The 72,089-nt window shown below is 35.1% G+C and overlaps 4 protein-coding genes and 1 non-coding gene across 5 annotated transcripts; 2 read left to right on the top strand and 3 right to left on the bottom strand.

Annotated features, from left to right (window-relative positions):
• The first annotated feature begins 27,412 nt into the window (after positions 1 to 27,412).
• LOC145064529 (uncharacterized) lies at positions 27,413 to 31,921 on the top strand. The gene is made up of 9 exons (XM_079011963.1): positions 27,413 to 27,625; positions 28,766 to 28,834; positions 28,992 to 29,081; positions 30,550 to 30,592; positions 30,897 to 31,006; positions 31,094 to 31,198; positions 31,285 to 31,475; positions 31,615 to 31,684; positions 31,805 to 31,921. Exons 1-9 carry the CDS (start codon positions 27,413 to 27,415, stop codon positions 31,919 to 31,921), a joined length of 1,008 nt encoding a protein of 335 aa, XP_078868089.1.
• On the bottom strand, positions 28,523 to 28,595 carry TRNAF-GAA (transfer RNA phenylalanine (anticodon GAA)). Its single transcript has one exon. It is a non-coding gene; the product is annotated as a tRNA-Phe (tRNA).
• Positions 31,922 to 32,134: 213 nt separating the features above from the next.
• LOC145062393 (uncharacterized) lies at positions 32,135 to 34,751 on the bottom strand. The gene is made up of 3 exons (XM_079010005.1): positions 34,246 to 34,751; positions 32,919 to 34,036; positions 32,135 to 32,808 (listed from the first exon to the last, which is right to left on the bottom strand). Exons 1-3 carry the CDS (start codon positions 34,564 to 34,566, stop codon positions 32,625 to 32,627), a joined length of 1,623 nt encoding a protein of 540 aa, XP_078866131.1. The 5' UTR covers positions 34,567 to 34,751; the 3' UTR covers positions 32,135 to 32,624.
• A 1,917-nt stretch (positions 34,752 to 36,668) lies between these two features.
• On the top strand, positions 36,669 to 38,227 carry LOC145063045 (transmembrane protein, putative (DUF1068)). The gene is made up of 3 exons (XM_079010642.1): positions 36,669 to 37,059; positions 37,535 to 37,558; positions 37,714 to 38,227. The coding sequence occupies exons 1-3, from the start codon at positions 36,846 to 36,848 to the stop codon at positions 38,040 to 38,042; spliced, it is 567 nt and encodes a 188-aa protein (XP_078866768.1). The 5' UTR covers positions 36,669 to 36,845; the 3' UTR covers positions 38,043 to 38,227.
• Positions 38,228 to 63,458: 25,231 nt separating this feature from the next.
• On the bottom strand, positions 63,459 to 66,527 carry HPL1 (hydroperoxide lyase 1). Its single transcript, XM_079008965.1, has 2 exons — positions 65,964 to 66,527; positions 63,459 to 64,664 (listed from the first exon to the last, which is right to left on the bottom strand). The coding sequence occupies exons 1-2, from the start codon at positions 66,456 to 66,458 to the stop codon at positions 63,639 to 63,641; spliced, it is 1,521 nt and encodes a 506-aa protein (XP_078865091.1). The 5' UTR covers positions 66,459 to 66,527; the 3' UTR covers positions 63,459 to 63,638.
• Positions 66,528 to 72,089: the final 5,562 nt, after the last annotated feature.

Genomic DNA, 72,089 nt, shown 5'->3' on the forward strand with positions numbered 1-72,089 from the left:
TTGAGATTTTGGAACACTTCATTTTTGACGATATCCTTATTATTTCAAAAAATAGGTTACAATACTTTACTTTAGATCGTTACATTGACTTGAAAATATCGGGTTGTTACAATGACCCTATGGCTGAGCTCTCCCCAACAAACTAATGTACGACACTTCCTCCCATAGAGAAGCTCGTACGACGGTGCACCAAAACTAGAGTGATAGTTATTGTTGTAAGAAAACTCAGCTAGGGGAAGGTAGGAATCCCAACTCCCACCGCAATCGATGACACAAGCCCTCAGCATATCCTTGAGCATCTGAATGGTCCACTCACTCTGACCATCAATCTGAGGGTGATAAGCAGTGCTGAAATGCAGTATCATACCCAAATCCTCATGAAATATCTGCCAAAATCGAGAAGTGAAGCATACATCCCGGTCAGATATGATGGAAACTGGTACATCGTGGTGAGAAACAATCTCGCGCAGATATACGTCCGCTAATTTCTCGGCCAAAGAACTCTCCCGAATGCCAAGGAAATGGGCACTCTTCGTCAGGCGATCAACAATAACCCATATGGCATCAAATCCCTTAGCCATCCTCAGCAGCTTGGTGATGAAATCCATGGTGATCTACTCTTATTTCCACATGTGAACCTTTAAGGGTTGCAACTTGCCATGCAGCCTCTCGTGCTCTGTCTTGACCATCCGACAGGTTAAGCATCTCTCCACATACCTTGCTACCTCCAGCTTCATGCATGGCCACCAATAGCTAAGTATCAAGTCTTGATACATCTTCGTGCCTCCATGGTGGATCGAGAACCTGCACTTGTGCACCTCCTCCATCACTATCTTTTGGACCCCGCCATAAACTGGAACCCAAACCTGACCACATTATGTCAAAATCACGTGACTATCGGTGGCAAACCTACCAATCTGACCCCTGATCTTCTCCTTCTTCCAATTCTCTCTCTTGATTCCCTGGTCCTGAGCCTCCCTGATCAAATCTAGAAGTGGTGAGTCAATGGTCATTCTCAAACATAGTCCTTGAACAAAAGCACTAACCGCCTTGTGAATCAAGGTGTCGACGACCAAATTGGCCTTCCCTGGATGATAAAAAATCTCACAATCATAATCCTTGACCATGTCAAGCCACCTGCGCTACCTCATGATCATATTCGGCTGATCCATAAGATATCTCAAACTCTAGTTATACGTGAAAATGATACAACGGACCCAATAGATATAATGTCACTAATTATTGAGGGCAAACACTGCTACCCCTAACTCCAAATCATGTTTCAGTTATCTAACCTCATGAGGCTTCAACTGCCTGGATACATACACAAAGACCTTGCACCACTGCATGAGTATCACCCCTAAACTTGTGATCGACGCATCACAAAATATCACAAAATCCTCAACATCATCAGGAAGAGTCAATATTGGGGCCTCACATAACTTCCTCCTCAAGGTCTCAAAAGTAGCCTGCTATTCAGGCCCCCAACGGAAATCCACACTCTTCTTCGTTAGGCGAGTCAGAGGAATAGCAATATTGGAGAAATCTTTGATGAATCTCCGATTGTAACCTGACAGCCCTAGAAAACTCTTAATCTTGGATGGAGCTTCGGGACCTCCCACTACATAAATGCCTCAATATTATTCGGATCGACCAAAATCTCATTCTAATTGAGGAGGTGTCCCAAGAACTAGACCTCTCCTAACTAGAACTCACACTTTGAGAAATTGGCATAAAGTCTCTCCTGTCTCAGTACCCCAAGTAACTCCCATATATGCTCCTCATGTTGCTCCCTGGTTGTGACAACCCGAAATTTTCTATTCTGTACAACCCTTCACTTCAATAGAAGTCAAAACAGTTTCTGCTAATTTTTAAGCTTTTTTGGAATAAGTTTGAGGATATTAGGATTAGCACTTTAGGAGATATTAGGAGAGAGGATGCCCTAGGGTCTATTGTACATCATTAAAGTTCCAAAAACTCCAAGAGTTTGGAGTTTACGACCCAAAAGGCATTTGAACCATAAACTCCATGGAGTATATATATGGCACTTAGCCATTTTTACTTCATTTCTTCCATTTCAACTAGAGAAAACCCGATTTCTCTCCCAAGGATCTTCAAGCTTTCGTCCCAAATTGTAAGTACTTCTACCCTATAGTGTATTAAAGCTTATTACATGTCCATATATCAAGGAAATCACCCAAGAATCACAAGAACAAGGTGTTTACGGCCAAGATCTCCTTAGGCCGTAAACCCTAAAAAAGGTGCCAAAGTGTGCCCTAGCTCCTTCCTTATGGTTAGGACTTAGCATAGATCCTTTCCTTGATGAGTGTAGCACCTGAAAAACACCAAAAACCCCCATGATTATGAGTTTACAGTTTGGGAATCTCCCAAAACTGTAAACACCCCCAAAGGGTGTTTTGATGCCCTTAACACCTTAGTAAGCCTTGGATATTAGCATGGAACCTTACACCATTGAATTAGGGACTTCAAACATCGATTTGGTACTTCTTACCATGATTTTACGGCTGTAAACTCATGGGGAAGTGGTCCCCAGGCCGTAAACACAAGTTAGGGTCATTTTTGGACCTTAACCTCACTTAGCCTCTTGTTTAAGCTTTGGAGCACTTAACCACTTAAGTATTTATAGTTTTAAGCCCCATTTGGTGACCCAATTGAGAGTTTATGGCCAAGAGTAAACTCCCCTGGTCCGTAAACTCCTTAAGGTATGGTCCAATGACCATAAACTCCCGTATAAGGCCTTGCACTCCTTTGTTGCAACCCGATAGCCTCCTAACACTTTGACCAAAGTGTTTTCCTCACATTAGGATGTTTATACATGTTTAATTAGTGTTATAATCACTAATTACATATATACATATGTCTTCATATGTTATTAGGATCATTGTGTGTGTCTAAGTCTTCACTTGACACCAAGCACTTGTCCTGCACTTCGATCCGATCCGCTCACTACAGGTGAGTTCATACCCCTTAATTAACCTTTTAAATGTTTTTAAATGTTTATAAATGCTTTATGGGGGGTAATGCAAGTACAAACATGTTTAGTTATTATACCAATCACATGTGATTAATAACTAGCATGCAAATGGATTTACTATACGGTAGTTGTTTTACCAAACAGATTTCTTCAAATAACTTTCTTAAACGTTTTTACATGTTTAAAACTCTTTATCAAACTGTCTTATATAATGTAAGTTTCCTTTCAAACTCTTTTACAAATGTGTTTCAAACAAAGGTTTTCCTTATACTTAAACTGTTTTATCAAACAAAATACTTTCAAATCGTTTCATAAACTGACATCAAGTCATCGTTTTCTTAGTATTAAATCTTTCAAAGGTGTTATGAAACTTCATTTATGCTTTTATATTGTAAAATGCATGCCTTAATATGTATAGTTATATAAATAATGTTTAAAGGGCTTAGGACGGTCAGCTCGCTTTATTTCCTTTTCCTCGTTAGGATGTGGCCTTAGGGCATCGGTTGCTCGTCCGAATGTCGTCTAAATATTAATTATATATCATGTATACATATATAGGTATAAAGGTTCCATTAGTCAGTTCAATACCTTTGGGGTAGCAAAGGTATACTTCCGGATATACCCGTACATTACTAGTAACTATAATGGGTATAGTTAGGCTTGGCAGTTATAGCGGTCCAAAATCAAATATCGGTCAAGGGACGATATTTGAGATATAGGTTATTGCGGTGAGATATCGGTATTTTTATATCATGCATAATATATATATATATATATATATATATATATATATATATATATATATATATATATATATATATATATAACGTAAGACATATATAATAGTAATATCAAAAGTGAAAACTTAAAAGGATGGATTTAACAATATCATCATCATCATCATCACCATCATCATCATCACCAATTAAAAATTAAGTACTTAACCTAACAAGATGATCAAACTTGTACAAACTAGCACGTTAACACTTAAGTATTTAACAATTAACACAACAATAGGATCAATTAAGTACCTAACATAACAGTAGGTTCAAATAAGTTAAGACCATAAGACTTAAGACAATGATTTAACACTAACAGAAGTAACTAAAATTACTTAACTAATATCCCACCTGGAAATCACCTGGAAATATCGCTGAATATCGGTTAAATATCGGTAAATATCACCGATTTTTGTGGTTCCGATATTTGACACCGATATTTTTTAAAGGTACCGATAACCGATATCCCACCTAGAAATTACCTGGAAATCGCCGATATTAACTGCATAATAGTTAGGAGATACTACTTATAAGTCCAAGTACAAGGAATCACACAAGAGTCAGTTCATACATGAGTACGTTTACATAGATACGCTTACATGAGTACTTTTACATAGATACGCTTACATGAGTACGTTTACATAGATACACTTACATGAGTACGTTTACATATATACGCTTACATGGATACGCTTACATGAGTATGTTGACATAGATACGCTTACATGAACACATTTACATTAATACGTTTAATAGATACTATTACATAGAATCTGTTACAGACGATTTGGGATTTACCATTCCACACCCAAAACTATTAGCTACAGTAGGGAAAAGGAGCATCGACGGGTGTCCAAGGTTGTACTTTTCGGCGAGTTTCCACGCCGTGAATATCCTAGTACAAAAGGATACATTCTTTTAGTTATTATATTATTTTCCTTCCTTTACTTTGTGACACATTCACATGAACGACAAGATAGGATATATTTGATGTAGATAAACTATTTTCCTTATTACCTTTATATTGTGACTCATACACATAAACGACGAGGTAGGCTATAGTTTTATACTAATAGTTTAAACAGGGAAAAACCGTCACATTTACAGTGATACTTACTTACAAAACAGTCGGGTCTTGGTAGAAGACTACTTGTATACTAATAAGAAATATGGGATTTTCTAGGGTTTTCAAACGTTTACGATTACTTACAAACATTTTCATACTCATACAAACTTTTCTCCAAATTTCCAAGGTCTTTACTTTACAGTTTTACAAATCAAAGACACAATAATACTTATGAATTCACCACTTTTATTGTTGATACTCGCTTTCAAAATAATTTGTATTCTCAGGTCACAAATAGACAGGTACGACGACCAGGTTTTGTGAAGACGAGCAGTCAAGACTCGTCTTTTATTTTGATCATTCATTATGGTGTTTATTTTATGAAAGAACACACTTGTAATTAAAATTATACTATTAATGCAATAGATGATGTTGTTTCTTGTTTACTACTTTGCATTGTTGTGATACATTACATGACGTCCTCTGCCCCAGAACGTTTCCACCATTCTCGGTTTTGGGATGTGACACTGGTCTTGGAATAAACCATAATGTCATCAACAAAAAAACATAACTGACCGGTCAAGCATCGGCCTGCATACCCGGTTTATCAAATCCATAAATGTTGTCGGTGCGTTGGTGAGCCCAAACGGCATCAACACGAACTCATAGTGGCCATAATGAGTTTGGAATGTTGTCTTCTCCAAATCCTCATATCTGACTCTCAACTTATGGTAACCCGATCTCAGATCAGTCTTGGAAAACCAAGATGCACCCTACAAGTGATCGAAGAGATCATCAGTCCTAGGAACTACATAGCAATTCTTCGTCGTCAAATTGTCCAACTCCCGGTAATCTATGCACATACGGTGAGACTCATCCATCTTCTTCACAAATAGAATCGGTGCTCCCAGGTTGAACTACTCGGTCTTATAAGTTTCTGGTCCAATAGCTCCTAAAGCTAATAGGACAACTCATGCATATCTGGTGGTGCGAGGAGATATGGCACCTTATCAATCGGGGCCACACCAGGGATCAGATCGATCCTGAACTCCACCTGCCTCTTGAGAGGCACACTGGGTAAATCATTTGGTAAAATACTTAGGAACTCTCTGACCACTGGCACATCTGAAACCGAAACTATCCCTTCATCCTGAGTGTTAACCACATATGCAAGTTAACCTGAACACCCATGATGGAGATATTTTCGATCCCTATCGTTCGAACAAAAAGCTAAACAAACCCTGGTACCCTCACTATAAATGGTCAATTCTCCCCCACTTAGGGTTGAAACTACCATAAGTTGCCTCCTACAATCGATCGTGGCTCCAAACCTGCTCAACTAATCCATCCCCACGATCAGGCACACATCCCAGATAGGGATGGGAATCAAGTTAATAGGGTAAGACACCCTGAATATCTCCAAAGTACAATCGCAAAAAACATTCAAAGCAGAAACCTGATGTTCATTAGCAATGGAAACTCGCAACGAACACTCCAACTCCCCAAGGTTCATATCGAAATCCCTACTGAAACATTAAGATACAAAAGCCCGAATCGCTCCAGAGTTAAAAAGCACAAGAGCAGGCAATGAATTCACTATGAATGTACCATTAACGACATTAGGCGCCGCTCTGGACTCCTCTGTTGTGATCTAAAAATCACGACCCTTGGCCTTCGGGGCCTCGGCCTTTCTCCCATTGCATGGGTCTCAATCTCAATCTCCCTCTTCCAGGTGAAAGACTACGGCTCGGAGAGGGAACTATACCTCTATGTTGACGCAAACTCATGGATCTCAGTTGAGAGCATGCTCAAGTAACAGGACATCTTAACCTGCTCCGAGGCAGCATACTCAAGGTAGAAAAGAGCTCTCTTAGTAAACATCTTGGTGATTGTTTGGTGCATTTCATGCACCCATTTTATAGCTTTATTCCATAAATGTGCATTGCATTTATGTTTAAACTCATGCATTTTGAATGTTTTTCGGGATTTTTCATGAGACAATTTCATTCACACATTTTTGTGATATTTCAGGGACTTTTGGAGGTAGGATATTGTTGGAGGAGGTAAATAAGAGTTGCGGACAAAATTTCGGGACTTGCAGAGCACCGAGGAGCAAAATATCAAAGAAATGAAGATTTTGGCTTTACAGAGATTTACACGGCCGTGTAAATGGAAGCCTTGCATTTACACACCCGTGTAAACGTAGATTTTTGTGCAATGTATTTTTGTGTTTACACGGGCGCGTAAACGACAGTGTTAATTTACGTGGGCCGTGTAAACGTAAATGCGGGTTTTAAAGCGGTTTTTCACCATTCTTAGAGGGGGGAACCAGTTTTTTATAAAGGGGAGTTGATTTTGGGAGCAGAGAAGGCGATTTTCTGGAGGATTTTGGAGGTGATTAACACTTGGAAACATTTGATTTCATTTTGTAAGAACTTTAATTTCATTTTCTAGATTTGTGATCTTGTTCTAGTCAACAGTGGCTAGAACCCCAGATTCTCCAACTTTATGTCTCGACTTCTAGTTGTGATTTCAATCATATGACTTGATGTTTGCTTTCAATTTTCTATCTAGTGAATTTGATTTTGTTTCAATTGAATGTTTGATTCTAATTGTGATTCTTATTGGCCATTTGAATTAGTGTTAGATCATTCAAGTTATCTAATTGAAAATCCGTAATTGTGTTATGTAAATTGGACTAGGTATCAACCACAAAACTGATTTTTATTGAATGAATTTAGTGTAAATCTTATTCACACATTCTTATGCTCCCGAGCTTCTGAGGAGTGTTGAGTGTTGTTGGGAACATTCACAGAAAGTTTAATGCAATCTTTCAACCTAATTCTAAGAACTTGTTTAGATAGATTGGTAGGGTTAGGATTAATCATAGAGCTTATTTTGGTTAATCAATGTGGTGAATAGGAGGTGCTAGAGCTTGTTAGCATTTCCAAGTACCAATTTAGATAGAATTGAACGAATATCATTTCATCCGTGGAATCACATTGCTAATTTGTCTTGCATGGAGTTGGAGTCCTTACAAATCTTGAATCTACTTCATTTAATCAATCATTTACTTATTGTTTTATTCTATTGTTTAAATCATTGCTTATAAATACCCCCATTATGTGACCATTTTTGTACCTTACGCAAAAAGGTATAAGAACTTGTCCCGTGTCTCTGTGGATCAACCCTGCTTACCTTGTATTACCTTTTTAGTGCAAAGTAACAGTGTTTTGGAGTCATTTTGTACCCCTTTATTTGTTGGGTTTGACGCCCCCAACAGTGATCTCTGTCGCCAACTCTGTCATCCGCTTCAGCAACAAATACTCCTGGGCTAACCTCTCCCTCTCGACCAATCGAACATACTCAGCATGGAACATATCAATGAACTAATCACAAGTCACTACGGTCCTCTCTACGGGACTATAAGCACCGACCACCGGCTTCCACCAATCCTTCACCCCCAAGCGAAGAAGGTTCGAGGTGAACATGACCTTTTGGTCCTCTAGGCATAAACATGTGAAGAAACAAACCTCCACATCAGATATCCACCTCATAGTGGTGATTAGGTCCTTGAACTTGTCGAGCTTTAAGGGCTTCGTGTTGCTGAAGTCCCGTTGCTAAACCATCATTCTCTTTCCTGCAGCAACAACAGTTACAGTGCACCAGTAACAGCCTCAGTAAAAATAGCATATCGATCATCAAAAATATCAATCATAACGGTCTTGACAGACCCAAACATCTTCGGGATCGCCTCCCTAACTGCTATGGACACCTAAATGGTGATCATCTCGCGAATCTCATCATTAGTCAATCTTGGCCTCTCCAGGCCGTCAACTCCTAATCCCAAACCTCTAGTGATCGCCATACTGAAAACAAACTGGAATACATCAGTAAGCTTATAATTCATAGTAACATATCATTACAGGATCACTAAATCTTCAGGGTTCATGACTTCCTTGATATGCGTACGAGTCCTATGCTTCTAGTAGTACCAACCATACTACCTTCCACACCTACCCGTATTTGTCTCAAAGGATCGTCACAGACCTCTCAGCCACAAAGCCCAAAAAACTAGGATACACATACATCATATACTCATTCTCTCAATAATAGCTAATTACTCCTTATGTTGGCCTTATAACAACCATACTCACTCATGAAACTTCCACTAACTTGATGGGTTATGAGCATTCTAACACTTCCTAAGTGTACATGCAACCCTAATAAACATTGGATCTATGTTTGTCTAAGATACATGAAAATAATTATTTTTCCAAGGTTCATATCCTAACTAGCATGGCATGGGGAACTTGAATCAAATAAAGCTAGTAGAAATACTTACCTTGTAGTTGTAGTTGATTCCTTGGAGTTTTAGAGCCTAGCACCAATAGTGTGGATGCCTCAAATGGAAATCACAAATCACCACAAACTTGGAACTTTGAGAGAATAGTCACTACTATCTTGAAATCGGCCCTCGCCTCAACAAGTGTCAACTAGTCTGATTTCAAGAACCAAATCCTTCTTTATATAGTGTGGTGGATTAGGGTTGCATCCATGTAAACCCTAATACCCATGTCTCTTCATTTCCATGAGATCCATGGGTTAAAGCTCCATGGAGTATCCATGGACTTTTCCATGCAAGCCTAGCCCATTCCAAATAAACCTTAGCCCACACTATATAAATATAGAAGCTTATATTTAATTAGTAATATCTTTGATCTCTAAATTAATCCTAGATTAATTATAGATCAATACTAATTAAATAATATGATCCTATTTTAATATATTAGAACTTATAATATATTAATAAATCATAACTTGTACTATTCTCAACAGATTATCCATAAATTGTTCAGGTGAAGTGCAACCCAAATGGACCATGCCGGGTCGGGTCAAGTACATACCAAATATAGTTATGGACTTAGACACTATATCCAACAGTCTCCCACTTGGATAAGTCTAATAACTATAGTTGCAAGTATGACTTCAGGAACCGATCAGCAATCGTAGCTCTTTAAACTCTGTTGAACTAGAACGCGCCATTTTAGATAAGTGATCATATAATCCTCTGTTCTAGATATCAACCAGACAAATACATGGAACATGGTCTTACTTATTGCCCAGCATTTGTTTCCCGATTTCCGATTTGTTTGACATAGAACTTAACTGAACACATCAATTTAGTTCTGACCGGGCCCGGTACATAGGTCAAAACAAAATCATCAAGGGGCCCAGATATCAGCTTCTAATCCAAGAAGGAACAGATAAACTTCGACTCATATGTTTGTTATACCACTCATTGAATTATACACAAAGGCACGTTTTATAACATCGAGTTACCAATGCGTTTTCATACAATCAATGCATAAACAACTCATAAGTAACAAATCATATCTCTAGGTTTGAAGACTTATATGATATTACCGTCTCACGATCACTCGAGATAAAATTCCATGAAGTGATTCCAGTGAGCGTGGGTTGAGTCCAATGCTCAGAACTTATGAGCACTCATGATTGTTGTAGCCATGTCCAACACCTTAGACCTCTGCAACCAATCATGACAGTCTTGATTCATACCTACTTCCGACATATGACCGATTGTAGAGGTTTGAATAATATGATATACCAAACATAATTATTCTGGAAGTCAAAACATGCAAAAGAAATATAGTAAACGATCGACAAGAGATAGCAACACTTTACTCATAAATAAAACACCTTTTATTCATCATCTAATGTCAATTACAATTTACAAATTTCATAATTTATCTAACTACTAAAACTTATATCATCCTTCAGCCCTATGCTCCGAGCATGTTGGAGATGCTTAACCCTACTCAGTCCCTTCGTGAGGGGATCTATTGGGTTCTCATCCGATGATACCCTCTTTGCCACGAGGATTCCTTCTTCTATTCGATGTCTGGTGAAGTGATATTTTCTGTCAATGTGCCTGGATCTCCCATGATCTCTTGGTTCCTTGGCTAAGGCAACCGCACTATTGCTGTCACAAAATCTCCATTGGCTCTTTTATAGCTGGTACAACTCCAAGGTCTCTGATGAAGTTCTTTAGCCATATAGCCTCCTTTTCTGCCTCGCTTGCTGCTATATACTCTAATTCACAAGTGGAATCAGCCATTGTCTCCTGCTTGGAACTCTTCCAAGTGATTGCTCCTCCGTTTAAGGTAAAGACCCAACCCGACTGAGAGCGGAAATTATCCCTATCAGTCTGGAAGCTAGCATCACTATACCCTACAACTCTCAAGTCATCACTCCCACCGAGGGTAAGGACCCAGTCCTTAGTCCTCCGTAGGTACTTGAGGATATTCTTTACCGCAGTCCAGTGTGCCTTGCCAGGGTTCCCCTGATACCTGCTAACCATGCTCAAAGCAAAGGCTACATCAGGTCGAGTACACGTCATAGCATACATGATCGATCCTACAGCTGAAGCATAAGGTAGTCGACTCATTTCTGCTATCTCAGCCTCAGTACTAGGGCTTTGTGTCTTACTCAATCTGGCATTACTCTGAATGGGTAACTCACCTTTCTTGGGGTTATGCATGTTGAATCTTTTCAACACTTTGTCCACATAGGTGCTTTGACTAAGTCCAATTAGTCTTTTACTCCTGTTTCTCAAAATCCTTATCCATAGGATATAGGCAGCTTCACCAAGGTCCTTCATAGCGAAACACTTCCCAAGCCAGGACTTTACTTCCTGCAGGGTTGGGATGTCATTTCCTATGAGTAGTATGTCATCCACATACAGTACCAAAAAGCTGACTATGCTCCCACTAGCCTTGATATAGACACAAGATTCATCTTCACTCCTTGAAAAGCCAAATTCCTTGACTTTCTCATCAAAGCAAAGATTCCATCTGCGAGGTGCCTGTTTCAATCCATAAATGGATTTCTCGAGTTTACACACTCTATTGGGGTACTCTATACTGACAAAACCCTCTGGCTAAACCATGTAAACATCTTTAGCCAACTTTCCATTAAGGAAAGCGGTTTTGACATCCATTTGCCATATTTCATAGTCATGAAATGCAGCAATGGCTAACAGAACCCTAATAGACTTTATCTTGGCCACTGGTGAAAAGGTTTCATCATAATCAACTCTCGGAGTTTGAGAATAACCTTTTGCAACTAGTCGAGCCTTATAAGTTTGTACATTACCATCCATGTCGGTCTTTTGAAGATCCATTTGCACCCTACAGTCTTACGACCTGGTACATTCTCAACCAAGTTCCAAACTTGATTTTCATACATGGACTGTATCTCGCTATCCATAGCCTCTTTCCATTTAGCAACCTCAGGGCCTGCCATGGCTTCCGTGTAGCTGTTAGGCTCATCAAGACCTACTAGTGTCTCATCACTAATAATTGTCTCACCTTCCGCAGTAATATGGAAACCATAGTAATGCTTAGGTGCATTCCTAACTCTTGTGGAACGCCTCAGAGGTACAGATTCGTCAATTGGCTCAACAGGAGTTTCCTCCTCAAGTTGAGGGCTAGCGTTTGAAGTTCCTTCACCACTTGACTCTTGAATTTCTTCAAGATCAATTTGCCTCCCACTGTCTCCTTGGCTTATAAACTCTCTCTCTCAAAAGACTCCTCTTCTTGCTACAAAGACCACATTATCACTAGGTCTGTAGAAGAGGTAACCAAAGGATCTTTGTGGGTAGCCAATGAAAATACACCTCTCGCTTCGGGGTTCTAGCTTGTCATGAGTCTCGCGCCTCACAAAAGCCTCGCAACCCCAAATCTTGATGTGGTCTAGGTTGGGTACTTTACCAGTCCACATCTCGTAAGGAGTTTTGGCAACTTTCTTTGTAGGGACTAGATTAAGAATATGGGCGGCGGTCTCTAAGGCATACCCCCAGAATGAGATTGGTAGCGAAGCTCGACTCATCATGGAACGAACCATATCCAACAAGGTTCGATTATGCCTCTCAGCTACACCATTCAACTGTGGTGTCCTGGGAGGTGTCAATTGTGAGACAATCCCACATTCCCTAAGATAGTCGAGGAACTCTAAACTAAGATACTCACCACCTCGATCGGATCGAAGCATCTTAATGTTCCTGCCCAATTGATTCTCGACTTCCTGTTTAAATTCCTTAAACCTTTCGAAAGTCTCTGACTTATGCTTGATCAAGTAGACATATCCATATCTACTGTAATCATCAGTAAAATTCAAATAATAACGATTAGCATCCCTTGTGGCATGTTTGAATGGTCCACACACATCCGTGTGTACAGGGTCCAACAAACCTTCACCCCTCTCACAAGAACCTGTGAAGGGTGACTTTGTCATTTTCCCAAGTAAGCATGATTCGCAACTATCATCTGACTTTAGGTCAAATGATTCCAAGACTCCATCCTTTTGTAGTTGGCCTATGCGTTTCTTGCTTATATGTCCAAGACGACAATGCCATAATGATGCTTTATCCAAGTTATTATTATTAATATAATCAATACACATCACATTATTTCCTAAGTTGTCTACAACAGACACAGCTTCATACACACCATCACAAGGTAATGCTTTAAAATAAAGAACATTATTAAAGAAAGCATCAATAGAACCAACTTCATTATTAAATGAAAATGTAAACCCTTGTTTGTACAATGCGTGAAAGGAAATAATATTTCTTTCCATTTCTGGCGAATAACAACACTTATTCAAATCTAAACTAAACCCACTACTTAGCGATAAAGTATAAACTCCAATCTTGGTGACAGGTGAAGCTTTCATGTTTCCCATGATCAAGTTTATTCTTCCTTGCTCCACATTCTCACTTCTTCTTAGTCGCTGTAAATCAGAACATATATGAATACCACAACCGGTATCAAGGACCCAAGAATTAGAATGGGGTGAGTTATTAGATAAGATAGTGTAAATACCTGCATGGTTGGGTTTAACTTTCCTATCCTTCACATCTTGTTGGTACTTTGGGCAGTTCCGCTTCCAATGTGCCTTTTCATGGCAATAGAAGCATTCAGCCTCTTTTGGGTCAGAAGAAGGAGTGATGAAACCTTTCTTGGTTCCACTTGAAGAAGAGCCATCAAGGGTCCTAACTTTGGTACCCTTCGAAGAACTCTTTCTCTTCTTCCCTCTTCCTTTCCCGATTTCCAAGACAGGGGCGGAGTTGGTAGGAGTAGGAGTAACAATCTCCTTACCCTTAAGACCACTTTCTGCGGTCTTTAAGAGTCCTTGAAGTTTGCTGAGTGTGACCTCTTCCTTGTTCATGTGGTATGTCATGCGGAATTGATCATAACATGAAGGTAAGGAGTGCAAAATGATATCTATTGCAAGCTCCTTGGGGAAGTTCACATTAAGCTTCAGCAAACGGTCCACAAATCTTTGCATTTTCTGCATGTGGCCCATGATGGGTTCTCCATCCTTCATGCGAGTTGTTATCATGGAGGAGATGATTTCATACCTCTCTTGACGAGCACTTTGATGGTATCTTTCCATCAAGTCTTGGTGCATCTCATAAGGGTAGAAATCTTCATAGGATTTTTGGAGATCGGTTGTCATAGTGGCCATCATGATGCATGCCACTTTGGTGGCATCCCTTTCATGTGCCCTAAACTCAGCAATCTCTTGAGGAGTAGCAACTGTCTCATCAATCTCCTTAAGCTCCTTATCGAGGACATATTCCTTGTCCTCGTAGCGAGTAATCATTCTGATGTTTCTGATCCATTCATTAAAGTTGGATCCATCAAAAGTGACTTTCCCACACAAGTTCATAAGAGAAAAGGAGCCACTAGGATTAGAGCCAGAAGCAGCGTTGTTTGCAGACATCTAGTAAGAGAAGAAAGAAAGAATTACTTTAGATATAGAGATAGTCCTTAATAAAACACCCAAATGTAATATTAAGGCTAGGACCCAATCACAATATATTATACTTAGAAGAGGTATGTCGTAATCTAAGTAATAACATATTTGAAAGGTAGGTGAATGACGATTCACCAATTTCCACCAAAGTCGAAATATTAAAATATTTAATTTGGTTCTTAGAAACTCCTAGATTCTTTTGAGATTCAATGTACTTTTCAAATGCATGTTTCAATATCGAGTGTGCCCTCCAAGTTTTGTGACTGGGATGCCGAGGATCACAAAACGAGGTGTGAAGTAACCATGCAAATTAGTTGGTACCCTTAATAAATTACCCCTCAATCGATGTGTTGGTTAACCACACACGCTCCATCGATACTATGATAAATATTAAGTCGCCCTTTACCTACCTTGTTAAGTCCAAGTTAGTGTGCCGGTTAACCACACACGCTCCACTAACGACTTAGACAAAGTGTAAAGTGTAATTTCATGGATTAGCACCTTATTCGCATTTTTCCTAAAGTAACTAAGATTGGGAATTTAATAAAACATTTAGTTACTTTATAATATTCATCATACTTTTAATGAGAATTTATAAGTCCTTGCCTTACCCGTTCGGCTAACGACCCTCCACCAGTCAAGCAAGCGGTGGGTGAGAGTGGACACCCATTAAGTTGCCATTTTATAGGTAACAACCTTATACCCAACTTATAGACCGGCTTCGTGAATGAGGCGTACTAGCGGTAAGACAACTTTAATCTTATATATATATATATATATATATATATATATATATATATATATATATATTAACTTATAATATTATAAGTATAAGGGTTGAATTTTAACTTTTAAAATTCTAAGGGTTGGAACTAAAGTTTTTAATATGACTTTACTTGTTCCAAAACTTGAGGGCAAGTTTTGTAAACTTTCAAAACTTTTCATTTCTTGTAACTTATGAGTTTAATAGAGTAATAAAAATGAAGACTCTTCATTTTTCTAACTCTTGTGTTCTTTTAATGGTTTTTTAATTCAAGTGGCTTTTGGTTTTCCATAACTTGAGGACAAGTTATGGATTCCATTAAAACACATTATGATCAAGAATTAAACTACCACATAGGTTACAAATAATTCCTATGATCATCTAAACATCATAAGATCAAGAACATGAATATGAACACTTTCATGAATCAAAAATTACACATAAAACTTTGTAATTTTTATAACAAGTTGTTGTAAATGGATTAGCAAAGACATTACACCATCTAAAACAAGTTTTCAAGTACCAAAACAGTTTAGGGTAATGTTTCTAGTCCATTTCCAGCAACTAAAGTCGAAAATCTGCACTCTTTGGCTTCTACTCGTGAGTGCATGAACCTACTCGGCGAGTAGGTTGAAGATACACATGAACTCGGCGAGTCCCCACATGGACTCGGCGAGTTCATCAGGCAGACAGCAAGTTTTTCGACTTTTTAAACTATTTTGCATCAAGTATCAAACAAACAAGCCTAGGCTCTGATACCACTGATGGATTATGAGCATTCTAACACTTCCTAAGTGTACATGCAACCCTAATAAACCTTGGATCTATGTTTGTCTAAGATACATGCAAATAATTATTTTTCCAAGGTTCATATCCTAACTAGCATGGCATGGCGAACTTGAATCAAATAAAGCTAGTAGAAATACTTACCTTGTAGTTGTAGTTGATTCCTTGGAGTTTTAGAGCCTAGCACCAATAGTGTGGATGCCTCAAATGGAAATCACAAATCACCACAAACTTGGAACTTTGAGAGAATAGTCACTACTATCTTGAAATCGGCCCTCACCTCAACAAGTGTCAACTAGTCTGATTTCAAGAACCAAAGCCTTCTTTATATAGTGTGGTGGATTAGGGTTGCATCCATGTAAACCCTAATACCCATGTCTCTTCATTTCCATGAGATCCATGGGTTAAATCTCCATGGAGTATCCATGGACTTTTCCATGCAAGCCTAGCCCATTCCAAATAAACCTTAGCCCACACTATATAAATATAGAAGCTTATATTTAATTAGTAATATCTTTGATCTCTAAATTAATCCTAGATTAATTATAGATCAATACTAATTAAATAATATGATCTTATATTAATATATTAGAACTTATAATATATTAATAAATCATAACTTGTACTATTCTCAACAGATTATCCATAAATTATTCGGGTGAAGTGCAACCCAAATGGACCATGCCGGGTCGGGTCAAGTACATGCCAAATATAGTTATGGACTTAGACACTATATACAACATAACCATGTAGCCGCCTTGTGTGTGCTAATCATACATAACATTGGATCTGATATATGGTCGAACAATTGATTCTACCTTAAGCCCATAACCAAACAAGAAACAAGAAATAATGTTAAATCAAACATTCTCAGGATATATAAAATCATATTTATGTATAACTATGATGCACACACTAAGTAACCACAGTAATAATATCAGTTCCATATATCATATCAAGCAATTCTCCTAGGCTATCAGGCATCATAAATAAGGCAATTCTATCATGCAATTCCTCAAGATCCCTAGACTACAAACAAGCATGCAATTCTATCATATCCTAAATACAAAAAATCAAGTGTGGGGGAATAACTTTCCTTGGATCTAGCTGATTATACACATCGCATCCTCTCCATCGATCATTTTAGAGATAATTTTGTAAAATATTTTGTAGATCCATAGTTTGAGTCTGGAATCACACAAGTGCTCATCCAATTCTCTTAAACTAGGGCTCTGATACCAACTTGTAACGTCCCAAACACCATGATAAAATTATTCATTTTAATAAAACATTTCCACAAAACCATAAGATAGTAAACCATTGTTTCGAAATAAATCCATAAAATCATAGTATCGAAAATCCCTCAAAACATAAATCAACAGGAAGATATGTACGATCACGCCTTCGCCTTGTCCCGATCATTTGATGTACCTGAAACCACGAAATCAACAACTGTAAGCCAAAGCTTAGTGAGCTTTCCCAAAATACCCCACATGACAATACATATACAATGCATGCATATCGGGCCTAAAATATAAAACTGGATTGCCCCAGGCCCATAGTCTCCCGACTGGATTACCCCCAACCCACAGTCTCCTGACTGGATTGCCTACATGTCCACAGTCTCACGACTAGATTACCCCTGGTTCTATTGTCTCCTGACTGGATTAAACATGGGTTTGTTGGCCTACATCACAAAGTCGTACCACCTCAACCCAACCTCCCTATGTCAACATATGTAACAGATTCGCAATAACCAACAAATACAGGTAATCATGCAGATCTACCAATCTAAAGGATCACTATATTATAGAAACATCCTATCCACAAAGGTACATAACACAATATAGTGGGAGGGAATTGGTTCCTTTGACCCACGAGTACAATGAGGAAAGCTCGCCTCAAAGTCTAGAAGAAAGCAGTAACGATCACTGGTCTGATAACTGGCTCTACAGGTCAACTATAGAACAAACAAGACCGAGTCTCAATCTACATCTCAAATACTCAGTTTGACCTAAATTTAAACTTGATCAAAGTCAACGTTCAACTTCCAGTCAACCTACGCCCCCACGTACATGATGCTCTACGCCCAGCATAGAGGTTAATGAAGCAAAATTGGACAGAAAGTAGTTACGCACAGCGTAGCTAAACTACACCTTGTGTAGTACACTATTGTCCAACTTTTCCTATTAAGTGCTTAATATAGAAAGGTAAGCCTCCAAACTTCCAGATCTATACTAGATGGACAACTTAATGGATAAAGTCTCTGAATTTATCCATTTTCCTGCATACAGAAAGCACTAATCCAAACCCTAGGTCCAAAAAGCCTTATATTGCTCAAAAGCTCATGCATGGATGAATGAGAGTGACCAAAATCTCATTTTTATGACTTAGCAACCCCAAAAACGACTAGAAACGAAATTCATATGGCGTGGAGTAGCTTATACTCACAAAGGCCAAGGTTATGGGGACGAAAGGATAGAAATCTCAAAAGTAACTAGATCTAATCATGAACATCATCAAGGTAAGAACTTTATACCTTCTGGTGGATGATTATGTGATGAAAGTTCTAGATCCACAAATCTTGGAGCTTCTTAAGTGCTTCCCAATGGATTTCTTCCTTCAAAGATGCATACAAAACACTCAAAGGTCACCAAAAGTCACACAAGAAGGTTAGGGTTTCGGGGTGGCTGCTTAAGGAGGTAGAGGTTGAGCATGAAGAGGGTCTCAAGGGTTTAGAGCCTTTAAATAGGGCACACAAATCCATGATTTAGGGTTTTGATTTTGGGCCCTTGCGCCCTACGTATATCATTTATGTCTTGTGACCAAGTTCCATCCTACGCATTGCATAAGAGACTGACCTACGCCCTGTGTAGGACCAAACTTCCCAACACTTAAACTTTACAAAAAGAATTGAAATATACCTATAAGGACCGACTATTACAAAGAGGTTTTATATGAATACCTTGTATAGTTATCAAGAATATTGTATGATCCAAATTAGAATCCCTCTTACAGTATCCCACCCCTTAGCAAGCAAGCTAGCAATAAACGTCTTCAATTGAGCGTGGAAGAAATCAACCAAGAAACATGTTGGTTTATTTCTTGAGTTCTTTGCATAGAGAGGTAGGAGGAGGAAAGGAAGGTAGCGGTTTTTAAGGCCTCCAAGGAGCTTATAATTCCTTTTACTTTGTCCATGTACAAAAATCCTAGGAATAATATTGTTTTAAAGCCTCCAAATGTTATCCATTTAATTCAAACAATATTAAAATAATCATTTGGTATTATCCATTTATTTATCTTGTGTAATTAATTTCTAATTGTTTATTAACACTTTAATAAACAATCAATTATATTATATTTATTTATTGATAGATTAATAAATAATAAATTCTTCTTAATTAAATATTTTTGCCACACAAACTTAAGTGAAATGTGTAATTCATACATGTCCAATTGTCCATGTAATTAATTATGTCACCAACATATTTTGTAGTTTATTGTGTCACCAACATATTTTGTAGTGTGTATATCTCCAATAGTCTCTTTACCACTCTCTTAAAAAAATCACATCATTGGAATAAAAAATATGTGATGTTGAGAAACCAACCTAACCAATCTTAATATGTGATACACCTGACCATGTATGACTTCTTCTATTGCCATATAAATTCCTTCGAGGTCCATAATGAAAATGAAAGGAGAGAGTATGTCATTTTGGCGCAAACCTCTCTTTAAAGTAAACTCTTTAAAAGGGCTATCACCATTTCCATTTTCTCTTCTTATACAAATTAATCATCTCGTTTACCAGGGGGAGAGGACCATCCAATCTCCGCCTTCCACGGCCATCATCGCTATTTTTTCTTTATTTTAATTATTAAAGCTAGTATTTAACACTTAAAAAACTTCTTTTTATTTAATATATCCAAAAATTATAATAAAATACAAAACAAAATCTTCTTATTTAAAATAACCCTTATGTTTCTCATTTCGTTTGGTTACAACTTTTCCACGAATAGTCGCCACGCCGTGTACAATAAACAACCACATTGTGGGATCAACTTCATTCGCGTGCCCTCTAAGAATTCCAACGTGTACTTCTCTAATAAATTTATGGAAAAATGACCTTTGAGGGTAATAAAGTATTCGTCTTGTATTCATTAGGTCCCTTATCTTTTTTTGTCTTTATTATACCATTGAACTTATAATCCCTGCTCACCAAAGCCACCGCGACCGGTTATCACCTGTTTTACTGATTACCACATTTAATTAGAGATGACATGTCTTATTACGTGGAATTAGAACACATTTAATTACCATTTCTCTTTCACCCCTTTGTCCTTACAGTTACGGTTCGTTTTAATTGAGGGAAGAAAAAGTTCAATCGAAGCATACGGTTAGGAAATTGAAGAGAACTGGTGAATGCGAGTGTTATAGTGAAGAAGATGGCCTCCGATTCCAAACAAAGTAAGTATTTAACAGTTTATATACATTATAATGGTTTATTCACACCAAAACCATTAGTGTACTTGAACGCTGTTGTTGTTTCAATCTGTTATGTCGATTTTGGTGCAATGGATTTCAAAGACTTTAACTTGTTCATTGCAAAGTTGATTGAAGGCAGTTGTGATAATGTATATTATTGCACTAGAAATGAACCGTTGGCAGAGGGTATTAGGAGAATTAGGAATGATGCTGACTACTTTGAGTTTATTGAAACGGGTTATAGTGATGAAGCTGGTCTAAGAATGAATGTGTATATAGACCACGAAAATGAACCTGTACTTGATTGGGCTGATATGGAAGTAATGGAAGATGATGAAGGGCATTATTCTGAGGAAGACCTGGATGATGATAAAGATTCACAACTTTCTGATGATATTCCATATGAGCATGAAGCAGATGATTACATTCCTTCTCTTGACAAGACTATTGGTGATGAATTCTTACATCGGGTGTCTGGTATGTGTAAGGATATAAATGATGAGGCTGAAACTGATGAGGTTGAAACCAAGAATGGAGATGACAAACCAGTGTACCCTGTCCATAATGAGAACCAGAAATGGGACAAAATGGTGCCAATTCTAGGTATGAGATTCTCTAACCCCGTGGAATTGAAAATTTGTTTGACTAACTATGCAGTGAAGAATGGGTACAACCTTTATTTTGAGAAAAATGATAGTCAGAGGTTATTAGTGAGATGTTGTAAAGAGAACAAGAACCCCTCCTGTCCTTTTAGACTGTGGGCTTCCTGGATGATCAGTGAAAGGTCTTTCCAGATTAAGTCATTAGTTGATGAACATAACTGTTCAAGAGTCTTCAAACTTGGTTCCATTGTAACATATAAATGGATTGGAAAGCATTTTAAGAATCAACTTGTGAAGAACCCTAAAATGAGCATAAGGAAAATGAAGGCCAAAGTGAGTACAAACTTTAACTTGATTGTTAGTGTCACTCAATGTAGAAATGCTAGGAGATATGCTTTGGATAAGATAGAGGGTAGTGTGATAGAACATTATGGTAAAGTATGGAGTTATGGAGAAGAAATAATGAGGACAAATCCTGGTTCAACAGTAAAGATAGATGTGAATGTCACGTCTGATTCCACAACCTACTTTTCTAAAATGTATGTTTGTTTTAAGGGTGTGAAGGATGGTTGGATTGCAGCATGTAGGAGGGTAATAGGGGTAGATGGTTTTTTTTAAAGGGTATATGTAGAGGCCAACTGTTAGCAGCTATGGGTAGGGATGCAAACAACCACATCTTCCCTATTGCATGGGCTGTGGTGGAAGTTGAAAATAAGGAAACATGGAAGTGGTTTCTTGACCTCCTTCTGGATGACATTGAAATGGGAATTGGTCATGGATTGACCCTCATATCAGACCAACACAAGGTATATCTCTGTTTTGTTTTGTTTAAGTTGAATGTTTTTGTTATGTCATCTATTTCATGCTTTCTTTCAGGGATTAATAAAGGCTGTCAAAGAAAGGGTTCCAGCAGCAGAGCATAGACAATGTGCTAGGCACATCTATGCTAACTTCAAGAAAAGATTCAAAGGTGAACAATATAGGAAGTTGTTTTGGGCAGCAGCTACTAGTACTACTCAACCTAAATTTGAGGCAGAAATGAATTCCATAAAAAAAATTGACCCTTTGGCTTATGAACACCTCATGGAAAGGAACCCTAAAAGTTGGTGCAGGGCATTCTTTGAAGTGGGCAGGGCTTGTGATGCTTATGAGAATGGCATATCAGAAAGTTTCAACTTTGTTATTGATCTTGCTAGGAAAAGGCCACTCATCACCATGTTGGAAGAGATAAGGATTTATGCAATGGAGAGGATGTATAAAATGTTGCAAGAGGGACAAAGTTGGGGGAATTTAAAAATATGTCCATCTATAAGGTTGAAGATATCAAAGCTAAAGAAACAGCAAAGGTATGATATAACTTCTATTTTATAAATATTATATGTCTCATCTATAAGATTAATAGAACTTCTTATTTTTTTGGGCAGATTTTGGGGTGTTATACCATCTGGGATACAACAATATGAAGTTAGGATTGGAAATGATGGATATGCTGTGGACCTTAACAACAACACATGTGGATGTAGATCTTGGCAAGTATCAGGTATCCCATGTGTGCATGTAGTGGCAGCCATTTCATACCTCAACAGGAATGCAGAGGATTATGTTGCACCATGGTTCCATACAGCCATGTTCTTGACTTGTTACAACCATACCATTAACCCACTTAATGGTAGTTCCATGTGGCCTGAATCTCCCTACATGAAGCCATTGCCTCCTCAAAAAAGAAGGTTACCAGGAAGGCCAACCCTTAAAAGGAAAAAAGATCAATCTGAGATGGAAAGCAAGGGGAAAACAAGGCATACTATCTCAAAAGCAGGTTCAGTTAATAGATGCACTATTTGTAGAGAAAGGGGCCACAATAGATCAACATGTCCTACTAGACCAGCAGATGTAGCATCCACTTCAAGGCCAAAAAACAAGAAACCTAAAAAATGTAAAAAAAGAGAAAGGTATGCTATTAAAACAATATAATTTAAATGGAACATCCAACTCATTAACTACATATTTGTATAGCAGGTAAAGTGGAACCAGTTCAAGTGGATCCAGTTCAAGCAGATCCAGTGGATCCAGTTCAAGTACCAGCTCCACATGTTGATCCAGTTCAAGCAGATCTAGTGGATCCAGTTCAAGTACCAGCTCCACATGTTGAACCAGTTCAAGAAGATCCAATGGATCCACTTCAAGTACCAGCTCCACATGTTGAACCAGTTCAAGCAGATCCAGTGGATCCAGTTGATGTACCAGCTCCACATGTTGAACCAGTTCAAGTAGATGATCCACATCCAGATGTTGATGTCCCTGCTCAACCAGTTGCAACTAGGCAGAGGATACGAAAATACTCAGAAAGAATTACCAAGATAGGGTTGAGGAGGAAGGTTTTGAAGAAAGAAGGAAGCACTGGACACAACCCAATGGTGTTGGAATGATTTTATTTGGAAAGACAAACTTTTAGTCTTGTAATTATGTAATTGGGAAAACTTTAAGAATCATGGCACATGGCACATCTTTTGACATATTAGGACAACTGTGGGCACAGCTTTTGTAATAGTGCACATGCTGATGGAATATTACAACTTTGTCTTTTATCTATATGCTTTGGTGTATGGTTATTTGCATATAGATTGTTTAATCTTATATTATCTATCATAAATCAAGTAGATTTAGTATTAATACATTAAGCAATATTTGATGTTGTTGTTGTTGTTGTTAATCTGGACCATTTTACCTTTGGATCACATCAACACATTAACAATTGATTACTGCCAAATTTAATCTAGACCATTTTACCCTTGGATCACATCAAGACATTAACAATTGATTAATGCCAAGATTTAGTCTTAATACATTAAGAAATGTTTGATGTATCCAATGTGGTTAATCTGGACCATTTTACCCTTGGATCACATCAACACATTAACAATTGATTAGTGCCAAATTTAATCTGGACCATTTTACCCATGCATCATGTCCAATTCATTAACCTTTTAAATACATTAATACTTCTTGGAAAGCACTCAAAACATCAAACTATCATTAATCAAAAAGATTTAGTCATAATACATCAAACAAATTACAACATTAAGGATTACATTTAGTCTTTGAATACAGCTAAACTAAGGGTTAAATTAAGGGCTAAACTACTTCTTAAACACAAACAACAGAAACAACACAATCATCACAACTTTATGAGTAAATAGCTTCCATTTGAGTTTTTCAAACTCTTGTCTAAAAACCAAATTTTCTTGTTCCATCTTCATCTTACATATGCTGATCTCGTTTTCCAATATAGAAACTTTGAGGGTTAAATTGCACAGTTCTTTTTTGTCCTTCCTAGAATTGACTTCATTTTCAGGGGTTTCAGGCTCCAACCATTCCCAGAACTTGCATTTTGGTCCTTCATTCTTGAAAAAAGTAACAAATTGGTTAAAGAAAGAAGATTAAACGAAAAGTAAAAAACAATTGCTTTACCATGGAGTTAGGGCACAATCTGAATTTTTTTCCTGGATTGTCTTTAGTTCGTGAAGTTCGTACACGAGATGGTAACCCACAGTAACAAGGATTTTCAGGTTGAAATTCAGCATTTCGTTTGGAAGAAATAGAAGAAGAAGAAGAAGAAGACATGTCGATCTAGGGCAAGAACGATGCAGTACTGCAACTTTGCAATTAATAAGCCCAGTTTATGGCACATAATGCCACGTAATATCCACATAAGTAGTAACCTATAACAACCGGTATCAAGGGTTTTGGTGAGCAGGATTATTAAGTTCAGTGGTATAATAAAGACAAAAAAAAAAAAAAAAAAAAAAAAAAAAAAAAAAAGATAAGGGACCAAATGAGTACTTATAGAACATTTTATTACCCTCAAAGGTCATTTTCCCTAAATTTATCAAGCAAAAACTCTCCACCAAGACATGGCAAGCATGTGGCCACGTCGTTGGACTTCAAATTCCTCAAAATGTTTACTTTTGTTGACACAATCCAGCAATCTTGTTCCTAGCTCCGTATTTCTGCTCCTTTTATCTTAAGCATGTCTTTTTTGGTACAAAATAAAGTTTTAACATACTAAGTATCTTTTATCTTTAATTTAAGACTAAATGTAGCTAAAAACATAGAAATGCCGCATAATAATATATGAAATCATTGGGTATTAATGGCATTTAGCCTATAAGGTGATGAGCCAAATGAGCTATTCTTAGCTGAAAAGAAAGAGGAACATGATTGTTTACTTGTGGAAAAGTTGTAACCAAAGAAAATGGGAAGCATTAATAAGTGTTATTTTAAAAATAGGGAAGTGTTTCATATACAATAATTTTTCTCCATACACAACAATTTATATTTTATAGAGATGTACAATAACACTTTAATATATAAACTGTTTTGTATGGAAAAAAAATATTATGTACGAATCAGCTCTTTTTAAATAAAAAGATTTTGTTTTGTATTTTATTATATTTTTTGGATATATTAAATAAAGAGTAAATTACACGAATAGTCCCTATGGTATACGGTAATTTGCGTACTTGGTCCCTAACTTATTTTTTTAACTCAAAAGATCCCTACTATTTGTTTTTGTTACGCGCTTGGTCCTTACTATTTGTTTTTGTTACGCGTTTGGTACCTTTCTTACCTAAAAAGACTATTATTTAAATAGGAAAAAATGATGGGGTATGTAAGGTAAGGTGATGAGGTGGGTTTGGGGTGTGTTTATTTAATATAAATTAAAAAAACAAGGCCAAAATAGTCATTTTAGATAAGACATGGACCAAATGCGTAATAAAAACAAACAATAGGGACCTTCCGAGTTAAAAAAAGAAGTTAGAGACCAAATGTGCAAATTACACAAACCATAGGGACCATTCGTGTAATTTACTCTTAAATAAAAGAAGTTTTTTAGGCGTTAAATACTAATTTTAATGTAATTAAAATAAAGAAAAATTACGATTTTCTAACATATGCTCTAAGGACATATAAAAAAAACATTAATTATAGAAATATTACCATAATTAAATATGAAATGCATTAATTATATAAAATATTCTTCATAATTGATGCATTTCATATTTTTCAATTAGAAATATTCTATATAACTTATATATTTAATATTTAATTATGATAATATTTTTCATAATTAATACTTTTTATATATGTCTTTAGGGCTCTTCTTAAAAAATCTCAATCTAAGAGTTAAATAAACTCAAAATTAATTATCTTTATTTTTAGGATGTGAAAGACATACCCTACTCTTGTTGAAGGAAATTCTTTGTGTTGGCTCAACATATTTGACTCCTCTTGTCCAACAAGCAAACTTCATCGCCATATATTGTCATCTCTTTAGAGAAGAAAGGCTTTGACAATTTATAGAAAACAAATAACTATTGTCTAAGCCCATAAAGTACCTTCTGAATTACCCTCAAAGACCTTTAATTAAAGCCTTCTAAGCTTGTGGTCTCACGTGTATACAAAAATATTTTCTTTCCCTGAATTCCCTCCTTATATATATATATATATATATATATATATATATATATATATATATATATATATATATATATATATATATATATATATATATATATATATATATATATATATATATATGCTCTTTCTTTAGCTTGTAACAGTTATATATTACACTCCATTCTTTTATTTATCTTTTCTGAACACTATTAAACCCTATTCAAATTTCACAAGGATTTCAAAGATTATACTGATCATAATTAAGTTTAGTATTCTGTAATCTTTTTTAAAGTTCTTGATCGAACGGACATCAGTTACTCCACTGGGCAACGAGAACAAAAAAGAAACGACATGCATGAGTGACACGTGGACCTCAGGTCACGTTTTCCGTCATTTTAGCGTCTCCTCCGTCACCAACCCCGCTCTCATGTATAAGTACTCATCGACTCGCACTGCATGCTCTCAAAACGTTTTTCCTCAATACACACAAACAGAGATATATACATTTAGAGAGAGAGAATGAAGGCATTGTAGAGAGAGAGAGAGAGAGAGAGTTCTGTTGAGAAGATCTAGCTGGAGAGAGAGTAATTAGGTTTTGATCGATCGATCTGTGTGCGCGATTATCGTAATAAGACAATGGAGAATTTGCCTGAATCGTTGTATGTGGATCCGAAAGGTGGTTCTAGCTCTAATTCCGCCCCAAAGAACACCGCCAGACCACAACCACAACCACAACAGTTCTCGGCGTCTGATCGTGCTGAAATTCAGCAGTTGATCAACTTGCTTAACCACCCTCATACAAGAGCTGAGGCTATTACGCAGCTCAACAGGGTGTACACGAGGCACAAGGTATTCATTTCTCTACATATATAGTTCGATGCATATCTGTTTGTGTGTGTGTGTGTTTTGGATCGAGGATTTGGTGATTGAATTTTTCCTACAGATCAGCGTTAGTGATTTGCATGTTTACATTTTATGCTGAATTTGAACTTTGATCAGATTATCTGATACTGATCGGATCGAATTTATGAAATCAAATCTGCTGTTAAATCGTATATGATGAACCGATTGCCCGTTTCTCACTTTAGATGATCAAATTAGCAGAAACGTACTTCATTTATTTGTGTGTTTGATCGACATGCAAAATCCTTGTATTGATTTTCCCATTTATATGAAATACTTGTTCAGTTGTTTGTTCAAAATCTGTTTTCTCCCCAATCTACTGTTCTTATAGCGTCGAAATTGGTATTGATTGTACTATTATCAATTGATAATTCTAACTTTTTAAAGTTTTTTTTGGGGGGTAAATTGATTTCATGATGAAAAAGTTACTTGAAATTAAAAGGTGGTGAGAGTTTTCCGATCACTTTATAAGTCGTCGGCGACGCCACACCGGTCTTGTGATATCAGATCACATTCAAATGATGAGAAAGACTTTGTTGTTTAGCAATGTTTGTTAGATTTTCAGTTGAATTTTTGGGAATTTTTCAACTAACTGAGTATATATAATATGAATTTTGTTTTTTTCTAATTCAATGTTTGCAATAAATTATATTAAAATATTACTATTATTTTTATACAATTTACCAATCACAACAATATTTCGTTTTCCGAAAACAACAATAATTATTTTAAAAAGTTCGTTTTTGGAATTGCTGTGAAAAAAATTCCTCCATATTTAGAAAATCAACCTTTACATTTCTTTATTTACCACAATAATCTCCAAAAAAAAATTGATAGCAAAAATGCGGTGAAGGTGGATCGAACACCTGACCTTCAGATCTTCAGTCTGACGCTCTCCCAACTGAGCTATCCCCGCTATTGATGTAAATTAAGATAAACGGCATCTAATATAGCTTTAAAACATCCTTTCAAGAAATACAAATTTGGAACCTTTATTAGTGATTTTGATTTGATATATATTGTTTTCTACTTACATATAATAGATTTGTTACATAAGCTTCGTTATGTTTATCCTTGTTAATATAGGGAAAAGGAGGTCGTGAGTTGGGGTTGCTACTTTGGAATTCAAGAGACACAATCTTTTCATTGTTGGAGGTATACACTTATATAACCTCATAAAATAATGAAATAATGTGGATCGATCATATAAATAAATTTGAGATTAAATTAAAGCTGTACAGCATTAATAAACATTACTTAATAGAATTGGACAAGAGAAGACTCTCTATAATTCTTTTCCATATATTTTCAGGAACTTTTGGGGGTATACAAGTTGTTGTCGCCTCCTAAGCTTGGTATGGGGGAAGCTACAAGAGTTTGTAATGCACTGGCCTTACTTCAGGTAACTATTACTGAATATATTTAAAACTTTTTCCTATTGAAATATTTTTTCCAATTCTTGTTAATTATATGATTTAGGAAATTATGAAAATTGTTTTTGGTGGGTCATTCACACGTTGCAAAATGCTATTGTGTGTGAGTGTTAAAAGACACCAATAACTTTTTAAGTGTTCCTATCTTGGTCAACAAATACAACAATTATGACATGTGTTGCAAAAGTGATCATTGGTGACTATTTGCAAATGTCATAGTTAAGCAAGCAGTCAAAGAAAAAAAAATGATACAAAGAATTTGACTGATTCGATCGATAGACATATGTTTATTAGTAGGAATCAAAGAACTCTTGTTTATTACTTGTTTGAATGTTTATAAAATGAATCTTATAATCACTAGTTACAAATTACTTATAATCGAAAAAACCCTAACAATTGTTGGGTCAGACTATATATAAATAATTTTGGAATGACAAAATAGGTCCTGATATAACAACAAATAAGAAGATCTAGAGTGTGGTTAATTTTAAAACTTTGGGAAATTTTGTAAAAAAAAAAAAAAAAAAAAGCCTGGATGAATGCTTAATCACAATTTGTTATGGTTTTAAAGTACAAAAAATGACTTTTTATATGTATGTTTAAGCTATATTCAACACCTTACGGTTAATTTATTTTTTGATTTTTTTTAGGTTGGTTTATAATAAAAGCTAGTTTTTTAAAAAGTTATTTATATTAATATTTCAACAAGCTTATTGAATTTTTTTAAAGTTGGACAAATGCCATAAAAACCTTTACGTTTGTAAGTTTTTTGTCGGTTATTCAAAGTCGTATTTTAGGTTCGTTAATGCCTCAAATTTACAACTTTTTTTTCTTCAGTTTTACCCTTTTTACAAACTTATCCGATAAAACTGAAAATTTCTGTCAAACTTAAAGATTTTAATGAAGCAGAAAACTAAACTTAAAGGCTTTCATGAACCAAAAAAAAATGATAAAATCGAACATTTCTGTCAAACGTATAGACTTTAATAAATCAAAGAATAAAACTTAAAAAGAAATTAAAAAAAAAAAAAAAAAAAAAAAAAAAAAAAAAACTAAGTTTTAAACATTTGGTTTTAACGAATCGAAAATCTACAACATTGTAAAACTGATTACAAACATAAGGGTTTTTAAATCATTATTCTTTTCTAATTTTCTTAAATATACCATTTTATATATATATATATATATATATATATATATATATATATATATATATATATATATATATATATATATATATCAACTAGTTTTACTAGACGTCATCTTTTATCGGTTATCAAGTTGTCAAACATAACCTTGAAGATTATATAAGTATTGTATTCTATATTTGGTTTATTATCTAGACCACATAAATACTATATGTCAGATCTTTTTATTGCAATTGCAATTGCATGTTTTATAATTTTTAACTTTGTATAATTTTGATGCCTCTTATAGTGCATTGCAACTCATCCCGATACAAGACTCGAACTTCTCAAAGGTATTTTTCATATTCTTTTTCATATTTATGTTTTTTTAGAGTTAATGTTATAAAAGGTCTTATATTTTGTGTTTTCTCGAATTAAATCTAAATTTTATTTTATTTTTCAGAAAAAAAAATCTTATATTTTTTCATTATATTAGATCTGGCATTTTTAGTCATTTTTTTCCGAAAAAAAAAAACTTGTAAATGGCAGGGTTTTTTATGATGTTAACCAATTTTTTTATCGAGTTGAAATTATATATATTGTTAATTTATCCAAAAAAAAATCCTAATTTAATATTATTGTATATATTAATTGCAGCCCATATACCTGTATACATATACCCTTTTCTCAACACGACTGAGAAACAACTTGTGCACTATGATTACTTGCGAGTTAACAGCCTAGGTGTCATTGGGGCCCTTCTCAAGGTACTTACTAACAATATGATTTACTCTTAATAAAACAATCATTTTACGTAATATTTTTTTTATACTATGTGTTTTAATTTTAAACAGGAACAATGCCCAAAAACTGATGAAATCGTTCATTATCTTTTGCAAAGTGAAATGGTTCCTTTGTGCCTCCGTTGCATGGACGTGGGTAGCGACCTCACAAAATCCGTAAGTTCAATTTTAATTATAAACCAAACGTTTTAATTAATTGATATTATAATTAAATTCACATTTCACGAACAATATATATACAGGTTGCAGCATTTGTGATTGGCAAGATTTTAGGTGAACCAGAAGGAAAGACCTACTGTGGGACATTTGCAGAGAGATTTTTTTCAGTGTCCAGGGCTTTGTCAAAAATGGTGGATGAGTTTTCTGGAAAGCCGTCACCCGCGTTGTTGAAAAATACGCTAATTTGCTACCTTCGACTCTCCGAAATATCGAGGTTAGTCGGGTAAATGAATCTTCACACTCACTTTTTATAACTTAATTTATTATTATTATATGTAATAAAATGTTGCTTTCAATATTAAATGGCTTGAATTTACACCCACGTGGTAAAAAAAAAAAAAATACAATTGTAGGTGCTGTAATGTGTTGAAGAAACGCTACCCTGAGCGATTGAGGAACCCCGTATACCTCAACCATGTCTGTGTACGTGCATCTACGCTCTTAAATTCTGGAATTTGGTTCAATATTTTTTAAAATATTTAAGAAATTAAGCTGTTATTTCTACCTAAAGTAAAGAATATATTATATATTTGTAATTTGTAGGATGGAAATACTAGAGCTCTGGCTGAACAGGTGCTACAAAACATCATGGGAAGACAGCAAGTTGAAGCTGTACCAGTGGAAGCCTTGGTTTCAGCCACGAGATCCATGCAAATGTAGAACATCACTGCTTCATGTCCTAACAATTCCAGATTATTATCTTGTTTATATGCGATATGTTACTTTGTGGAATTATATGGTTTCTTCAACTTCAAGATATACATAATAAACTCCTTAGGACCAAGGATTTGAAAATACATTCATCATGGATTCCTTAAAAGTAATAATATTACAATGATAATTAAAGCAACTAAGAAAAGTAACCAAAACAAATGAAATCCAAAGAGGAACAACAAGATTCGTAATAAAAATGCAACTTTCCAACAAACACTGGATCTCACAACTCACAACCCACAATCATCTTCCGCTATCTATTTACAGAATTTTTCTCTCTCTCTCTATAATCCAACTCAAAAGGTATACAAGTACTACAACAAGAGGATTGATTCATACTTCCATTCAACCATACAAAAGTGGTCTAAAACACCTAATGCCAATTGCCAAATCTCATAGAGTAAATAAATTACCTGTAATAACAACCAATTTTCCACATTTTTCCATTTCTAGCAACCAACTGTAATTTTTTCTAATTTAGATTGCAACACAATAAAGAATTGGCATAAAAACTAGCCACTATACTCTTGTCATTCATTAGTCGGTTGCCTAAAATGAATAAAACATGGAAAATTGGTTGCTATTACAAGCAATTTAAACCAATTTCAATTGTACAAATGCATCTCACCTTTTTCAGATGAAGATCCTCTTAGCCATGAGAAGGACCACGATCATCTGTCTTTGAGGGGATTGAAAGCTCACTTTTAAGCATGAAAGACAAATCATGCATTTGTGACAACAACATTTGTACTTCATTTTCAGGACTTGTGGTGGTTGCATTTGCATTTGCATTTGCATTTGGAGTATTATTTCCACCTTCACCATTCACATTCCTGAATACATACATAACAATAACACAAACACAAACACAAACTAAATAAATAAAACACCATCATGTACAAAAGATCAAACTTTTGATAATAATATGTTTCAAATTGCTTACCTGTTTGTTGTAGATGATTCTGAAAAGAAATCTAATTCTGGGATTTTTTCACTACTTTGTTTCCATGAATCTGGGAAAGAATCTTGATTACTACTTTGTTTATATGAATCTTGATTAGGAGTTGAGCTTGTGAAATCATTCCAATCATCAAAGTCATCATCTTCTTTGGTGTTGACTATATTGGTGGCACTAGAAGGACCAGTTGACCATTGACTTTCTTGAAACCAATCAGTAGAAGTGTCTAAATCTTGTTTCTTTATATTATCAAAATCTAAACTTTTATTCTCACTAGAAATTTGAGGAGCAACATTGTGGTCTTGACCCGATTCATTAATCTGTGGATTAAAATCACCTTTTTTGAAACCGCTACTTTTCTGCCAATTAGCATTTTCAAACCAATCTACAGAAACACTTTCTGTAAATGAATCATTTGGCTTATCCTGTGAATTGTTCACACTACTTTTTTGCCAGTTATTATCACTAAACCAGTCTTGATCAACATCTTTTGAAGATGGATTATTTAGATGAGCAGGGAACTCGTCGTTTGGTTTAACAACTGCATCCAATTGCTCAGCTTGTTGAAAAGTTGTGGGACCCATGTTGGTGAATAGATCATCTTGAATCCAATCTTTATCTTCATTCGGTTTTATGTTATTTGACACTTCCATCTGTCCAAAAACTGCATCCATGTGGGCAGATAGAACGGCTTCAGGAACAACTACAAAAGGGTCAACTGGTTTTGGACTCTCATTCTCCACTTTGGAATCTGCAAACTGGAATTCTGCATTCCAATCCGATGAAGCATCATCATTCACATCAATGGAGGAAGGGAAAGATGTCTCAAAAGCCTGATTTTGATCTTGTTTGCTGGAAACTTGTTGTACTTCTGATGCATCAGAGGCAATTCGCTCTGTGAAAAAGTTGTCTAAGTTGGTTGTGCCAAGATTTAGAGGATTGGTAAGATCAGAGGTCTTGTTGTTGAAACTATTATCTGGTTTTTTAGGCTCATCGCGCCATGAAATCTGCATATCTAGAAGCTCAGATAAAGTAACTATATCTTCTGCAGGACTCTGGCCTCCATGTACTCCATTTCCTTCAGCCAAAGATCCAACTCTTTCCTAAAAGTAAAGTAAAGATTTAAACAAATGAGTACATTGCAAGTAAATAAGAGGCTCATAGAACAGATCTGAAAAACTGGTTAGTTTATAAGGTAGTCATGACATGATTTGAAAGCAAATAAGAAGTTAACTAAGTAATCATCTACATTATGTTGGATTTCAAAAGTAATGTTGATGAAATCAAAGCAAGTAAAGCGAAAAACCCTAACCGATCCGTGTAAGTTCAAGGATTGAAGTAGCCAGCTATAGCCACTGGTTGAATTGAAGGGGATAGGGTCAGGATGGAGGTCCTTCTTCTGGTGTTCCCCACAGTATATGCAAATCAATGACTGTAAGCCTCTCAGGAGCTTCCCTTGACAATATTTGCATCTCAGGTACGGCGGAGACGGGTCTAAGGTGGATATAGACGCCTCAATGGTCGGGGGAGACGGTAGGGTTGTGTCGCTCGGGTTGAACGATGATAGTCCGGCGAGTTCTCGGAACCCGATCTGAGATTGATTGATCAGATCCGTCGGCATGTCGAAGTCCATTATGTAGGCTGATCAATATCTCCGAGTGTGAGTATGGTGATTTTGTTCAAAACTGGATGTGACTTTCCTTCTCGTGCTTTCCAGAAGCGGTGGCGGTGGTGGCTGAGAGTAGTATGTCGCCGGAGAGTTCAGTGATTAGGCCACTTGGCTTGGCTAGGATTTGGATTTTATTTATGGGCCTTTGGTTATTTGGGCCACCCGATTCGAACCTACCGACTATATTGGATATCAAACTGCAATTAGATTAAATTGTTTTCGAAATTTCAAAATTCAATTTGATTAGATCGGTTTTTTGAGAGATGAAAGTATCAAATAACATAAAACCCAATAAAGATAAAGGATATTTATGGGATGATAATTTATGAGACTTCATTTTCCACTACACCACAACATCTTCGTATTTGAAAGTAATATCTTAACCATGTCTTTGGGTCCTTCTCCATCAAGTATGTATAAGCTTTTAGGTTCAAAAACTCGACTCCCTTCATTATAGCTTTAAACATTTGAGTTCATGTTTGACTTACATGTTTTCCAAAACATAATTTGGAAGCAGGCACCACTAAACCTTTTCTTGAAATTGGAGAAAATATGTATTGCACATGGTCTATGTTATGTAACTAGCAACAACTCACGTCCATGTAATTCAACATCAATTTGATAAACATCAACACAAATATAGTAGATATATAACATGAATATATATATTTCAAACCTTGTGTTGTTCAGACATTAATGACAAACCACGTATCAATAAGTAAATCTAAAAACCACTTCAAGTTTTCTTTGTTTTCTACATACCACAACCCGGAAACTTAGGAGTATCTGGTTGTTGGCATCCCTACCAACTCACATAGCAATACTTCATCGCATATATCTTTCAAGAAAATTCATCTACCCCAGTTATCCTTCTACGTCATTTTTCTTATTCCCACCCATTTTTAAGTCCTAACATATAAAACTTTATTTCATAGTGGATCATAGAATTGATTTTATAATATCCTCTTTATATAAGCATAATTTAGCATAGTGTTCCACCAAAGTATCCTTAATAAAATGTAATACATGTTTTATGGCCCTTCTACATGCCTAAGACTAACATATATTTAGAATTTTATAATTGATTCTAATCCAAGTTGTCTATATTCATTTTCTCCCTATGCAAAAATTCTTTGGTATAGTAACTACCAATCCATGAGTATGTTACAATGGAATTACTATGATTGCTATGACTAAGGGATACATCAAGTCATACATCCACTTCACCTCAAATAATGTTACCACTAGTAATGTGTTATCAACTTCCACACACAAAAAGTTACTTCAAACTCTTAAAGCCTCAAATCACGTACAACTCTCACTAGCCCAAAATGGTATCTTCGTCTTTTGTGGCTCACATCAGTTGATTGCCTCACTTAGGCTAATCTTATTGCCAACACAGGGTCATGCTAATTCCTGAGTCCACTTCTTTCAATCTTTACGATCCTCCATGTAATTGTTTCACTCTAAATATGGGCAAGTCCTAAGGCTAATCGATATATCTCTTTCACAAAGTCTCAAATAAACTACTATAAGACGTACACCCTCTACCCCGAAACCCTACTATTTGCGTTCAATCCATAATAAACCTAAGAACTACCTTTTAGTTCTTATCATAGCTAAAGTTTCTCGGATCCTCAGATCATGCCAGAAAGTCAACATATCCTGCTCCTCGATCTACTCATTGTCATCTATAGTGACCACACATTTTTTTTTGAACCGGCAAACTAACCTACTTCTAAATACGAGAGTGTCACTCCTTACGGATAGGTCAAATGCATTTTCATGTTGGCATTTTGAGATTAGCTAATATATTAATGTAAATTGAAACTAACCTTTAAATATGTAACGTTTTTACATCATTATTATTATTAACGATATCATGATAACTAATCCACCAATCTCTTCCATCCCCAATATTTCCTTATTAAAAAAAAAAAAAAAAAAAAAAAATCTTAAAACATTAACCGAAACCTGTAAATGTGTGGAGTTTGCCATAAAAAGATCAAAATCAATCACTCTCACTTTTCTCATATAATATAGTTTTCTGTCGGTGATTGAGAGAAGGGATAGAACAAATTTAAACAGAAAACAAACCATTTTCTTCTCAATTTGCTTCTGCTTTCCCACTCATCTTCAGTTCCGCTGTTACCCATATATACATATACATACCTCTATTGTATATATACAGAAAAAGTGTGTGTGTGTGTGTGAGAGAGAGAAATAGAGATAGAGGGAGGTAGATGGCATTGAATAGAGCTGGATCGTGTAATCCGGCCGTCGTGAAGATCGGAATTACTTTCTTGGGGCTGTGTTTGGTGGGTTATCTACTAGGTCCACCTTTATACTGGCATGTTCTTGAAGGGTTAGCCGCCGTACGCCGCTCATCCTCCGCCGCTTCCTGCCCTCCCTGCAATTGCGACTGCGATTCTCAGCCGCTCCTCTCCATTCCTCAAGGTACCTCAATCTCCATTCTTTCACCTTTTTTAATAATTGCATCCGATCTATCAAAATTAGAAACACTGATCTTACAATCGCGCCCATTCTGAACTCCATGGATCTCAAAACCCTTCTATCAATTACCTCTAGATCTTACCTACTCCATGACTTTAGAGATCAAACTGCTTCTTTCTAAAAGACTACATCAAACAATTAGAAAATCTGTTGATGACTAATTAGGAATCGTTATCAAAATCAAGATTTGCTTTTAAATATCATAATTTGACAGTTTCCAGACAAAATCTCCACTGATCGGTGCTCATAAGCATTCGATTTGTCTCATTTCATTTAATTTGCAACTAGATTTGGAGGAAAAGCTTCTAATTTGGAAAACATTCAAGATTTGATTGTGTGTGTGTTTTTTTTGTTGTTTGAATTTGGGGTTATTAATTAGATTGCATGATGCTGATAATTTTTTTTATGTTTCTCGCAGCATTAAGCAATGGTTCATTCACAGGTTAGTATCACAATCACATACATGAAGTAATTTTTTCTTTTTTTACTTGAATGGATTTGACCTGAATTGGAATCCAATTCCATTCCGAACTTGTAAGAAATGATTCAAATACCATTTTAACCTTAAAATTTCAAATTCTAATTCCATTTTAACAGATTGTGCAAAACATGACCCTGAAGTAACGGGAGACACAGAGAAGAATTTCTCAGAGCTTCTATCAGAAGAACTAAAGCTTCGTGAAGCTGAATCTTTAGAAAGTCAACAACGTGCTGACATGGCACTTCTTGAAGCCAAAAAGCTAACATCACAGTATCAGAAAGAAGCTGACAAGTGTAATTCAGGAATGGAAACTTGTGAAGAAGCGCGTGAAAAAGCCGAATTGGCTTTATTATCACAAAAACAACAATCTGAAATGTGGGAATTAAGAGCTCGACAAAAAGGGTGGAAGGAAAGCAGCAATGCAAGGTCTGTAAACACCATATGAATGATATTTTGATATCTGAAGAGTGTTTTATTTTAGGTCTTCTTGTTAGATTTATTTATTATTGGGGTTTTGTCATATTTAGGCAACCAACTTTTGCCATTTTTTTTACACTTTTTTAAGTCATGAAAGTTGTAATGCCACTTGATTTTTTTTTTTTTTTGAATTATATTATGTTTTACTTTTTACTTATTATTAGTAAAAAAAGACACATAATTTATGATTAGTTTCTTTTATTTTAGAGTAGATTACTGAAATCATGCCTTTAGTCCCTGTTTTTTCTAGGCACTCGAATCATCTGTTTGGTAAAATATAAAGAGACTATATTATCCGTATCTATTTGTTTTTTAATTAATTTATTATTTGTTTATTATTAATTAATCTATTATAAAGTGTCTAATGAAAGTTCTCTTCTCATCGACCACCACCACCATATCGACCACGAACAGACGATCCACCACTTTCGATGCTCAAACCTACATAAGAAAAAAAATTATCAGTAGAAGTAAAAATATTATTTTAATATTGAAAGCTAATAAATTAAGTTTAATATGTTGACATAACTTTATAAGTAGAAGTAAAAATATTATTTTAATATTGAAATTTAGTTTATTTATGATTACACTTTAGGTTTGATACTTATTTAACCTTATTAACCAACTTATAATCATTATTAGAAAAAGACACTACAACTTATCATTTTTAACTATTTACAAAATATTCTTTAGGTTGTTTAAGTTAAACTAAATTGTATATTTAAGTTGATCTTGTAATTTAAGTATTTTATACAAATTGTTCAAAAGTTGTAGCTTTAAAATAATAATGGTATGCATACAACAACATATTAAATCTAATAAATTAGGTATAATATGTTAAAAGTTAAAAACATAACTTTATAAGTAGAAGCAAATATATTCTTTTAATAGTGAAATTTAGTTTATATATGATTACACTTTAGGTTTTATATTTATTTAACCATATTAACCAATTTATAATCATTATTAGAAAGAAATTGAAAAGTCATGGGAGTTTCAAATGAATGTGATGAAAAGAAAAATGAATGGGAGTTTCAAATGAATGTGGTGAAAGGAAAAATGCTCTTTTATAAGTATACTAGGCGCATGCCCACGCGTTGCGCATAAGTAACTATATAGTTGAAGTCGTTACAAATATATGTTTTTTAAATATTTGATATAATAATCTTTATACTAAACTGATATAATATATTGATTATTTTGAATTATATGATAATATATATATATATATATACATCTATTATAACTTTATAATCTCAATCGTTTGATTGACTTCTACCCGTGACTTACACATGAATAAAATTAAATATAATATATAATTTAATGTTATTTATAGTTGTTATTGTCAATTAATTTTTAAAAATTTATTAGCTTAATGTTTTAATTTCTATGTAACATCCCAAAAATACAGTCTGAAAATTTCATTTTAAATTAGTAATAAAACCATATTCATCAAATGTCATATAAGAATCATAAAGAATGTATCTCAAAATATCTTAATAACTGTCAAATATATCAGAGTATATATATCCCAGGCTGAACAAATGGTGTGTCTACTGCAATCTTCCCGAGCTCCTCTTTTAAAAACTGAGTACCTGAAACCAAAACTGAAAACCATAAGCATGAAGCTTAGTGAGCTCCCCCAAACTACCACATACCATACAATAACATGTAAACACATACTGGGCCTTGCCCACTGCATCGGACCAAAGTCCGGAAACTGCATCGGGCCAAAACCCGGACTAACTGGGACCATGTCCCCTGCATCGGACCGAAGTCCGGAACTACATCGGGCCGAAGCCCGGACTAACTGGGGCCTTGCCCCCTGCATCGGAACGAAGTCCGGAAACTGCATCGGACCGAAGCCCGGACTAACTGGGACCATGTCCCCTGCATCGGACCGAAGTCCGGAAACTGCATCGGGCTGAAGCCCGGACTAACTGGGACCTTGACCCCTGCATCGGACCGAGGTCCGAAACTAACTGATCATAGCATAGCATAACACATATCAACTAGTATAAACACATATACTCCATACTGCATCGGACTGAAGTCCGGAACATATAACACATAAACATACTTGAATCACAGAGACATCAAGCATACTGAACTACTGCATCGGACTGAAGTCCGAAACTACTGCTAACTAAACGGGTCGGCATTGTGGCCGTAGACCCGTTCCTACTGGAAGGAAACTCACCTCACACTGCTGAAGTCCCGTAGACACAATCCCACAATGCTGAAGTCCCGCAGACTCAACCCCAGCTGTTGGATGACAGATTCCCAAACTGTCAACACCAAGATAACACCCAATTAATAATTGGGTTCTAACACATAACTATAAATACATACTTTGGGTATTTACTACATTACCCCTAGCTTGGCTTACCCAAGCCCAAGGCCCAATCCATAGGCCCAAAGTCAACTAGGGATCAAAGCCCAACATATGGCCCAATTTTCCAAATTGGGCCCAAGCCTCTACATGGACTTCCCTGAAGGCCCGATTGCTTGGTCCAGTCCAACATGTCTCATTCTATGGGCCCACTATCATACAACTCTCTAGGCCCAATCTATGACCCAATTTTCTAAATTGGGCCCAATCCTTAATATAGGCCTTACCCTAGAGCCCAACTAATTACTCTAGTCCATTTGATTATTCTTGGATGGCCCAACACAAGGCCCAAGTGAAATTAGGGTTTCTCATAAAATAATAATTAGGGTTATGTGTTTCTCACTTAACCCATTAAGGGCTTAACCCACTAAGGACTTAATTCATTAAGTCCATTATTGCTTAGATTGATTTATGCCAATGATTATTATTTAATATTTCACTTGTTAAATAATTCTCGTGTGTCTTGATAATTTCTCAAATATTAGTATTTTCTCAATTAGCCCATTAAGGACTTAGTCAATTTAGTCCTTTATTCTACTAGATAAATGACATGAAATAGTTTGGGCTTAATTCACAATCCAAACCCAATGGCCCAAAAGTGGGTCCAAATAAGTCCAAGGCCCAAATACTCATAATTAGGGTTTTCCACCCAAACATGGCCCAATAGGCCCAAAACTAATCTCTAAGCCCATTAGGGTTTTCTAACGAGGCACCACCTACTACCACCTCGGGTAGTGGTGGTCAATGGCGGCTCACGGCGGCGGCCACCACCTTACGGTGGTGGTTATTATTATTATTATTATTATTATTATTATTATTATTATTCCATGCTAATTACAGATACAAGGTTTTATCCAAAATAACACACACTCACTAATTAATACACACACACTATACTAAATAATCACACACCCGCAACCACCTAAGGGTGGCCGGCGGTGGCGCCTGGCGGCAGCGACGCGGGAAGGCGGTAGCGGCGGCAGAAGGTGGTTGTGAATCTCTTTCGGTTTCCCTGCCCAAACAAGAATCCATACCACATTAGACTTAGAAAATATGTTCATACACCCGCTAAACCACGCACACAGCCACCTCTCCACGTTGGCTGGTGGCAGCAAAATAGATAACAAGGCGGCAGCCACCATGGTTGGCAACCATGGTGGTGTTTCTCGGGTATTTCCGGCCAATCAACACACCTGCCCCACCACAAATGCCTACAACAACATGAATGAGCGAACACATACCCCCACAGCTACACCAAGGTGGCGGACGTCGCCGGAAAAGGTAGTAATGGCGACTACGAAGGGCAGCGGTGGCAGAAACGCTGCATACAACTCCGACAAACCGAAAAGGAACGAAAGGACAGGAGAGTTAGGTTGCGATTTGACTTTACTGAGAGGTTCAGGTCGTTCACAGCCCGCTGTTCGTCGTTCACAACTTGCACTCTAGCCTCGACAATCTTCCCCGCTATCTTCAACGTCTTCAGCAGCTGCGAGCAATGTAACAGTGGCACTCGCCAACGAGGCAGCAAGCGGAACCGGTGGCTCACGACGGTGTCACGAAGGCGGCAGGCGTCGGCGTTTGAGGCTTCATCTGGTTGGAGCGCAAGGGAGAAACCGATGATGGCGGCTAGAGGAGTGGAGGGGTGGCGGCCGACACTTCTCTAGTGTTAGGGTTCACAATTGATTCATCAGAATATATATATATATATATATATATATATATATATATATATATATATATATATATATATATATATATATATATACCCGGTCCTTATACAAATTTCCCATAAATACAATTCTGGTCCCTCCTTCTTTCTTTTCTTTCAAACTAAGTTCATATTTTACACTTTTAACCCTGCCTTGCGAAATCTTTACAAATTGAATCCAAAACTTACATTTAAGCCCTAATCCTATAAATTTCTTTCATAATAGATCCATGCATTACCAATAAACCCTTCAGCCCTCAAATCTTTTCAATTTAATCTCGAACTTACTCTTTTAACCCCCGACTTCTAAAATTCTTCACAAATTAGTACGGGACTCACATTTACTAATTTATTTAAATAAACGGGGCGTTACATTCTATCATTATAATTATTTAAAACATCAAACATTATTTTTTTTTATTTTAAAGGTAAGAATATAATCATTTATATAGAGTTATTTTTAACTATTGTTATTAAAAGTTAGTTTAAACTACTTATTTGGAAAACTTTTAAGAATTATAAATATATATTTAGGAAATATTTCGGTTAATCTGATATTACAATTTAGTTTTTGCATTTATGACTACAATTTATCACTATTAACTATTTAAAAAATATTCTTTGATTATTCAAGTGAAATTGAAATTTATATTTAAGTTAACATTGTAATGCGCAGAAACACTTGTATAGCTGAAGTTTTTATAAAAATATGTTTTTTTTAATATAACAATAACGTTGTTGTTAAATTTGATATAATAGTTTGTATACTAAATTCAAATAATATATTGATTATTTTGAATTATATGATAATATATACATCTATTATAACTTCATAATTTCAATCGTTTGAATGAATTCTACTCGTGAGTTACACATGAATAAAATTAAATTTAATATATGGTTTAATGTTATTTATATTTGTTATTATTGTTAACAAATTTTTTAAATTGATTTGCTTAATGTTTTAAATTCCATCATTATAATTATTTAAAACATCAAATATTATTTTTTGATTTTAAATGTAACAATATAATCATTGATATAGAGTTATTTTTAACTATTGTTATTATAAGTTATTTTAAGCTAATCATTTGAGAACTTTTAACCATTATAAAAATATGTTTAGTAATATTTTAGTGAAATTAAGATTGTAATTTAGTTTTAACATTTATCACTACAAATTATCACTTTTAACTATTTATAAAATATTTTTTTGATTTCTAAATGGAACTGAAATTTATATTTATGTTGACATTGTAATGTTATATTTTAGTTAACAATTTAAGCATTTTATCCAAAATATTCAAAGGTTGTAGCTTTAAATTGATAATGGTTTACATATAACAACATATTAAATCTAATAAATTAAGTATAATATGTTAAAAGTTAAAGACATAACTTTGTAAGTAGAAGTAAATATATTATTTAAAAATTAAAATTTAGTTGACTTATGATTACACTTTAGGTTTGATATTTATTTAACCTTATTAACCAACTTATAATCATTATTAGAAAGACACTACAATTTATCACTTTTAACTATTTACAATATATTATTTGGGTTGTCTAAGTTAACCTAAAATTTATATTTATGTTGACCCTATAATGTCATATTTAAATTAATAACTTAAATGTTTTATACAAACTGTTCCAGAATTATATCTTTAAAATGATAATGATTTACATCCAACAATATATTAAAACTAATAAATTAAGTATAATATGTTAAAAGTTAAAAAACACAACTTTATAAGTAGAAGTAATGATATTATTTTAATATTGAAATTTAGCTTATATATGACTACACTTTAGATTTGATATTTGTTTAACTTAATTAACAAAATTATAAATATTATTATAAAGAAATTAAAAAGTTATGGGGGTTTCAAATTAATGTGGTGAAAGGAAAAAATACATGGGAGTTTCAAATGAATGTGGTGAAAAGAAAAATGTTTCCTTTATAAGTATATAATGATGACTAGGCGAATGCCCGCGCGTTGCACAGAAACACCTATATAGTTGAAGTCTTTACAAATATATGATTTTTTAAATATAAAAATAACGTTGTTGTTAAATTTTATATAATAATTTGTATATACTAAATTGATATAATATATTGATTATTTTGAATTATATGATAATATATACATTTATTATAATTTTTTAATCTCAATCGTTTGAATGACTTTTACCCGCGAGTTACACATGAATAAAATTAAATATAATATATGATTTGATGTTATTTATAGTTGTTTTTATTGTTAATTAATTTTTTAAAATTTATTTGCTAAATTTTTTAATTTCTATCATTATAATTATTTAAAACATCAAACATTGTTTTTTAATTTTAAAGCTAACAATATAATCATTTATATAGAGTTGTTTTTAACTATTATTATTGTAAGTTATTTTAAGCTACTTATTTGGAAACTTTTAACAATTATAAAAATATATTTAAGAAATATTTTAGTTAAATTGAAATTACAATTTAGTTTTTGCTTTTATCACTACAATTTATCACTTTTAACTATTTATAAATATTCTTTAGTTTTTTTAAATGGAACTGAAATTTATATTTGAGTTGACATTGTAATGCTCAGAAACACCTATATAGTTGAAGTCTTTACAAATATATATTTTTTAAAATATAACACTAACGTTGTTGTTAAATTTGATACAATAATTCGTATATTAATTTGATATAATATATTGACTATTTTGAATTATATGATAATATATAAATCTATTATAACGTCATAATCTCATTCGTTTGAATGACTTTTACTCGCGAGTTACATATCAATAAAATTAAATATTATATATGGTTTAATATTATTTATAGTTGTTATTTTTAACTAATTTTTTAAAATATATTTGCCTAATGTTTTATTTTCTATCATTATAATTATTTAAAACATCAAACATTATTTTTTTGATTTTAAAGGTAACAATATAATCATTTATATAGAGTTATTTTTAACTATTGTTATTATAAATTATTTTAAGCTACTTGTTTGAAAATTTTAACGATTATATAAATATATTTAGGAAATATTTTAGTTAAACTGATATTACAATTTAGTTTTTGCATTTATCACTTTTAACTATTTACAAAATATTATTTGGTTATTTTAGTGGAACTGAAATTTATATTTAAGTTGATACTGTAACGTTATATTTAAATTAACAATTTAAGTATTTTGTCCAAACTGTTAAAAAATTGTAGCTTGAAACTGATAATGGTTTCCATGCTACAACATTTTAAATCTAATAAATTAAGTATAATATGTTAAAATTTAAAGACATAACTTTATAAATAGAAGTAAATATATTATTTTAAAATTGAAATTTAGTCTATTTATGATTACACTTTAGGTTTGATATTTATTTAACCTTATTAACCAACTTACAATCATTATTAGAAAGACACTACAATTTATCACTTTTAATTATTTATAAAATAATCTTTCGGTTGTTTAAGTTAAATAAACTTTATATTTAAGTTGAGCCTATAATTTTATATTTTAATTAATAATTTAAGTATTTTATACAAATTGTTGAAAATTTATACCTTTAAAATGATAATGGTTTACATTCAACAATATATTAAAACTAATAAATTAAGTATAATATGTTAAAAGTTAAAAAACATAATTTTATAAGTAGAATTAAAGATATTATTTTAATATTGAAATTTAGTTTATATATAAATACACTTTAGATTTGATATTTATTTAACCTAATTACCAAATTATAATTATTATTATAAAGAAATTGAAAAGTCATGGGAGTTTCAAATGAATGTGGTGAAAGGAAAAAAGAATGGAGGTTTCAAATGCATGAGATTTAAGAAAAAATGTTAGCTTTATAAGTATGTATGATAATGATTTTCCATGAACAAATAATCAATTTGCCATGAACAAACAATCTGCCTTTAACCTGGATGCAAACAATTTGCCATCAACCCTCTTTATTCAGATCCTTTCGATGCTCAAATCCAGAAAAAAACACAAACCCTAAATCTAATGAGGGGGATAAGTTTTGCTCAAATCTACAAGGAAAAAAAATCAAAAAACTAAGGCCCCATTTGATATACATCTTTTCATGTCCAAAAAGATTTTTCTGGTTGAATAGGATGGAAAGACTGTTTGATTTGCACAAAAAATGAGACTTTTCCGGTAAGATATGTATTTACCAGAAAGCCCAAAAACCATATTTTTCTGTTCTTGCTGAATGGATCGGAAAGATAATTGTGCCCCAAACCTCGCATCTTTCTTTCTTCTCTTCGGTGTCCTTCACCAAACGTGAACCTTCATCTATTTCATCTTATTTTCTTTTTTCTGATTTTCGAGCATAGAATTTAGGAGGACCATTTCATATATAAAGTTTCAATCAGAAATTATGATTTTAATATACATTTTGTGTAATTTTGATTTTGTATGACAATTTCTATTTGGATTTTTAAATGAGTATTGTGTAATTTTGATTTTGTATGACAATTTGTATGTTTTTATAATTATTCAGCAACTTCATCTATCACAATATAGAAAAATAGGGTAATATGGTCATTTTTCATCATTCAGTCAGATGTATAATCAAACAACAAAGTTTCTTTCCCGGTCAGCAAACTTTCCCCGACAACACTTTCTCAAACATCAACTATCAAACGGACTCTAAAACCAACATTAAAGGTTTGGCGTATGTGTTTTTTGAATCAGAGTTTGCATCTAGGTCTTTTGTTTTGTATTGTCAAGTTACACATGGGTCTTTGTTTTTGGATGTCAACATGGGTGGGTGAACAAGATGGTTCTCGTGGTGGGTTTATTTTGAAATGATAAAAGATATGAGGTGGTGGCACCGACATAGATGGGTAAGAGAGGAATAACGACAATGGTGTTAGGTTATCGGTGGTGATGAGGAAAGAAGATTGACGGTTGATGGCAATGTTTGTGGTTGTGGTGATTGTTAATAGCAGTGGTCAACGACATGGTGGCTGCGGCGACAACTATGGTGAAAAACATGGACCGACTGAGATGAGTTAAGGATAGATTTGTTTAAAAGGGGATGGGGAAAGGGGTGGGACCATTTAAATTAGAGATAATTACATAAAAGCCCTTAAATTTGGCATCAATGTGAGGATTTCAGGTTCACGAAAACCGGATGTTTGCAACTTTTTTTTCTTCAAATTTACCCTTTTTCTGTATTTCTTGTTCATTAAACTCCTTACGCTTGACAGAAATGTTCAATTTTACCCTTTTTCTGGTTCATAAAAGCCCTTAAGTTTGACTTTTTGGTTCATTAAAGCCCTTAAGTTTTATAGAAATGTATGAATTTACCGGGTAATATGCAAAAAATGGTACAATTAAAAAAAAGTTGCAAACATCCGGTTTTAATGAACCTAAAATCCGTAAAAGGATAAATTTGCATATTTCTGTCAAACTTAAGGGCTTTTAGATCATTATCCCTTGAAATTAATCTTATTTAATAAAATCAAATACAATAAAAAGATAAACTATAAGAAAAACAAGGGTAATATAGTCTTTTTATTTATAATAGGACAAAAATCACAATAAAATATAACATAGGGATAGTCCGAATGCAAAAGAAAAAGATAGGAACGAAATGAAATTTCCCCAAACCATATAGATGATTTTAGTAATTTACTCTTTATTTTATTTTACTTTTCACATGTCTTCATCAAAGGGATTTCGATCTGAGGGTGTTTTTCGGTATATGGCATGCTAAGATTGGTACAAAGAGATGAATGAGTTTCGATATTAGGTGGTCATTTTTTTCTAGATAGTGCATGCCATGTATGCTTTTTAAACCGTTACCAATTCGCGATAGCCAAAAGAAACTGAAAATTGTTATTTAGTGGCATAATCGTTAATATTGAAACAATTTCATGACAGAATAAAATTTGGCAAAAGTTGGTTGTCTAAGTACGACCTAAATCACTCTAAAGGAGTTGTTCAAGGTTCTATTCTTGCATGATTACACATGCCTTGTTTTGGGTATATGGTTCGCCCGGACCATGTGGTGTGCAAGGTATTGCATGGACTCTAGGAATCAGTCAACAAAGTTACTCGCGAGGGTGTTTATCCTCGTTATCTTAAAAAAGTATTTGACATAAACCCTAATTTATTTTGAATATTATATGTATACCAAGTTCCATTTCACAAGGGGTGTTTAGGATTGCTTATAAAACAATTTATGTTTTTTTTAAAGTGCTTTTTAGTTTCTTCGGCATCAATACGAAGTTTGAAATTTTTGTTTGGATTAGTTTACCGATACCAAAACATAATAAGTTGATAAATTATTTATTAGTGTTTGGTAAAATTTGCTTATACATTGTAATAAGGAAGTAACTTATCAAAACCTCTTTATTTAAGTCAATAAGTAAGAAGTGAGTAAATTATCAAAACTCTTTATTTATGTCGGTAAATGCTTTAAGTTTTATTATAATGTGTCCTTTATAAAATAAAGGTTATAGGATATCTGATTTACCAAAACTAATAATGAGTTATTTACTAAAATGACTATAAAAGAACGACTCATATTTCGATATGACCATATTTTGTATGGGTTCAATAAAATGGGCATTTATTCTCCTCTATAAAAGTTGGTTGAGTTATCGTGAATGTCCTTTTTTGACTTACGAACTACAAGAAACTCTCGCGATAAACAACAAAATTTTGTGATATGCCTTTTTATAAAGTACAAACTATGCGGCAATAAAAGAACTTACGACAACAAAAATGAAAAAAATTTTGATTTATGTTGTGGGGTTTGAAATGAATTAGACGCCGCCTACTGTGTTGTTTAGTCTACCACATGATGGTGAGTCACAAGGGGTGTTTTGTGAACAATGTGGGCAAGTCGGATCAATATAGTTATATCAGCATCAAAATTTGCAACATCTAGAGTTCTTCCGACATGCTTTCATAAATCTCTTAGGATCATGACTAAATAAGCGTATAAGAGAGTTGGTGAATCGTTGGTGGAAGTAGAAAATAAACATGAAGGTGTAAAATGTCGATGAAGAAAAACCAACGAGTTATTAACAAGAACGTACTGCAATTTAGATTAGCGTGAAGGTGGTAACGGTTATGAGATGGTACTCATGAGAAGTTTGTGAGCCGAACCTTTTCACTATATAAGCCTAAACGAGCAAGTTTAAATAAGGTCATTTACTATCTTCTTATTTTTAATGGCGTTGTCATAATTTGTATCAAGTTGTCGGAGGAGCATGAGGTTGATATGAAATGGAAAAATCCAAAGGTGTCATTGTCATGTCGATTGTCCAAGTTCCATTATTTACCTACTAAACTCCCTTGATCCCTAATAGAAGGTTTATCAGATGTCTGAAATTCAAAGTTTATTTAACAAGAAGTGTAACACACTTATGGTTTTAGTTGTATTTTTATAGAACAAAAGGAAATATTGTAAATATTTTAGATAGATTAATGAGAAACTATAACCCCCAAAATTCCAAATTGATTTTTTCATTTTTAATATAATACAAACACACATTTTAATAAAATTACATTCAAGTCAAACCATTTGTTTATAAACCATTATTCAGATGTCAGAGTTATAAAGGAGATAATGTGGAATTCGAATCATAAAACTGTTGATATGTGTGTATAGTCTCGCCTTTAATCCTTTAAATACATGCAAAAATATTTAATCCACAACTATAAGCACAAAGCTTAGTGAGTTCCCCAAATATCACATACAACACAGCATAATAATCAGCTAAGGGTTATCAGCAGTCCTGGGACTATCAGCAGTCCTGAATATCACATGCATCACAACCATATAAACAATTATGGGTTATCAACAACCCTGGGGACTATCAGCAGTCCCAGTGGGCTAACAACACGCCTTGTGGATTAACAACACACATCACGGGTTATCAATAACCCTAGGGACTATCAACAGTCCAGGAGTTATCAGCAGCTCAGTTCACATATAACAACAATCAACAAATGATACCTAGCTAGTCAGCATGTATATACTACCACACAGACAAGTATAGTGAGAAGACTCACCTCGCATATAACATCTAAACACAACAGCTCTCCCACGGTGCAGACCGGTACTACGAGACACCTAACAACAATAAGGAAGTACCTTCTCAGTCTACAACCTAAAGCCCTTAAATTGACTAAAAGTCAAATGCATAAAAAGTCAACGGTTAACGGTCAAAGTCCATTGCAGCAGCCAACAGGTCGGCACGTCGTTGTCTCCCATTAGCCAAGTCGTGGCAGAAAAGCGACGAAATAGTCGGACATCGCCCAGTCGCCATGTAACCACCATAAAATTTGAGCCAAATTAAAACATTTTAATTCATTCAAAAACCATTAAGTTCATACATCTTGTTTTCAAAATAGTTTAAACATCAGAGTATCCTCCAGAACCATATCACATAAATCATAAAACATGAGGAGCGGTATGATCACGCCTTCGCCTTACCACGATCTCCTGAAGTACCTGAAACAAAACACTGAACTGTAAGCTCGAAAGCTTAGTGAGTTACCCCCAAAATACCAACCACACATCAACATACTCATAACATATCACAAATAGAACAACCATGCACATCGGGTCTACTGTGTGACTGGTCCGCCCGCACCGGGCCTTCAGTCCACCTGGTCCACCCTCCGAGTCTAGCCATGTACATCGAGTCTACAGTATGACTGGTCCGCCCACACTGGGCCTTCATTCGGCCTGGTCCACTCTCCGAGCCTCGACACGTCTAGTCCGCCCTCTTGGGGCCTTCAGCGTATCCGGACCGCTTGTTGGGCCTTCGGAATATCCGGTCTGCCCTGGGTATGTTGGCCTACAACACAAAGCAGGACCCACCACAACCCAACCCCCGTCAAACAACCATGTGCACATAAAACAATTAATCACATAACAAATCCTTAACCAGACAAACAGTCTAACAGATCACATAGCATATCAACATATTAACCAGGATACCGACCTAACTGGCCACTAACATAGCATCATCCTATATACCAGGATACCGACCTAAACCAGGTCACTAACGTAATACTGTCCTAATTACCAGGACGCCAATCTAAACATATCAATAAGCACATCAAACAGTACACGTACAGATATCAGATATTGTCACACCCCAAAACCGAGAACGACAGAATACGTTCTGGGGTGGAGGGCGTCATGTACAGTATCATAACAATGCATAATAGTAAGGACAAGCAACAACATCCATTGAATTAATATAATAATTGTAATACAAGCGTGTTATGTACAGTTTGTTAGACACCAAAAGTATAATCAAAATAAGAGATGAGTCTTGTATGTGCTCCATCTTCTCAAAAGTTGCATATGTACCTGTCTACTGATGACCTAAGAATACAAGTTATTTTGAAAACGAGTATCAGCAAAAAGCTGGTGAGTTCATAAGTATTTAGTGTCATTGCTTGTATAAAAGTGTTTACAATCATGTAATATAATAGCTGTCATCAATGTGTGAAAATAGTATGATCCCTAGAAAATCCTATATTTTCCAGTAAAAGTAGTCTTCTACCAAGACCCGGTTATCTATATGTCTGATTCTTTGAAAATGTAAAAGTTTTCCCAGTGAAACTATCAGTATGAAAATATAGTTTTAGACTTCATTCATGTAAAGTAATTGGGAAAATAATTTTTTACCCCAGCAGTGTCGCTGCCGGCTGAATGTAATAAAAATGCAGACTCCAGGTAGTATTAAATGTACGATACACCTCGGGGAGTCTGTTTCGCCTTTAATTCTTAATGTGTTAATTAAAGGTCCGAATGTGAACTCGTATGTAACCATGCTGACTTACGATCGAATAACTGATGACCCTCCAAGTCACACGTAGTATGGTGACATTAGTCACCCCTGGGCCTAGTCGGCTTGGACTATAGCTAGCAGTCGGGATGTGGGAGTGTCTATCCCGTATAGATCTATACACAAAATGCCCGCTCTCCCTCCAGGAGACTCTGGTTACACGGTGATAACACAGTGAAGTGTCGTATCGAGAAGTAGTATGTCACATTCTGTTTTAGTATATTCTCTTGTATTAGTGTATAATGTACTTTCTGGTATAATGTATAGAATGTTCTCTTGTATAGTATATAGTATTCTCTTTGCATAGTATTTAACATGTATCAACTCATAACTGTACAAACTATAGTAAGTGTCATGGTAATAGTAGTAATGAGCGGTAATCCTTAACTATACCTATTATAGTTAAATAGAAATGTTAGTTGCAAGCCTTTGATATACAAAGGTATTGAACTGGAGTGAAGACTTTTATATCCAACACAAATATATATACAATATATAACTAAGAATTTTACGACAGTCGGACGGATAACAATATACCCTAAGTCCACATCAAACAAGAACAGGAAGTAAGGTGAGCTATCAGTCCTAAGTCCTTCAAGTCTTACATTTATAAATATATTGGTGTAGATATGGTTTGGGAACAAAAGAAATTTAAAAGAATTTGGAAATAGTTTTATAACAATTTAAAATGAAAAATGAGTTTGATAAACTTTGAAAGCAGTTTTGTTGGCAAATCAGTTAAAAGTATAGAAAATCCTCTTGGTTGCAAGTTATAAATCACATGTGATTGATATTATAACTTGTTTGATTCAACTTGTAATCCCCCCCCCCCATAAAAGCATTTAAAAACATTTAAAAGGTTGATTAAGGGGTATGAACTCACATGTAGTGAGTAACTCATATGAAAGATCGCTATAGGATTGTTGGGTGTCAAATGGAGTCTTGAGCGCAAGTGAATCCTGTTTAACATATAATTACATATATGTGAATACATTCGTAGTTATCACCACTAATGATGATAGGGACATGTACTAAGGACACAAAACACTTAGAATTAAGTGTTATTAACTCATATGGTTGCACATAAGGAGTGTATAGTCCTATATTGGAGTGTAAGGCCACAAAAGCATGGCTTCTGTGTGTGTGCGGCCAGAGTGTGCGGCCAAGTGTGTGTGCGGCCGCACACTCACTATGGAGTGTGTCAAAATCGTGGTTCCAAGCCTTTGGGACTTTCTAGTGAAGGTGTTTTGACCATTGTTTGGCCGGATTGGGAGTTTGGGGTCATTTTGGACCCTAAAAAGGGTGTGTGCGGTTACACACGGTGTGTGCGGCCGTACACACTCCTACAAACTTGTCCAAATCGATTTTCCAAGGCTTTGTGATGATTCTAAGAAGGTGTTTTGGTCGATGCTAAGCTTAGGTGAGTGTATAATCCCATTTTAGGGCCAAAAGATGTGTGTGCGGTCACACATGATCTATGTGTGGCCGTACACACATGAAGATCATCTAAAATGATGATTTCATGGATCAAACTCGAGGCAAAGGCTTTCCAACGTCTTTTAGTAAAGATATAAGGGTGTTTACTTACTTGGTTTGATGATTGGAGAGGAAAACTTGAAGAACTCTTGAAGAAATCTTGAGAGGGAATGTTCCAACTTGAAGGAGTGTGAAAAAGGGTGTAAGGTTGACTTAGGTCCCTTATATAGGCTGGAGTGTGAGGCTAGGGGGTGTGCGGTTGGCTGTGTGCGGCTGGCTGGCCGCACACACACTCGGGTGTGCGGCCGCACACACCTCGTTGGGTGTGTTTGGCCCGATTTTGTGATGCTACACACATTCTCACCCTTCCTAAGACTTATATCTAGGTTATACTAAGCCTCAAGCACCCAAATAGACCCAAAACTTTATTATAAAATAGCAAAACGAGGCTATCTTTAATAACAATTGAAGAATGCACAAGTTAAAAATTTCGGGTTGTCACAGATATAACTATCTCAAAGATCATCGATCATAGTAATCTATCATAACCAAAACACTGACCTAACCAGGTCGCTAACATACCAATCCTAACGGATCATAAGAGCATGACAACATACTGTCTATCCGGATACCGATCTAACATATCATAACCACATGTAGCATACTGTAACCATGATAACAACTAAAAGGGCCGACCTTGGTGCCTTAGACCCTATTGATATAGTGAGGATAACTCACATTGCAACTGCCGAACCGAATCACGAGAGCACAATCACGAAGCACTACATCAAACTCCAACACCTATATCCATCAATAACCATTGACATAAATATCCAAACTACCATAATACCCCTGAAGGTCAAAGTCAAAGTCCTCAATCAAAGTCAACCTTCCTGGTTGATTCTACTCGTCGAGTCAACCCGTCGCCTCGCCGAGTTCCTATACTCAGAATCTCCCACAATACGACTCAACTTGTCGAGTCCAACGATCTCCGAGTCTCATCCTGCTCAACTCACAGAGTCGTTCCTCGACTCACCAATCCAAAGCTTTAACCAAAAGACATTAGGGTTCCACGACCATACTCGTCGAGTCCAAGAACAGACTCGCCGAGTCCAAGGCAATCTTCAACAGATTCGCCGAGTTTTTCTTCCAACTCGTCGAGTCCATTCACGTGTTCATACAACTCGTCGAGTACACCCATGTGACTCGCCAAGTCTCTCCAGTTCTCAATCCATTCAGAGGCTTTTCGAGCCATGCTGAGGCTCCAATCCGTAGATCCACCCTTCTACAATCTATCCCTCACATAAATTTGCAAACTTTACGTATGGGCCTAAAACACACTAGGTCTTGGGTTTTGGACAAAAGGGCTTCACCCATAATTCAAAAACTGATGCTTTATGACATTCTGGACCAATACAAGTCTAGATCTGAAGTAGCAACCTCAGATCTGGACTCCAAACCCGAAGTGGATCCCAATCATACCAAAATGGCCCTAAATCTCATTCAAGAATAAATCTAGGAGCAACAAAGGAAAGGTAACAGCTCATTACCTCCAAGATGTGCCCAAAACTACAGTAGATTCGGGATCTACACTACTTTCTTGATGCAAAACCTTTTGATCTTCAAGTTTCTTCCACTAGAACACCTCTCAAAGCTTAAATCTCCCTCCAATGGCCTTATACACACGTGCATAAAAAGAACATCCAAATCTGACTTCGTATGAGGAAGTTATGATTTTTCTAAGTTTCAGCTTAGCAGTATACAGCCCGAATACTCGATTTGAGATCGAACGGTTTTTAGCCGAAACAGTTTAACGAGGATCGAAGATCTCGTCAATTGTAGTGAAACGATAAAAAGATAGGCGAAAACGGACGTCGGATGAAGAAGTTATGAATTTATAATGGAGTTTTCCTGTCCCGGCCTACTAAAATAATATAATAAAAATAAATTCAAAATTAGCCGACGAAGTCTAAACAAAAGTTGTAGAGCATAGTCTCACCTACGCGTGGATATAAAGAACGTCGAAAGCGGAGTTCGTATGAGGAAGATATGATTTTTTGAAGTTTATCAAATAATTTCGATATTTATTTTAATTATAAATTTCGATATTATCCAAAGGGGGGGGGGTCAGCGACTCTATCCACATTACGCCCAACGTAATGTAATTTACGCCCAGCGTAATTTGGGTTTCCAGCCCCTATAAAAGAAAGTCGAGTGCAGCCGAGTTCTTTGCTCATTTCTTCCCTTTCTCTCGCGTTTTTGCATCGTTTTTCATGCAAGAAATATCCTGAAGCCCCGATATCATTCCCGAGCCCCGAAGCAAGTCTCGAAGCCCCGAAGATCCCGAGAAGTTCTATTCCCGAGCCGAATCTTTGCCCGCGAGAAGCCAATTTTTGTGAAGATCTTACAGATCTACCGAAGAATACTACTTCTACAAGCTGTAGTGCTGTCCGATCATCTTCTAATCAAGTGAGTGTATAGTTACTTTCTTCTAACACATAAATATTAAGTATTTGCTAAGAAATATGTGATATGTGTTTATATATTGTTGTTTATATGTGTGAGTGTGTAACGCCCGGGTTTCAGGGCTAAGCATTTTTGTCAATGTAATAGTCTAGGTCAACTTTTGTAACTCTTTTTGAAGTAATAAAGATGAAATATTTGAGTATTATGTGAATTATATGTGTTTATTATTTAATTATAAATGTATAATTAATAAAGAATAAAAATGAGCGTCAAAATTAAAGTGTGAGATAATCCCAATATCTCTACATAAAGTTGTAGAATATGTCTCAAGGTTTCCGTGCATATAAGGAACGCCGAAATCCGAGTTATAACGAAGAAGTTATGACCCGTCGAAGTTTCACGACAGAACCGGCACGATACCGGGAAGCGTGAATAGTGAATTTACGATAGAGCGAGATTTAGCCTTAGTGATCTAAACGAAAGTCGTAGAATATGTTAAACTAAGAACATCGATAAAAAGAACGCCCAAATCTGACTTCGTATGAAGAAGTTATGAGATTTTAAACAGACCAATCTTGTCCCGGCTTGTTAAAAATATAACTTTAAAAAATAAAGTCAAAATTAGCCGACGGAGTCTAAACGAAAGTTGTAGAGTACGTCTTCACCTACGCGTGGATATAAAGAACGTCAAAAACGGAGTTCGTATGAACGAGTTACAAATTATAATACCATATTTACGTATTAAAATAAAGTATAAATCATGTATACGTACACATATATATACATATGTATATATCATTAGAAAGGTATCGACGATGCGGTCATTATAAGACTAATGTTGAGTTCTTTCGACATTAGTTTAGTACAAATATCATTAAATCCATTTATAATAGTATTATAGAGGGGTGTTTAGTTGTTTATATAACTAAAAGGTCATTAAGTAATTATGGAGGGTAGTTTTTGAAAATTCAATTAGTATAAATAAGAGCCTTGGGCTCTCATATTTCTTGCACCATTCTCTTGATTCAAGAGTCTTTCTCTCCTTATCCCCCGAGCATTTCGGTCCCTCGTGATTCGACTTCTCTTTCTGTAGCTTAGTATAGTAAGGTGAGCGCTGAAGCGCTGCACGAATCTTTCTTAGAAAGATTCAGCGACGAAGTTCTGCCCCTGCAGAGCCCGACTCCTAGCTAAAACCCCCTTGTAAGTAAGTTATGCTTACCTTATTTTAATATAGCTTATATTTAAAATTAGTATTGTTATTATGAACTTATAATAAATATTTGAGCTATTATTATAACTTATATAAGTGTCGTTATAATATTTTTTTAACTACTCGCGGTACGGGGAATCTGGTTTAAAGGGCCGCATAGGGTTGTTGGATTTCAGAAGTGCTATATGCCAAAATGGTCCTGCCCTCCGGTGTTTTATGTCTGGCCCCTGTCTGTACATAGTGGTTGGAAAATATTGTTTAACGCTTATATAATAATAATAATACTAAGACTAATAGTTGGTCACAGTAAATATTAGACTAAAATTTAGCGATAATAATGCTAGGTTTCGTCGAAGGAAAATAGAATCGTTAGAAGCAAGCGCTGCCCGATTTTGGAATCATCACCTTAACAAGTGAGTGCATAGTTACTTTCAACTTACACATAGATATGAAGTATTTTATATAAATTACGTGTTATGTGTGCATATTATCTGAATACTTGCTATCTATGCTAGATGAACGTTGTTATACATGTTTTCAATGATTTAAACTGTATATGTATTTTATATCTACGGAAATATTGGGGTAAAACATGGGTAGATGCAATAGGTGATGTGTGATAAAATGATGAGAGGCCTCGATGTTGATGTTGTTGATTCTGTCATCTAGCGGAGTATGGATGACGACCACGGACTCTTCTAGACAGTCCAGTGGAACACTAGCAGGCTCGCAACCTGTAGGTGTTTGTGAACGATATGTTCACCAGTGTATTCCATCCCCCACATGGTTGCCTTTAGGACATTTATTGCTGAGGAATCCCCTTAGCAGTAGTGTCCGTCCCGATGATGATCCTTAGGCTAGGTCCCTTATGATAGGTGTTTAGGGACGTAAAGTGAGGATAACGGGAACGGGTAATCGGGTTATTGTTGATCGGTGAAATTAATAAACTTATTTATTGTGGGTTGAAAACCCTATGTGCTCACCAGGCTCCCAAGCCTGACCCACTCAGTTTTATGTATTACAGGTAGTGGCGCATGAGGATAGGTGTGATGTTTAGGACGAGGGATTACGGATATAGGCCTGTAGATATGAAATAATGTAGTAAGGCTTATATTGTACTGTTTATGCTTTTGATCTGTACGAACATGACATCCCGAGTCTTTTAATGAAATACATTTCTATGGAAATGCTTTTGATAAATCTTTATCATATTTTTGTTTTGGGACAAATTCCGCAACACTTTCATTTAAAATGTAACTCTGATTTTTAAACAAAGCATAAACAAACCGGTCTTTTCTGGCCGTGATTTTGGGGATGTCACAGAGTGTGTGGTTACTTTCTTCTAACACATAAGTATGAAGTATTTGCTACGAAATACGTACTATGTGTTTATATATTGTTGTTTATTTGAGACATTAGTGGAATTGATGAACTATATAGGTTTTAATGAGTTAAATTGTATATGTATTTTATATCTACAAATATGTTGGGTAGGACATGGGTAGATGAGATCCGTGAGTATGGATCAGATCAAGAGGTTAGTTTTAGATCCGTGAGTATGGATCAGATCAAGAGGTTAGTTTTAGATCTGTGAGTATGGATTAGACCAAGAGGTTAGTTTTAGATTCGGGAGTATGGATCAAGTAAAGAGATAAAACTTGTTATTAGTTCGGGAGTATGGATTAAGACTAAGTTAATTGTCCCTAGCCCGGGAGTATGGATTGGGCAAGTTATTGATCCGGGAGTATGGATCAGATCAAGATTAAGGTATACTTAATTGTCCCTATTCCGAGAGTATGGATTGGGTACAATTATTGATCTGGAAGTATGGATCAGATCATGAGGTTAGTTTTAGATCCGTGAGTATGGATCAGGGGAAAAGGTTAGTTTTAGATCCGTGAGTATGGATCAGGTGAAAAGGTTAGTTTTAGATCCGTGAGTATGGATCGGGTGAAGAGGATAGTTTTAGATCCGTGAGTAGGGATCAGGTAAAGAGGAAAATTTTAGATACGAGAGTTTAGATCGTGTCGTTGTGAGGATCGATGGGTGGGATAAGAGTTGCCTTTATATGGTGAAATTGTACAAGTTTGAATGTTCTATATTTATAAATATATGATATAACATTGTGGGATGAAAACCTTATATGCTCACCAGGCTCCCAAAATTGACCCACTCAGTTTTCTTTGTATCACAGGTATCGATATGAAGACATATTTCACAGAGAAATTTAAAGGAGATATAAATCATTAGTGTAATTGAATGTAAGTTCTGTTTATGCTTATATGTCTGTATCGGAACATGACATCTCGATGTTTTATTATTAAATGAAAATACATGCTCTTTGAGAAAGGTTTTGATAAGTTATTATCATATCTTGTTTTGGGAACAAATTCCGCAACCGTTTTCTTTAAAAGATTACTCTGATTTTAAAAACAAAGCATAAACAAATCAGTCTTTCTGGCCATGAAATTTGGGATATCGCAGCTAAGGGAGCTGAGGGGAGGACATTAAGTCCTTTAAATAGGGTGCAAACCCTAAGATTATGGTTTTTCTCATCCCAGCACCAACTCGTCGAGTCCAGCTTCCGACTGGGCGAGTTGGTCACTTAATTCGCAACCCAAACCCGCTCCGACTCGGCGAGTAAGCATACCTACTCGTCGAGTCCCTTCTTCGAAATTACACTTTAAACTCTTAATTCTTACTCTTGAAATTCGGGATGTTACACGCCACATCGTGGCAGCCAAAATGTCACTTCGTAGGAACTGGGTCTCAACAACGTAATGGATTCCCAAGGTCTTGATGGATAAAATTTCCAACTCTACCCATTAAGACATCACAATAAGTATATATCTCTAAACCTAGATCCTTAATGACAACTTAAGGCATGAACTCAACCATTAAGCTCTTAATCACCAAAGCCACAAATCCATAACTTCCAGAAGGATTTATTACTTCTATTCCAACATAAAAAGCGTAGCTTTACATACATGCATGTCCAATGCAAGTCTAGAACTCAAACTAGGTCAAAATGGTGAAATGAGACCAAAATCTCATGAATGGAACTCGATACATAACCAAACTTTAGATCTAAAAGATATAGTGACCTAGGGACCAAAGTGAGTTATAAAGTTGCAAACTTTATCTCATCTAACCAACCCAAACTCGAATATGAGCCAAGAAATGCAATAAATCTTATATCTACGAAGAGAGAACTAAAAAGATGGAAGCTTTATACCTTCCCAATCTCCACAAGATGCATGAGGTGCAAGATCTGGAGTGATGCACTCTACCAACTAGCAAGCACACCTTCTTCTACCAAAATGCATGCCAAAGCTTCAAAACGCAAGAATCAACATTAATATAACAAGAATCACTCCAAGGAGGCTAGTGTTTCGTTTGAGAGGGTTGGAGGCTGAAAGGATGCCCAAATCCTTGAGATTAGGTGCTTAAATATGAAGAAAACACTAAAAATCACGGGCTTGGGTTGCCTCAGCTGTCACGTCATGGCCTTCCCCTTGACACGTCATGGAGACCACCCAAACATGCATTCTTGTATAATATATGCCACATCATGGTTCTCCATTCACCACGTTGTGGCACGTAGATTTTTCCCAAAAATCTGATCTCCGATCCCACCAAGCCCTCACCTGATCCATTTTTGAGAAACCGATGTTACAGAAACAAAGTTTACAAAGCTACAAAGATTTGCTTCCTGAAATATACGACACAATGAAAGATACACAATCATAATCCAAGGAAGCACAACTGGAGTTGAGGAATAAAAACATAAACGATATTAGATGTTGGAACTAAAGGAATTCAAGGAAATGTAGTTAGAGTTGTATAAGCGAAATGCAGGCCCGGTTTTAAGGGAGGGCAAGAGGTGCAGCCGCACAGGGCCCCCAAAAAAATAGGGCCCGAGTGTTAATTAAATTATATATTTAATAATTAAATATATATGAAACTATTCGAATTTTTCCATAAAATGTGTATAGCTCAACTGGCAAAAGCGCCTTTTCTTTTCAACCAAGCGATAGTCTGTTCGACTCATATTCACGACATTTTGATTTTTAAAATTCAAATTACAGTTTTGACCCTTACTTTATGCTATATATTAAATAATCAATCTTTACTTCCAATATGTTTAGCAAATCAGTTTTTAAAAGTTACATAATTAACCCTTAAACTTTTTATAAAATTCCATATGTTCCTTTTTAATTAATTTGTTTACTTTTAAGTTTTCCGTGACGACAATTCACCGTCTTAAGTTTGTTTACCTTATATATTAAAAATTATATTTAGGGCCTCATTTTTCTTTTTAGCACAGGGCCCTTAAAATTTCCGAGCCGACCCTGGCGAAATGGAAGCATTAGCTTAAAGTATGAAAAATTTACTTTTAAGTTTTCCGTGACGACAATTCACCGTCTTAAGTTTGTTTACCTTATATATTAAAAATTATATTTAGGGCCTCATTTTTCTTTTTAGCACAGGGCCCTTAAAATCTCCGAGCCGACCCCGGCGAAATGGAAGCATTAGCTTAAAGTATGAAAACCATAAGTTTGCAAATATTATATTACTTAAAGTTGTTTTAGCCGTGTAGGCAGTGGTTTTCACAATATGCGTTGTGATATTTGATTTGTTTGTGAAAACACTTGTATAAATTTATCATAATCAATTGATTACTGAGAAGTTTACTATCTTCATGAATAATAATGTAGAACGAATAAATAATGAAAAAACATGATAAATATTTAACTATATCATAAAACCGAACTGCTTTACAAACGGTTACATATTTGTTAATATTTTTAATGCACCAATATTGGTGGTACCTTAATCATTCTATAATAGATACCAAGAAAACATGAAATTTTTAAATGCATTTTTTCTAAGTGTTAATGTGATCCTGTATGAAGAGGTAAATGCAAGGTGATTAAAGATCATCTACACCTGATTGTGTGAGCAATCTCTACAGCTTAATTCACGTTATGACTATATGAACATTAATCCTCATAAGTTTATTGTTTCCTTTCTCATGTAACAACAAGAATTTATAGTGAGATATTTATTAAAATGACCATGCATTGCCCAGAAGTAGTGTTTTTTCAAAAATTTAAAAAAAAAAAAAAAATTGTTTGCCTTCTCTACAATTAAATTAAAACAGTACAAAACAAACAAGATTATTAGTGATTAAGTGAAACGTGAGATATTTAAAATATTTAAAACCAAATATCATTCATCAACTTAATCAGATATAATCCATGATATATATATGTTAGATTACCATCTACATAAGCATTCTCTTCTTCAACAAACATCCTTTCATGAAAGTTTTTGACACTATTTGTTGTACTGTATTGGTTTTTACCCTTATATCTTCAATATCTACTATATATACAAAAATAATCGTTGTTTGCAAGTACTTAACAAAATCATTTGTATTATGTAACCAATTGGAGATAAATTAGGTTAGCGAAGAATAAATTACTCTTGTGAAACCATATCAAGCTAATACTTGGAAACAAATATATGGTTAATTTTTTTGAACAGCTAACATACACACCTACTAAATTCTACTCCTAAACTACTCGATTGTTCACAATGAGACTTGAACTGTCAAACCTAAAGATATGGATAGACATTTCCAACTTCTTTGTACATTAATTTGTAGTGATTATTTCACGGGTTAGTGGTTGTTTTAGACGAAACTAAAATAGTTTATCATTTAATATAAAGTCATCATTTATGATTATTTTAATAAATAATTCAGTAACAATTCTAGTCGACTTCAATGACCCTGTCATTGTCATCCATCCTTTCTTCATTCTCCTAGAAAGACTAGAAAGATTGGTTAGCGTAACTTATTTATTTCCCATAAAACTAAGATGATTATTGTATAAATATTAACTTTTATTAAAAAAAATAATAATAAATAAAATGCACCAAAATACGTTGTTTTTTCCTATATAAAATTGACGCTGGAAAAAAATAATATGTTCCTTTTAATCCTAAAACAAAAAATAAAAGAAATAATAAAACTTTAGTCGACTTTAAAATAAAATAAAATAAATTGTTTATATATTTTATGATTGCTAATAATAATAAAAAATTGTAATAGCTGGATCGGATATGTAAAGAATAAATACCTTTTTTTTTAATAAATAAAGGATTAGTTGGTTTAGCTGGTTGCCAAGACAATCTATTTTATCCCACCATTTATGAATTCAACATGATAAACCGGATTCCATCATTGTAAAATACACTGGTTGTTAGGTTCGAATCTCATAAACTTCAAATCAGAGATGCTTTATTTATCTTGCAAAGAGATTCTCAAAGTCACAAAAGTTCACAACATTAATATACAAATTTAAGTACTTTAAAAAGCATACATCAAAAAAAAAAAAAAAAAAAAAAAAAAAAAAAAAAAAAAAAAAAACTCCTAAAAGCACTTCAAACTTTTTACACTCATTGCTTTGCTTTTTCAAGGACCGAAAACGAACCATCCGCGATCGTAACCGAATCATACCGCATAAGCAAGTGTGCGAGAAACATTGACGCCGTAAGGGTAACAAAGTCTTTTCCCGCACACTGTTTGTTCGAAGCACTTGGGGTCCCGTTTTGTGGCCCGTTTGACCAATACAAATAAGTCAACAACTCTTTCCCCTTGTTCATAAACCGATCCGCAATAAAACTCTCTGGGTCATCAAATATTTTCGGGTCTTTCATCACCAAAGGTTGGAACCCACAAAGGAGTTCACCTTTTTTGATGTTGAAAACCGAGTCATGGGAAGAGAGGTTGAAGTCCTTCCTTGCCCGCCCGTACTGTAACGGTACGGGCGGGTTGAGTCTCAGGGTTTCGTAAACGAAAGACTGAACCAGTTCCATTTCGTTTACGGCCCTGAAGGTTAAACCGGATCCGGTTTTTTCTCTGACTTCCTGTCGGAGATTTTCCTGGATCCGGCGGTCAGCGGATCCTAACGCAGATAAAAGACTCGGGAAAAATATCGAGAAACCGCCGAACGCGTTGAAGCCGAGGGTGAATAAGAGATTATGAATTGTGTCTTCTTTGGTTAGGTTAAAGTCGGTTTGGCCACGTGAAATGACGTCTTTGCCCTCTTTCTCGATGAATTCGTAGAGTTTATTGTAGTCGTTGCTTACAAGGAAATGAGGGTAAGGGAAGGAATGGAGGAAGATTTCTACTAGCGGTTGGAAGGCGGTGATTGGGACGGTTGGGAGGAGTTGAACTGCGAGCCACCGGTCCATTCGGATGTAACCGTTGGCGGCCATGTCCGGTGAGTTTTCCGGGTTGGCTCCGGCGATGACACGCGATAAGAAGGAGAAGTTGAATTTTTGGATTGGTATGAGGTAGTTGACCGGACCCGAGGGTAGTTGGGATTCAATGGTATCAAACATGGTGTCTAGTAAGGTTGTTAGGGTTGGGATCCATATGGTGGAGCTTCGTTTGAGTATGTCCATTGTGAAGTTTTTTATCTGTGTCATTATCAATGAAAAATTAAATTCTCAAAACATGTGAATTAAATTAAATTAGATAAGATTTTAATTGTCTTTTTTCACGATGGCTTGTTTTATATTTAAACGGTTAAACCTTTAGTTTATTTTTAATTGAACGATGAAAACGTTATACGTAAATATCTAGCTTAGCTCATTGTTGCACATGATTAAGATTTATTTGTAGTATTTTAGAAAAGGAAATCAGAAATCGAATGACACGAATATCACGTGCTTTGATTGCTTGTACATATGATATGAATCTCAAAAATGATAAATGCAACAAAACAAGAGGCCAACATATGATTTAATTTGCATGAAAAAATGAAAGCCGGACCCACCAAAATATCTTTTCAAATTCTTCCGAATAATAAACACTATAGTTACTAATTGTTTTTATAATTATGCTGATTTTATATCGGATTTTGAAATTGAAAACCAAAATAAAATAGTCTACTAGACAAAATAAAATAAAAAAATAAACTAAAAAGAAATACAAGAGATATAAAAAGCTAAACATTTTTTTTTTGACAAGACATAGATAACTTACTTCACCATCAATTATAACATGCCACCTAATTACGAAAATTTGATTATTTTCACATGTGATATTTTCATAACTTGTTACACCATAAATAAATGTGATGAAAACGAAAAAAAAAAAAAAAACAAAAAATGCATTACCAAGAAGCTCAAATGTAAATCTTTCAACCTTAAGGCGAAAATATACAAAAATAGTTTTATCAATTTTACCTACATGTGAAATGCCTGCTATTTTGTCAGTAGGTATGCAAAACATGTGAATCAAATTTTCGTGGTATATTTCTATCAATCAGTGCTATAAAATATCATCAGAAAATATGTGAATGATTTTAGATATTAAACATATATATGGTGGAGATTTTTAGTGTTAGAGGAATAGAGATAAGGTGGTATTCTAACGAAAGCGATCGATTTACAAAAAACATCGTACTTCAACCATCAATGTTCATTGAATCCTTAGATAATTAGTCTAAATATAAAATTATTGTTGTTTTTTATTAAGCTGATCTTAATTTCTTTATTCTGAGGGGACATCAAATGTGAAGGCTGTGAGCTGGTAGATTTGCTGCAGATTTGGGAAAATGATTTACAGGTCAAATATGCAAAATTACTGTGTTTTTAATTCTCTAAAATTGATGCAGATTTGAATAAGCTCGTCCAATTTTGTGTTCTGAATAGCCCTAAATTGAACAAAATCATATGTAAATTGACGCGAAATGCTGTGAAATCGAATCATACCTGTTCATGTTGAGGCTCAGCTGTATCCAGATATGCACAAACACGCCGATCTCCGGTGAATTTAGTGCTAGGCATGAAATCACCGACGAGAATGTCCTTCTTCTCCACGAGTTCCATATCAAACATATGAGCAAAGGATTTGCAATCTAGCACCGCGACGACGTTCGGATTAGCGAGAAAAAACGGGAACGACGGCGGAACATTCGTCCGGAATACCGTGCTCTGATTCTTCTCAATCCTCTTCCGGAAAAAATCTTCGGAGCCTTGAAACCAGGCGTAGTTAAGCCGGTCAATGAACGGTCCAATCAACGGCAATCCGTAGCTGCCGGGGACTGTACGGATCGGTAATGAAGTCGGTTGCGACGTTATTGATGTCTTCACCGGCGGTGGAGACGATGATGATGATGTTATTCTGCTCATTGTTATCATCTTTGAAGACATTTGTGAAGATCCAGTTGATATGTGTAGAGTAGTAGAGAAAGAAGGAAGATTCATAGTGTATATCAGAGAACTGTGTTCGCTGTGTTATTTTGTATCCCCTGTTCAAGTGTATAATGAAAACTGGATGATATAATGTAATAATTTACGTGAAAATATACGATATTTATATAAATATCATAAGTAACCCTACACAAAAAATTAATACAGTTTTACGTATTGGATGGTTGGATCTCATATCATCACCACATTCTGTATTATTAACGGTAAGATACTTATTACTAAACACATCACTTTATCTCATTTGTTTAATTAAATTTAAATAAAAAATACATAGAAATAATATAATTTTTTTAAACTACCGGCTTTCATTAATTTAAAATACCAAATTACATTAATTAAAATAAAAAAAATAACATTAAAAATAAAAATTACAATAATTAAAATAAAAATAATAAAACTAACTTAAAAATAAAAATTACATTAATTAAAATAAGAAAAATAAAGATTACATTGAAAATAAAAATTACATTAATTAAAATAAAAAAAAACATGAAATATAAAAAACCTAAAATTACCAAGTTTAACTAAAAAAATTATCCCGTATTCCTACATCGGACTCAAACGGACTCATTTATTGCGAGAAATAGCTCCAAATATTCGTCTTCGAGGTCGTCCGCTTTCTTTTTCAATATTTCTCTATCGGTTTTTGTTTGAATCACCGACTGTGTTTCTATCATTTTTTGTTATACCCGACTCAACATCTTCGTCTTCGTTTCTTGAACGTGTACATAACGATCAAATTTCTCTCCAAATTGATCCATAACACTATATCCCGAAGCCGTTGAAGCCACTTTTTTGCTTTATTTCTTCCAACAGGCCGACGAAGAGGTTGCTCATCTTCACTATCGAACGGATCATCGTTGATGTTGAAGTGTGTTCGTCCGTTCGATTATTGGGAAGTTGCATCGGGGTTTCTTAAACGCTTTGAACCGGAAGATTGTGAACTTCATTCCATTTGCTCTTTCCATTTTGGAGCATCTTTCTACGTTAGTCACGGTTTCACATACGGAAAAGCTTTGTGGGTTGGCGTTATTTTTTTCAAATTGGTCCAAAGCCGCCTTTAAGACATTAAAATCGTTTGACCCGTTCTTTCGTATGTTTAGGAGGTTGTTGTAAATTCCTCCAAATTCGGTGCAGTTTAGTCGAATATCGCGCCACTTCGAGCTAATTTGATCGGGATTTTGGTTTTCACTTCTCGTTAACTCATAAAACACCGCACAAACTTTCTCCCAAAAAAACGTATGTTTGACTATCGCCTTCAATTGGGTCTTGGGAAGCCGAAATCCATGCCTCTGCTAGCCACCTTTAAGACATCGAAATCGTTTGACCATCATTTTCGTATGTTTAGGAGGTTGTTGTAAATTCCTCCAAATTTGGTGCATTTTAGCCGAATATCGCGCCACTTCGAGCTAATTTAATCGAGATTTCGGTTTTCACTTCTCATTAAATCATAAAACACCACACGAATTTTCACCCCGAAACAACTGTAAGTTTGACTATCGCCTTCAATTGGGTCTTGGGAAGCCGAAATTCATGCCTCTGCTAGCTTTTCTTCTTCTCCGTGGGGCCCTTTCTTGGGTGGTGGTGGGTCCGGCCGTTTTTTTTTCCTTTTTTTCTTTTTAGGTTGAGGTGGTGGTGAAAGTTGAGTTTCCGAAGTAAACTTCAGCGAATGAGAGGGTTGTGATGGGCGTGCTTGTGATTGTTGTTGTTGGAATTTTTGGAAAGCTTGATATTGTAAAAGTTGTTGTTGGAAGGCCGGAAAAGTTTGATATTGTTGTTGGAAAAGTGTTGTTTGTTGAATAAGGGAACCTGTTTAAAGCAATTTGACAAAACCACCTTGAGGTGATTCCATGGTCGAGAATTATCGAAGGATTGTATCTAACGCAAAAACGTTATCGGGTTTGTGATTTTTATAGTTTGGGTGGGTATTTTGGTTGGGATCCATGGTTTTGGTTGTGAAAATATTGTGTGTATTTTGTGTATAGAATGAGAAAAGAATGGTGTAAGAAATAATGAGAAAACAATGGTGTAAGAAATAATGGTTAGAAGCAATGTTTTAAAAACCGGTTTGAACCGGCCGGTCGAATCGGTTGGACCGAAAACCAAGGGAGGGAGCGGTTCAACTATCACCGATTTTACGTCGATTTCTAAACATGATTGAACTAGCGGTTCTTAGAAAAATCTGGTTGACCGAATAATAACATAATATTAAAAAATAACAATAACAAAAGATTCATTTTACGATTAACGAGAAAAATATATAATAAAGTAAAAAAGAACGAAAATCGTTTGGTTTCTTTAGTTGTATTTGTAACCTCAAATAAAACATTAATAAAATAATTTAATGATTTATCATATAAAAAAATATTTAAGTTTTATTTGTTGGTATTACTAATTTATTGTGGGTCATTTGTAATGTTTGAGTTTTAAAATATAAAAACTCATTTTATCTCTATCATAATTTAACTTTTTTTAGTTTGCTATTTTATGTATTGTTTGTATAGATATTTATTTACAATAGGTTGAAAACATATCAAATTCACCAAATCATTAAAAAGTGACATAATAATAGTTTGTTAACTAATAAGTTATTTTAAAAAAAGTTGTTTGAAAAAATTCCTATAATAGTTTCTTTTTCATTGTCCATTAGCTTTTTTGCTAAAAAAAAAAAGCTAATAAAAAGCACTTATTGTGAACGTGGGCTCTCCTAACCGTGTAATATTCACCTGTGAACAACTGAATTGTTAATAACAGTTTTGTGGTATATATCCATATTTCTTATTATGCAAATTTGATCAAATGCTGAATTTTAAGATATATAAGCCCTTATGCAATATGTATAATAATTTTATGCATTAAAAAATCACGAATCTTATTTTAATCAACATTTGAAAAAGTCAACATAAGAATCCATGGATGGTTTGACGTTTGAATAGTATTCCTCACTTTTAGTCGTTTGAATCGGTCAAACCTTACTTTCAACCATTTGAATCGGTTAAACATGAGCTATATTAACATATCTTCTAAGGTTGATCTCTAACTCTCTATTCATCCAGAAGAGTGGCAACCTTTACAGCCACCAATCCCCGACACCACCACCGCCACCAATTCTACCTTCTCTAACAGCTGGCTATGTGTGGCTTGAGTGAATGTGTTCGACTATGGCTCATGGTGGTCTCCTATTTTGTTGAAGGTCCGACTGTAGTGGTGAGTTTCGATTCAGATGATGGTAACCGTCTGCCCCTGTCTCCACTATTAATCGTCGATGTCAGCAACCTTCACAGCCACCAATGGCTACCATCTAGCAACGAGGAAGAGCAGCAATCCCCACCACTTTCGTCTTTTGTTTAACAAAATCCCTATCCATTCCATCTCTTTTTATCTGAAACCCTAAGTATATTTATCCTCCATCTCTCTCAATCTCATGCCATAAATATCACCCCTTAAGAAGTCGTCGAATTCCATAAACCCTAGGTGCCTCCACATGTAACGCCCCGACTCTCAGGTGATAATTTTATAACTTTAATTTTCATAAATTGCATGGTCTACTCGACGAGTTAGATGCCCTAACTCGTCGAGTAGAAGCGGGTTGGGCTACGTGTTTAAGTGACCTACTTGCCGAGTCCAAGATAGGACTTGACGAGTAGGGGTTGGAGGATGAAACCCTAGTTTTCGGGGTTTTGCACCCTATTTAAAGGATCATAAGCCTCCTTCAGCCCCCTTACAGCCTCTTAAGAGTCCGGCAAACCCTAATACGTGTGTGTGCTTCATCCTTATGTGTTTTAAGCTTTGGAAGGTGGACCTTTGTAAAAAGAGCTTGGAGAATAAGTAGCTAGAAGCAAGGAACTTGTGGGGATCTGATATCTACCTCAGCTGGCAACTTTTGGAAGGTATCAAGTCGTTACTTTGACCTCATTTCATTCTAGATCTCATTTGGTTAAAGTTAGGGCTTTTCTAGCATAATAGGAAGTTATTTTTGGGTATGAGCTAAGATCTGAAGTTGTAACTTCATATCTGAACTCTCTTTGGCCTCTAAGTCCGTAAAGCTTTCAGGTTTAGCAAGTGTGAACCTCTCCACAAGTGTAGAACTCCATTATAAGCTTGGTTTTGTCATTATAAGACTTTAGAGCCTTGCATGCACGTAAAGTTTGCAACTTTACGTGATAAACATGCCTTGGGAAGCTGGATCTGCAATATGGAACCTTAAGATGGCTTAATAAGCATCTGTATGGATATGGACTGAAGGGACTCGACGAGTTGCATGGTCAACTCGGCGAGTCCGATGAAGATTGTCGTGGACTCGGTGAGTCAGTAGGGTGACTCGGCGAGTTAGCTAGGTTTTTCCCGACTTTTGGCACGCATGAACTCAACGGGTTGTAGAGAAACTCGACGAGTCAGTGGGGGGTTTTTCACGACTACTTGAGTTCTAGAAGGGCTCAACGAGTCAGTGACTGCACTCGACGATTCGGGTCAACATGGACTGTTGATCTTGATCATTGACTTTGACTTTGACCAAGGGTTGACTATTTGACTTCGGGGGCATTTTGGGAAATTGGAAATTTACAAGTATGGTTCTATGGTGAATATAGGTGGTGGAGTTTGTGGCCGTGATCCGAGAGTTTGAACTTATCTTTCGAGCCGACAGTTGCGGGGTGAGTTATCCTCACTATATCAACAGGGTCTAAGGCACCAAGGCCGGCCCTTTATGGATTGTATCCGGTTATGGCATGATATGTTTATTGATTACATACTGGGTGAATTGGAGGAACATTTGTGGGAATCCAGTCTCAAACCAAGGAGGGGTTTTCAAAAATAAATTTTAAAAATGGTTTTCAAAATAAGAAAATGGAGGATGCAGGGTGTACGATTAGTCGAAGCCAGTAAGTAGACCCCAAAATATCATATAGTTATTTGATATTGTGATATGTTAGAACAGTATGCTAGTACTAGGCTAAGGATCTTCAGGAATTATATGATAGAATTGTCTGATTACATGATGTCTATTAGCCTATGGTTTTCATTATATGAGATTGACATCATTATTGTAGTTACTTATGTATGTATCACGATTATACATAATTAAGATCTTATAGCCCGAGAATGTTTGATTTGGTCTTATATTCTGTTCTTATTGATTAGGGCTTAGGGTAGGATCAGATATTCGAAAGTCTATATGGTCCAACGTTACTTGTTTTTTTTATTTACGTGTCGGTATATTCGTATTTGTTTACGATATTTTTATGTATGTTTCATACGTATAAGTCGGATCAAATATAATATTCTTTTGATTATTTGAACTTAAGTTCGTTAAGTTTAAAATAAAAAAAATAAAAAATAAAAAAAAAAAAAACCTTACTTATTCAGCTATGTGTATGTACGTATCGGTAATATTCGAGTTTCTTCAAATGTCGATGTAAATTTTATGTATATTTTCGTACTATGTATGTTATTATGAGTTTGGTTAAACATAACAAATTTGACGATATAAAGTAAAATTAACCAGTAGTACTGATCGTGTTACTTATTTACCAATACCAATAAATACAATGATACTTAACTTTTATCGATATCATCGTCCAAATTCTAACTTGCTACACACATTGATGACGCCGCAATATATTACGA

The sequence above is a fragment of the Lactuca serriola genome, chromosome 7 (genome assembly GCF_051521515.1).
Source record: "Lactuca serriola cultivar US96UC23 chromosome 7, Lser_US96UC23_V15, whole genome shotgun sequence".
Classification (NCBI taxonomy): domain Eukaryota; kingdom Viridiplantae; phylum Streptophyta; class Magnoliopsida; order Asterales; family Asteraceae; genus Lactuca; species Lactuca serriola.

Coding starts and splice junctions, on each gene's coding strand:
- LOC145064529 (XM_079011963.1), top strand. CDS start 27,413: ATGGAGAATTTGCCTGAATCGTTGTATGTGGATCCGAAAGGTGGTTCT. Junction 27,626..28,765: donor GGGTGTACACGAGGCACAAG/GTATTCATTTCT, acceptor TTGTTAATATAG/GGAAAAGGAGGTCGTGAGTT. Junction 31,476..31,614: donor CGACTCTCCGAAATATCGAG/GTTAGTCGGGTA, acceptor ATACAATTGTAG/GTGCTGTAATGTGTTGAAGA.
- LOC145062393 (XM_079010005.1), bottom strand. CDS start 34,566: ATGGACTTCGACATGCCGACGGATCTGATCAATCAATCTCAGATCGGG. Junction 34,037..34,245: donor CCTTGAACTTACACGGATCG/GTTAGGGTTTTT, acceptor CTTTACTTTTAG/GAAAGAGTTGGATCTTTGGC. Junction 32,809..32,918: donor GAATCATCTACAACAAACAG/GTAAGCAATTTG, acceptor GTATGTATTCAG/GAATGTGAATGGTGAAGGTG.
- LOC145063045 (XM_079010642.1), top strand. CDS start 36,846: ATGGCATTGAATAGAGCTGGATCGTGTAATCCGGCCGTCGTGAAGATC. Junction 37,060..37,534: donor GCTCCTCTCCATTCCTCAAG/GTACCTCAATCT, acceptor TGTTTCTCGCAG/CATTAAGCAATGGTTCATTC. Junction 37,559..37,713: donor AAGCAATGGTTCATTCACAG/GTTAGTATCACA, acceptor CCATTTTAACAG/ATTGTGCAAAACATGACCCT.
- HPL1 (XM_079008965.1), bottom strand. CDS start 66,458: ATGAATCTTCCTTCTTTCTCTACTACTCTACACATATCAACTGGATCT. Junction 64,665..65,963: donor CTGAGCCTCAACATGAACAG/GTATGATTCGAT, acceptor ATAATGACACAG/ATAAAAAACTTCACAATGGA.